The 72,089-nt window shown below is 36.5% G+C and overlaps 5 protein-coding genes across 5 annotated transcripts; 1 reads left to right on the forward strand and 4 right to left on the reverse strand.

Annotated features, from left to right (window-relative positions):
• Nucleotides 1–2,098: 2,098 nt before the first annotated feature.
• LOC120077407 lies at nucleotides 2,099–2,848 on the reverse strand. The gene has a single exon (XM_039031290.1). It carries the CDS (start codon nucleotides 2,846–2,848, stop codon nucleotides 2,099–2,101), a length of 750 nt encoding a protein of 249 aa, XP_038887218.1.
• A 24,163-nt stretch (nucleotides 2,849–27,011) lies between these two features.
• Nucleotides 27,012–30,926, reverse strand: LOC120077408. Its single transcript, XM_039031291.1, has 6 exons — nucleotides 30,781–30,926; nucleotides 29,674–30,669; nucleotides 28,992–29,336; nucleotides 28,017–28,182; nucleotides 27,457–27,660; nucleotides 27,012–27,146 (listed from the first exon to the last, which is right to left on the reverse strand). Exons 1-6 carry the CDS (start codon nucleotides 30,924–30,926, stop codon nucleotides 27,012–27,014), a joined length of 1,992 nt encoding a protein of 663 aa, XP_038887219.1.
• Nucleotides 30,927–40,559: 9,633 nt separating this feature from the next.
• Nucleotides 40,560–42,845, forward strand: LOC120077823 (WD-40 repeat-containing protein MSI2-like). The gene is made up of 5 exons (XM_039031885.1): nucleotides 40,560–40,944; nucleotides 41,035–41,358; nucleotides 41,450–41,593; nucleotides 42,028–42,152; nucleotides 42,351–42,845. Exons 1-5 carry the CDS (start codon nucleotides 40,633–40,635, stop codon nucleotides 42,628–42,630), a joined length of 1,185 nt encoding a protein of 394 aa, XP_038887813.1. The 5' UTR covers nucleotides 40,560–40,632; the 3' UTR covers nucleotides 42,631–42,845.
• A 721-nt stretch (nucleotides 42,846–43,566) lies between these two features.
• Nucleotides 43,567–46,561, reverse strand: LOC120077824 (basic leucine zipper 23-like). The gene is made up of 2 exons (XM_039031886.1): nucleotides 45,241–46,561; nucleotides 43,567–43,965 (listed from the first exon to the last, which is right to left on the reverse strand). The coding sequence occupies exons 1-2, from the start codon at nucleotides 46,028–46,030 to the stop codon at nucleotides 43,937–43,939; spliced, it is 819 nt and encodes a 272-aa protein (XP_038887814.1). The 5' UTR covers nucleotides 46,031–46,561; the 3' UTR covers nucleotides 43,567–43,936.
• A 7,432-nt stretch (nucleotides 46,562–53,993) lies between these two features.
• LOC120077508 (ubiquitin-conjugating enzyme E2 28-like) lies at nucleotides 53,994–56,218 on the reverse strand. Its single transcript, XM_039031418.1, has 4 exons — nucleotides 56,044–56,218; nucleotides 55,040–55,167; nucleotides 54,732–54,836; nucleotides 53,994–54,347 (listed from the first exon to the last, which is right to left on the reverse strand). The coding sequence occupies exons 1-4, from the start codon at nucleotides 56,111–56,113 to the stop codon at nucleotides 54,204–54,206; spliced, it is 447 nt and encodes a 148-aa protein (XP_038887346.1). The 5' UTR covers nucleotides 56,114–56,218; the 3' UTR covers nucleotides 53,994–54,203.
• Nucleotides 56,219–72,089: the final 15,871 nt, after the last annotated feature.

Consider the following 72,089-nt stretch of genomic DNA (forward strand, 5'->3'; position numbering starts at 1 on the left):
GACGGAAGCTGATTAGAAATGAAGCCGGTGATGCTGCAGATGATCCAGACTGTAGGACAATTCGGAGGACGGCATGGAATTTACAATTAATCGAAAATGCAAAAGAAATAATCAAACCGAGGTTTCATCCTAGAATACTCCATTAATCCGGACATCCACAAAAAATTTAACAATTAAACAGAGAGTAGATATGCTGCACCCACCGCGAATGCATATGCAATTCTTTGCGTCAATGAAATTGGAATATCAGCAACCTGACTCTGATACCAATTGAAGGAATTCTTAAACAAGAGTATCCATGAGCAGATTCGGATCTTTCTGATTTCATTATGACAGAACTACCACACATACATTCTAACAAACAGATATACATTGTAACACTAATTATAGGCATGCTTTAACAATTACTATATCAAAGACTAAGTAACCATACTAGTTGAAGACAATTTTCACTCGAACTCAGTCCAGCGGAAGCGAACTTCTCTACGCTCCTTATCGCCCACCAAATAGTCGCCTAGCAGTACCACAGTCGTCTACACGATTGGTAATGCACGAGATCTACACGATTAGTCAATCATGTTATATATAATTAACCAGTTTAATTATATCATATATAATCGAACTCCCTCTTATCAATTTGAACATTTCAAATTGACCCAAAAACTGATTCCCAACTTTATCCAGGCTACCAAGGGGACCTTATGAACCTATGACTCGAAGCTCCAATGGTACGTGAATAGATGACTAAACTCTTTAGTCACGAGATCAACCATCAGTTAACTGCCAAGCATTCCACTAAAGACCAACAGCTGAACTCTTCTTACCACAGATATATTTCTATGTCCATCGGATATAACCAATCAGGAGTACGATGATTCTTCACAAATGCTCTTAAATACAGTTGAGCCAGTTTATCGTTTTGCCCCTGTAGTTACATTTCACTCCTTAAGTACCACTAATTCCTCTAATGAGCAATACAACATAGTCCAACTATGTGTGAACACCTCTCGGTCCAAGAGAATGTGTGTGGCGCCACATCGTTCAAGCCCTGAAATTAACCCTTAAGAGAGATATCTATCTAGTTGCCCCTGCTTCAAGGAAGAGTGAATTCCATCTTGCGTAGCTGGTTCCCCGCCCTCAAATCAGACGAATTCCCAAAGTGTAGGTTTGAGTCGGCGACCTGGCCCCTCGCACCAATACAAATCAAAGGACCGCCTCAATGGCAAGAGTTCCCAACTCACTCAGGATTGAGGTCAAGTTACCTATGGTCATCCTAGTGAAGTGAAATCTCTATCGTGAAAGGTGTTATATAACGAGACGTTAACACTTCGTGGTTAGGCCTTATACAAACTCTTTGTATAGAACGTCCCCGCTCGCATGTCCTCTACATGAATGATCAGGATCAGACCATCTATGACAAGTCACAACACTTGAGGATAAGGTTTCCCTCTTATATCCATATACTACAGACCATTTTGGTTATCACTTAAAACATGATCCACTTGTATGTCACCATATACATGCTTAAGTTACATCCAGATAATCAAGGATTTTAGGTTTTTGGTTTGTGGTAAAGCAAATAAAACAATCAACTGAGTACAATCAAGAACTGAAGTAAAATATTATATATTATGCATCACAAGCGTTGGTACAAAACTGTTTACAAACTACAGAACACGAGACTTTAGGGTATCAACCCCAACATTACGGTGGTAGAATTGGTTCAAAATCTCCAACCCATTCTTAATTGTGTCCGACTGAGAAGATTGGTTCGACGTAAGCAGCAAGCACGCACTCAACTGTAAACCACTTTGCACATAATGTTTGAACATTAATGTTTCTTAGGGTGATATTGTATGGGAGCATAGTGGTTGTGTATAAATTACTAAACGATCGTGTATAAACGATCGCATAGTAATTTATTGAACGATCGCATAGTAATCTGTCTCTTATACACATCTAGATGTGTATAAGAGACAGCCAAATATCCATCGTCCATATTAATTATTTGCATATCCATTGGAGAAACATGATATATTCTAGACATTAATTATGTTTCCTTAAGAATACTCATTGCTTAATCAGTTACAATGTTTTTTCATGCCATTGCGTGTGTACGTCGGATATAGAACCAACCTTGTAGCCACTCGCGGATATGCTCTAATAGCTTTATTATTAGTAGTTCTTGGGCATCTTTCAACACTCTATTGAGACATTCTACTATATTTTTCATCATCTTTTCACATGTACAATGGACTTGATAAACCCTTGCCCACCGTTGTAATCCAACTTCCTCAAGATAAGCCGTCACACCAGGATATTGATGGAGCTTAGCCCAATACATATGAAATTTAGACATTCTATATGCTTTCGCCAATAGGTAGAAATGTGGGATTATATTCTTATTCTTGAATTTGTCCAGCAAATTGTTCCGAATACGGTATATACATAGGGCATGAAATGCATCAGGGAATATCCTTGCAACCGCCTTTACAATTGAGATGTGACGATCTGATATAATCACTAGATTGGGAATGTCTCCTATTGAAGCCTTCAAATGAGTCATGAACCGAGTCCATGATGCATCATTCTCAACATCTACAATACTAAAGGCGATAGGATATATGTTGTTATTTCCATCGATACACGTTGCTATTAACAACATACCTTTGTATTTCTCATGTAAATGGGTCCCATCAACAACAACTACTGGGCGGATGCAGTTTAGAAAACCCCTGATACACGGACCAAAAGCCATGAAGACGTACTTAAAGTATTGTCCGTCTTCTACTTCAACCTCAAATATGGTACCTGGATTTACAAGCTTAAGTGCCTCGCCGTATGCCATAACAACAACATATGATCCTTCTGGCGACCCTCGTGCATACACCAATCTGTACTCTTTAGTGCGATAAGCTCATCTGTAGGTAATGTTCACTCCATATTCTCGTCGAACGTTCTCAATTATATCTCTTGGGAGGTGATATCGGGTAGAAATATACGTTATCATAGTGCTAAAATCTTAATCAATGCTGGCTTGCGTTGATAAAATATATTAAATTGTGTCCAAAAAGCATCAAATTCATAATATTGCGTCGCATGCGTTCATCGCATAGAAACAATTGATTTTAGTGTTTTTATATAGAATATGCATCGACCAAATTGGAAATTGCGATCATAAGAAATCATTTGTCGAACACAGTATTACCGCAAGACTTTGTGGTGATTGTGTTCACAAACATTTGCTCAAGAAGGATTGTCGCAACTCGGTAGGCGCATTTAGGTGGAAGGCATAATTAATCGCGATGGGATAGAAAGCTGATGACGGTCGAATCCGAATTAAGCTGACAGTCGCTAACGATAACAAGTACATTCAGCTTTTTGATGACAAATATTCGGTGCATCAGTCAGAGAATTAAAGCCATCCCATCTGTACAATCATAAGAGAGAAGCCGCCTTCACCCCGAAGCTCTATAAATACTAGAGGCATCCTTTTGAAAAGGGGTTCACCAGTTCATGATATCATGAGTTCACAAGTTTTATCCATAGTTTAGCCTTGTTCTTAGATTTTCTTTTACTTTAAGGCAGACGCGAGAGAAGAAGGTTGTGCCGACAGATCATTTCGGTAAGCTTGAGAAAGCGCCAGAAGCTTCAAGAACAGAGAAAGGGCCAACTTCTGCAGAAGCAGGAATATCTTTTGAACCGAATAGAGATTAATAGTGTAAAAGCCTCGGTCAACAAGGAATCGCTACCAGGCTCTCTACCTTTATCTTCCATTGTTATTTTGTACTCAACTCATTTATCGAAATGGAATTTACTACTCTATCTCTGTTCATTCTTTGTTATTTACGCATGAGTAGTTAAATCTGTTGAACGGATTGAGAAGCATTTAGCTAGCACAATTGACAATCTTCATTTTATGCGATTATCTTGTATTATGTATGCTTCATTCATCTATTAGAGATACTCGAGAGGGTAGTCTAAGGACAGGATCTAGGCTTGGGAAAGTCAAGTTAGAATCTAGGCTCGGGAGAGTCAGATTAGAACGCATAATCAAGAGATAGGAGCTTAGATATAAGCACTGTTTGCTATTAACGCATCGCATGCATCCTAGAGATAGAATATGATTGTGTGCGGTCACCTTGCCTTTATGCATCTTGCATCATCGCATAGGACAAGAGTAGAGACTTAGGAATAAGCTTTATGGATACTTTTGCATTCAACACATGCGTCCTAGACTTAGGAGCATCGCATTTGCATTGGAAAATGACTTGCTGTGCAAGGTTTGTAGCATGATCGCATAGTTCGACGCATTCCCAAGTAACTCTATCTAAAGACCTTCTCAACTCATTCATCTGCATACCCAGTGTATCTAATCAAACAACTGAATTTTCTCAAATCCGCCGCATTTGTTTATTTTTCATTAACGCAATTAACAACAAACCAATAATTAATTGAGTTACCGGTTATTGCAAAGTTTTCTAAAAACTACCACTGCAACCTGTTTTCACAAGTCCCTGAGTTCGACCCTTGACTTACCAGAAACTCAGTGGAGTTTACACTTGGATTCCGTTGAGAAAACTTGAGTGCTCAACGCATTTTTCACCATCACATTTCATCCATAATTTCACTTCATAAAATAACGCATTAAGTTTTTGGCGCCGTTGCCGGGGACTTCGGTAAAATAGTGTGCTAACAGTAATTTTTCTGATTTCTTTGCAGACTCTCAATCTCTGGAGAATTATGACTCAGAGATTGAGAGAACATTTCCACGCAGACTGAGAGACAACCGCCAACAACAAGCAAGAATGGCGGAGCAACCAGAAGCAAGGGCCGCTAATGCGAACAATATTATGGCCAACCCCATTCTTCTGGTGAATGATCGCAATAGACCCATCTGAGACTATGCGTCTCCTAATCTCTATGATTTCTCTCCAGGAATCATGAGGCCGACATTAGATGGATCGAGGTTTGAAATGAAGTCGGTAATGTTACAGATGATCCAGGCTGCTGGGCAGTTTGGAGGAAGGTGTGGTGAGGACCCGCACGCCCACCTCTGGAGCTTCATAGAAATCTGCAACACTTTTGTGTTCTCGAATATCTCCACCGAGGAAGTTCGACTCACTTTGTTCCCATTTTCTTATGCGATCAAGCAAGAAAATGGGCATATTCTGTAAACCCCTAAACTTAGGTTCCCTAGATAAGCATGTTTAGCCAAAGGAATGTTAATTACATATTTTTAAATAAAAATTCATGTTGTTTATAGGGATTATGAAGGAAGGGAAGGAAAAAAGATATATCAAATGAAGAAACTCAATCATTAGTCTACTGGAGGCACTAAGTGGGGAGTGACGTGGCAATTAATTCTTTGAACTCAGGAAGCGGCAGAAAGATTAAAAAGGAAAGTGAAACTTCAAAAGTATGGTTTTGGCAATTGACAAGAGAAAATTTAGCGAATTTGGTGCCATCTGAAAGCTAGGAGAATCTAGTTTTAAAGGTTGTCCTACTGGAGGAAGATTGTAAGAGGAGAAGACAAAAGTGGAAAATTTGCAGAAGAGGCAGAACCACGGATTAATCAGAGCTCAAGGTAAAGTTTGGAAGTTTCAGGCCAAATTAGAAGGAATTATTGGTTGAAATTTTAAGGTAAGGAAGCTAACTCAAATCTAAACAAGTTTGTAGAAGGAAGTTTCTTGAAAAGAGCTCTGGATTTTGAGTTATGAATTTTTGAAGTTATAACAGAGAATTGGTGCATAAGCAGATAGTTGCTTGTAAGAAACAAGCAAGCAGTTCATCAGGGAGAATTGTAGCGAGATTTGGCATGAGGATCTCATTTATAAAGGAAATCTCACTGATTTTGTTAGGAGGATCTCATTCTAAGGGGAAATCTCGCTAGGAATTGAGGTGAGTATCGCTAAGAATTTCACAAGAAAAGCTTGATCTCGCTCTAGAGGATCTCGCTGGCATCGCTCTAGAGGATCTCGCTAGCATCGCTCAAGAGGGATCTCGCTAGCAATGCTCAGAGGGGATCTCGCTAGCATCGCTCAGGGGGGATCTCGCTAGCATCACTCAAGGGGATCTCGCTAGCATCACTCAGGGGGATCTTGCCAGTAAAGCTGTCTGTATTGATGGAAGTTCCTTTAATAAATGAATTATTTGAGATATTTTACTAGGAATTCTAAGTAGTTTAATCGGGAATTATATCTTTTCAGGCCAAGAAGAGCTAGGGGAAGCGTATAAACCAATAAGAGCCTGACGAATAGTGAGTGATTCAGCAAACTTAAGGTTTCCAATACTCCTGCATATATAATCAAGTAAAACACAGTGACATTAATGATGTATTTAAATTTCCTCAAGCAACAAATGGTTAGAGAATAACTTAATGCATTTTCCCGGCTTGTATGTGTGTAACACAGGCCAAGGTATATTGTGTAACCATTACAAAAGCTATGTTTCTGATTTTGATATATGGTTCCTAGAGGAAGGCTATGAGAGAATGAGTTTTTGTGTAAATGAGTGGCAATGGAACAACTCTTGTGTAAATACTAGGCAATGGAACTTAATTTGGTGTTACAAAATACACATTTGATACCCAAGGATGTTGAGAAGGTATCTAACCAATTAGGTACCGAAGGACATTTGAGAAGGTACCTGGCCAATTTGATACCGAATGACATTTGAGAAGGTATCTGGCCAATTTGATACCGAAGGACATATGAGAAGGTATATAGTAGCTCGATACTGAAGGACAAATTTGAGAAGGTATCTGAGCGAAAGTACCTAAAATATGATGGTGCTTAGTGCGTCCACGTGTACGTAGGCAGTTATGAATGAGAAATTGAAGTATGGGTTTCTTGGTCGGTAATAAATGTTTTGGAGCTAGAGCGTGTAGGCTCATTCTCAATTAGGGAATAATAATGTTTAATGATGTCTGAGAATGGTTTACAGCTACAAATAGAGACAAATGCTTGAGTTTACACATTGGTATACTTATATGTTTATAGTGATGCTACGCTTGTTGCTTTACGATTCTATAGTCACTCACTGAGCTTTTAGCTCACAGAATTTCTGTGTTTCTTCTTTTCAGGTAGCGGTCAGTTTCCTCAAGGTTGATTCTACTACTGCTTGCCACCGAAAGACTCGGCTTATTAAAATACTGAGGTTGATAATTCGTTTATGTCACATGTTTTTTTAGGGACTAGGGTTTTTATAGAAATGTTTGGGCCACCTGTGAATATTTTTCTATAAAAGTGATGTCTTGGCTGTATGCTTGTAATTATGTAATCTTCGTAAGAACTTAAAGGGGAGGTTAGTTGTTTGCGTATATTACTAATAAAATGAATAGGTTGGTATCTAGATTAGAAGGCTTGGGTGGTGAGTGCTGGCAGTAAAGCTAGTAGCTACCACGATCATATCCTCTTCCAGAATAAAAGGGTAATATGGGAGGGGGTGTGACATATTCTCTTGAACTGGGGGAGATAACTTCGTGGGACAAGTGGTGGAAAAGTTTATGAAGAAGTATTTCCCACCAACCGAGAATGCTAAGAGAAGGAAATTAATAACAAACTTTGAACAAGAAGATAATGAATCACTCAACAATGCCTGGGTGAGATTCAAGCGGCTGGTAAGAGACTATCCACATAATGGCTTACCAGACTGGCTGTAGATGGAGATCTTTTACCAAGGACTGAATCCCTCTTCGCAGACCGCTGCCAATGCGGCAGCCGCTGGTGGTCTACTCGACAAAACATATGAGGAGGCAAAGAGTATACTTGATCGCATTTCCAAAGATCATGAGGATTGGCGGGAAAGCGATCAAAGATTAAGAATTGAAGATAATGATGCAAACAACGGGGCCATCGCATCCCTGCAAAATCAAATGACTGCGATGATGAGTTTGATATAAGGCATCACAATTAATAATACGGGAGCGAAGAAATGGCATGTCAGTGCAATTGCTCAAACGACCGCAAGTTGTGTCATTTACAGAGACACTCACTCGATAGAAGATTACCCAGCAAACCCGTAGTCAATATGTTTCATGAGAAATAATTCCTATTCCGATACATATAACCCCGGGTGGTGACACCACCCAAATTTTGTGTGGAAAAATCAACAACAAAGCTTTCAACCTGTGGCACAAAAAGAAGGGCCACTCGGATTTTTCCTGCAAAACAACGGTCGAACGCATAGTCAAGCTTGCAACCACAGCAATCCTCATCCTTAGAGAGCTTTTTCAAGCAGTACATTGAGAAAAACGAATCAGTGCTTCAGAATCAAGCAACATTCATTCAGAATCTAGAGATTCAAATGGGACAAATTGCGGGCGAGCTGAAAAGTAACCTGTAAGGAGCGTTGCCGAGCTCAACTAAGCTTCCTCGCAATGCAAGGGGTAACGGGAAGGAAGAATGCTTAGCAGTCTCCTTGCTAAGCGACAACATGACTGTGGAAGTAGGGGAGGAGACCATTGCAACCAACTTGAATGTGGTGACAACCGAAGACCCGTTTGACCTATAATTCGAAAAAGCCCAAGAAAATGAACCCCGAAGTTGCGTCCACCCTCAAGCCTTCAAACTTTGAGACAGAAGAAGTCTAACCACCAGCAGCTCTGCAAAGATTGAAAGAGGAACAAAATGATGAAGAAAGATCGCAATAGTGGCTACAACGCAAAATGTTATGATCCCACCAAAAATATTGGCTACAACGCAAAATGTCAGGAATCTTTATGATACCATGCTCCATCGGAGGGGTATACAGTGACCAAACGATATACGATCTTGGGGCAAGCATAAACATATGCCATTATCAATCTTCCAACCATTGAGTATTGGCACACTCACGCCCACAAAGGAAACTCTCCTGCTCACGAACAGATCTCGAATACACCCTAAATGAGAGTTGAAAAATGCCGCAATCTCAATCGATAAATTCATCCTGTTAGCAGACTTCCTCATTTTGGATTATAAAGCGGATGAAGATGCACCCATCATATTGGGACGACCATTCCTTTCAATCGATCGCGCTCAACTTGATGTGTGCAAGGGGGAGATTGTAATGAACATTCATGGGAAACAACTCCAGATTAAGGCAGTAAAGATCACAGAGGACAAAGAAAAGAGGGAAAAGCCACCGTGGACGTGAACAGCCCAGCTTGGAATAAGAGGTCCTTGAGTTATTATATGATTCAACCTCATCAAGGACGCAATCCTTTTGAATATCCTTTTCCTACATTAAATACTTCATGAACTTTTATCATCTCGTTATTTATTATCGCAATTACCTTTTTGTTACTAGCACCATTCTTATTCTACAATAAAAAAAATAACGGTAAAAGAATTTTATTTTGTTTAAAATCATTTGACCCTCTCACTGTTTTTAGTGCAATGATTGAGGCACAGGATTGCGGAGGTGTTTCACGAAGAAGCAACTCATCTTACTCCGTCACCGCAATCCAAAGAAGATAGATCGCCACAAAGAAGGATGCATTAATACATAATGCGGGTGATGGCGCAAATTTGGGGGTTGTACTCTTCCTTCACTTTATTTCGAATTTTGCACTATCGCATCGCATTTTAGTCTTAAAAGTTTTATCATTGCATCCTCTTTGATTACCTCAATCATTTAATATTGATAAATTTAGTAAGTTACCGCATGCTATCTCTTTGCCGATTATGATTTGAAAAATATGCTTCTATTTCTTTCATATATACTAGAGAACTTAACTTTAAGATAGTTACCTCATGAAATATTTCTAGAAGTTAGGGGTTTGCTAGCTTTCTTTCAAACTCTCTTTACGAAGCTTTCTAAGAACATCGCCTGACTTATTTTGGCAATGAGGATATTGCCACATTTTAAATTTGGGGGTGAGGTATTTATTTTCGACCTTGCCATTTTGGAAAGAAAAAGGAGGAAAATTTTGAGAATAACAACTCCACTGTCAACGCAATGGGGAAACCCATGTTGATAAGAGTTAAGTTGTGAAAGGCACTTACCCATAGTTGGATGTCCGCATGACACACGTGGTGGCAAGCCAAAACAAAAGTAAGTCACCAGGATCAACGCATAAATAAATGACCGCAACTCTGCTGCCAAGTAGGTATGAGTTTAAGTCTGAGAAAGAGTTGCATTGCTCTAGTTGGATATCCGGCATGACACACGGTGGGCAAGCCAAAACGAAGGCAAGACACTTGGATCAGCGCAAGGTCAGAAAAAATAATTAGTGTCAGAAATATGCAGGATAAAAATCAATTGACACCCTGGTGGAAAAGTTTTTTTTTTTTAAATAAATTCATGCGATGTTCCGAAATTTAGTAAAGTCCTTTTTGAAGGTTAAGCTTACGATCCCTAGTCTTAGAAATATTTTAGAGGAGACTTGAATAAGAATTAAGGAAATTTTGGTATATAGGATGTGAACAAAGTTCCTTGAGAAATCTAGGAAAAGAACAATTGCAGTCGACTTGCTAAAGGAAATCTTTTAGCTTATATTAGGACACCATTGTTTAATTTAGCGGGTGTGATAATGGGCAGAAATGCACGTTTATCTAGTGCTAAGATCTTAAACAATGCTGACTTGCATTGATAAAATATTGCTAAATTGTGTCCAAAAAAGCATCAAAATTTAGAATATTGCGGTCGCATGCGTTCGAAATCGCATAGAAACAGTTGATTTTTGTGTTTTATGCAGAATATGCATTGACGCAAAGCTAAATTGCGATCATAGGAAATCATTGGTCGAGCGTAGCATTACCACAAGACTTTGCGGATGATTGTGTTCACAAATATTTGCTCAAGAAGGATTGCCGCACTTGTGGTGCGCATCTGGGTGGAAGGCATAATTAATCGCGATGGGACAGAAAGCTGATGACGGTCGAATCCTAATTAAGCTGACAACTGCTAACGATAACAAGTACATTCACCTTTTCGATGATAAATATTCGGTGCTTTGGTCAGGGAATTAAAGCGATCCCATCTGTGCAATCATAAGAGAGAAGCCGCCTTCACCTCGAAGCTCTATAAATACCAGAGGCATCCTTTAGAAAAGGGGTTCACCAATTCATGATATTACTAGTTCACAAGTTCTATTCATAGTTTAGACTTGTTCTTAGATTTTCTTTTACTTTAAGGCGAACGCGAGAGAAGAAGGTTGTGCCGACAGATCGTTCTGGTAAGCTTGGGAGAGAACCGAAAGCTTCAAGAACAGAGAGATGGTCGATTCTTGCGGAAGCAGGTATATCTTTTGAACCGAATAGAGATTTACAGTGTAAAAGCCTCGGTCAGCAAGGAATTGCTACTAGGCTCTCTACCTTTATCTTCCATTGTTATTTTGTACTCAACTCATTTATCGAAATGGAATTTACTTCTCTATATCTGTTCACTCTTTGTTATTTACGCATGAGTAGCTAAATCTGTTGAATGGGTTGAGAAGCATTTAGCTAGCACAACTGGGAATCTTCATTCTATGCGATTATCTTGTATAATGTATGCTTCATTCGTTCATTAGAGATAATCGGGAGGGTAATCTAAGGATAGGACCTAGGCTTGGAAAAGTCAGATTAGAATCTAGGCTCGGGAGAGTTAGGAGCTTAGGAATAAGCATTGTTTGCTATTAACGCATCGCATGCATCTTAGAGATAGAATATGATTGTGTGCGGTCACATTGCCTTTATGCATCTTGCATCATCACATAGGACAAGAGTAGAGACTTAGGAGTAAGCTCTATGGACACTTTTGCATTCAACACATGCGTCCTAGACTTGGGAGCATCACATTTGCATTGGAAAAAGAATTGTTGTGCATGGTTGTAGCATGATCGCATAGTCTGACACATTTCTAAGTAACTCTAGCTAAAGATCTTCTCAACCCGTTCATCCGCATACTTAGTGTATCTATCACACAATCAGACTTTTCTAAAATCTGCCGCATTTGTTTATTTTTCATTACCGCAATTAACAACAAACCAACAATTAATTGAGTTACAGGTTACCATAAAGTTTTCTAAAAATTACCACCGTAACCTGTTTTCACAAGTCCCTGAGTTCGACCCTAGACTTACCAGGAACTCAGTGGAGTTTACACTAGGATTCCGCTGAGAAAACTTTAGTGCTCAACGCATTTTTTACCATCGCATTTCATCCATAATCTCACTTCATAAAATAACGCATCAGGCGGTAGATTCGACCAACTTGTTCGTATTTGGACTTTATTAAGTGTCCAATAACCCAACTTTTTGCTTGTCGATGATTATCAATTCTCATTTCAAGAGAACACATATGTTCGCTGGGATATTTGGTCACTTTGAAGGAATCACTTTCTTTCATTTTTTTGGCATGGACCCTCCACTTGCATTCCTCCACCGAACACTGGATAGTTAGCAAGCTCTTAGTTGACTTTTTTATACGGTAGTCAAAGTTCTTTCTTATTGCAAGCATCGATAATTTAACTGACAAGTCATATTTTGAAAAGAAAATTCGACCAACCTTTATATCCTTGCCATTCAAACAGTCATGAGGTATTGTGACGAGATTGTCATACAATGGGCCCTCTGATGGTCCGGGTATATCAACAAATGGTTTGGTTGGAACGGTGGAATGCATTAAAATCGAAGGCATCACAACCGGTGGAACAGAAGCAAATGGGGTTGGAACATGGATGTTAGGTGTTGAGGAAGTTTGTCCATATCCATGTTCAGTATTGAATTATGAAGTACATCTGGGTTCACTGTTCCGACCAAAGCAAGCTTCACTTCGGTCATCCCCCAAGTTACATGGCTCAATATGATCATCAATTAAAGACATGGTATGAATTGGATTGGGTTGATCAGTTGGATTGCAATGTTGGTGTACTCCATGACTGTTAGTAGGTGTAATTGATACAAATAATGGCATCCGGGATGCCTCATTGCCTTCTAAAAAGAAGCTAAGATCTTCATCGTTGACTATGTCAATTGGGGGCGCCGGGACTAATAGATTGTAGCAACATTTGATGTGTATATCTGAAGGAACTATTAAACAAGAGCATCCATAAGTGCATTCGGATCTTTCCTATTTCATTGTGACTGAATTATCATACACACATTCTAACAAACAGGTATGCAATTTAACACTAATTATAGGCATGCTTTGACAAATAAAAACAATAGATTGAGTATACGTACCAGTTGAAGACTGTCTTCACATGAACTCAATCAAGCGGAAGTAAACCCTCTACGGTTCTTATCACCTAACAAATAGTCGGTTACTAGTAGCACGATCGTCCACACAAACTTTAGCACATGAAAAAGCAGGACGGGGGACGACACCACCACTTAGAGCCTTTGGTATTGTTGGAGTGAGAATCCAAAAAGTGGTATTTGATGGAATTGGTAGAGGAAGGAGGAAAGGGATGATCGTGTAGAATGATAAGCAAATGGGAGAGAGCTATCGTACAGCGGGTGCTTGTCGCTTAGAGAAAGGTACACAATCATGTAGGATTAACTAAGTGATCGTCTAACAATTAGTAAGCCATTGTTTAGAAAAATCGGCACGCTAAGCGATCATTTAAAAAAACTGAGTGATCATTTAGAGAATGCATGCGATCGTTTAGTACGCGAGGTGTGTGATCGTTTAGGCGATAAGGCGTTATCGTATAGGCTCTCAACTAAGCGATCATTACGTTTTCACACTTGAGCGATTTTTTCGAACTCTTTGCAAAATGAAACTAATTTTCATTTTATTATTCAATTATAGTAACCAAATATGATTTTTCCACTAACGCACGATCCAGGAGAAATATCCCGCCAATTATCATATAACCAACAAATTAATTAATAAATGAATATAATCATATTATATTCTTAACTTATAGTTTGATATCATATATCTACTATAGTAATTTCTCCTCTACTTGATATAAATCATATTTATATCTAATTTTCTCCAAAATAATGTATCTCATACATTTAGTCAATTATATCATACATAATTAACCAGTTCAATTATATAATATATAATCGAACTCCCTCTTGTCAATTTGAACATTTCAAACTGACCCAAAAACTAATTCTCGACTTTATCGGAGCAACCTAGGGGACCTTATGAACATGTGGCTCGAAGCTCCAACGGTACGTGAATAGCTTACTAAACTCTTTAGCCACGAGATCTACCAGCTGTTAACTGCCAGGCATTCCACTAAAGACAAGCAGCTAAACTCTTCTTACCATAGATATATTTTTATGTTCGTCCGATATAACCAATCATGAGTACGATGACCCTTCACAGATGCTCATAAATACAGTTGGGCCAATTTACTATTTTTCCCCTGTAGTTACATCTCACTCCTTAAGTACCACTGATTCCTCTAATGAACAATACAACATAGTCCAACTATGTGTGAACACCTCTTGGGCTAAGAGAAGGTATGTGGCGTCATATCGTTCAAGCCCTGGAATCAACCTTTAAGGGAGCTATCTATCTACTTGCCCCTACTTCGGGGAAGGAGTGAATTCCATCTTGTGTAGCTGAGTTCCTAGCTCCCAAATCAGACGAATTCCCAAAATGATCAGTTTGAGTCGGCGACCTGGTACTCGCATCCTTACAAATTAAAGGATCACCCTCAATGGTAGGAGTTTTCAACTCACTTAGAATCGAGGTCATGTTACCTATGATCATCCTAGTGAAGTGAAGTCTCTGTCATGAATGATTTTATATAATGAGACGTTAACACTTCGTGGTCAGATGTTATACAAACTTCTTGTATAGGATGCCCTCGCTCACATTTCCCTACACGAATGATCAGAATTAGACAATCTGTGACAAGTCACAACACTTGTGACCATTCCACAAAGTGGGCCGCATCTATAGCGTTACCAGGATAAGGTTTCCCTCCTATATCCATATACTGTAGACCATTTTGGTTATCAATTAAGACATGATCCACTTGTATGTCACCACATACATGCTTAAGTTACATATTGATAACCAGGGATTTTATGTTTGTTGGTTTGCGGTAAAGCAAATAAAATAAACAACTGAGCAAAATCAAGAAGTGAAGTAAAATATCATATACTATACATCACAAGTGTTCATACAAACTGTTTAAAAACTACAGGACAAGAGACTTTAGGGCATCAACCCCAACAATATTCAACATATCTGGATCGATATTTGATAACAGGCAGAAATGCACGTTATCATAGTGTTAAGTTCTTAAACAATGTTGGATTGCGTTGATAGAATATGTAAAATTGTGTCCATTAAACATAAATTCTATAATATTTCGGTCGCATGCATCCAACGCATTAGAGCAGTTGATCTTTTATATTTTTGTGCAGAATAATGCGTTAACGCAATGCAAAGAATGTGATCATAGGAATACCTCGGTTGAGTGCAACTTCAATGCAAGACTTTGCGTTGATTGTGCTCGCAAACATCCACCCAAGAAGAATCATCACAACATGGTGGACGCATCCAGATGAAAGGACAATTAAGATCGATGGGACAGAAAGCTGACGACAGTCGGATCCAAATTAAGTTGATAGCTGATAACGGTCACAAAGTACATCCAGCTTCATCGGTGATAATTATCCGACACATGAGTCAGGAATTAAAGCTGTCCCATCTGTACAACCAGGAGAGAGAAGTCGCCTTTCACCTTTGATGCCCTATAAATACCAAGTGCATTCTTCAGAGAATGGGTTAAGCAGTCGATTATCTCACATCATTTTACAAGTTCACACCTCTGTTCATAGTTTTCTTTTCCATTTTACGGCAGAGCAAGAGTAGAGTGGTGACGCCGGAGATCGTCCAAGGTGGCTCGAAAGAGAACCTTGGGGCATAAGAGTAGAGAGTGGGCTGACTCTCACGAAAGCGAGAATATCTTTAGAGCACGAGTAGAAACTGTGTAACGCCTGGTGGCAAGAAATTGCTCCAAGGTTTTTACTATACTTGCATTGTTATTCTGTACTTCATCTTTTATCAATTCAATGGAAGTTCTATTTCTACATCTGCTCACTCTCTTAATACGCATGAGTAGCTAAACTAGTTGAATGGATTGAGAAGAACTAAGCTAACATGATCTAGGAAGTTCATTGCTGGCGATTGTCTTGTTTTATGCTGTGCGAATTACCCCTTTAGAGTTACTCAAGAGAGAATTTAAGGAAAGAACCTAATGTCTCGAGAGACTTAGGTTAGAATCTGGTCTTGAAAAAGCAAGATTAAACTTGCATAGACAAGAGATAAGGACTTAGAGATAAGCTCTGTTTGTCAACTTACATTGCATGCATCCTAGGAATAGGAATGATATTATGTGGTCGCATATTTGTGTGAATGTCATGTTGTCATCACATAAATAGAGATAGAGGTTTATGTGTAAACCCTATAGACTTATCGCATATTTATCGCATTCGTTCTAGCCTTAGAAGTCGTGGCATTCATGCCGAGAGGTGGTTTACTTTTGTATGCATGTTGCATGATCGGAAAGCATGAATGCAACCTAGGGAGTGTTAGCCGAAACCCTTCTCAACCTGTTCACCGCATATTCATCGTATTACCCGTTGCCAACTCTTTCCGAACTCTGCCGCATTTATTATTATGTTCATTAACGCAACAACAACCCAACACTTATTTATTTAATCAGTACCGCAAGTTTTCATAAAAATCTCTAACGCAACTATTTTCACAAGTCCCTGTGTTCGACTCTGGACTTACCGGGAGACTCAGAGGAATTTACACTTGGATTCCGTTAGGGATACTTGAGTGCACAATGCTATCCATCAACACATATCATCCATATTTTCCACACCTCATAAATCTAAGCATTAATATTCAGTCGTTGGTGCATCATACTCACTAATTCACTGACTATTATATCATTTCTTAATTTTAGACCTTTCATATGACCTTCAACATAATTTCTTCCAGACTCATCCCAATCCCCTTCAAATCGTACAAAGATGCGAAATAGCGCCATTGATCTACAATTGGATAAACAAATCATTGATAAGTGAACGATCGTATATAAATTACTAAGCGATCGTGTATAAATTACTACACTATCGTTTATAATTTACTAAATGATCGGTTAGTAATATAAGAAATGAGTATAATTTACTAAACGATCGCATAGTAAGTTATTAAACGATCGCATAGAAATTACTAAACGATCGTTTATAATTTACTAAACGACCACATAGTAAATTACTAAACGATCATTTATAATTTATTAAACGATTTTTTCTAATTTGCTAAATGATCATGTATAATTACTACTCATTGCATATTTACTAAACGATTGTTTATAATTTACTAACAATCGTGTATAAATTACTACACGGTCGTTTATAATTTACTAAATGAAACTTATTATGAAAGCGATCTGAGAGAAGAAATCGTATATTGAATGAAGGGCTGAAGAAATCGTTGAAGGAAGAAGAAATGTGGATAGAATCTGACGATGAAAGTTACAAGAGAAAGCTACCAGAGAATCCGAAGATGTTGAGCTGAAACTCTGAGAGAAATCTACGAAGGAATAATGAGAGAATTTCATGGGGAATTCGATGACAGAAAGTGAATAATCAGAGAGACGTTCTATTCTCTTCAGAATAATAGTTCGGAATAAATGTTTTGGTGGAATGTTGGTGGTATATTAAATGCACATTGAATGAAGGGCTGAGGAAATCGTAGAAGGAAGAAGAAATGTGGCGGTCTGAAGGCTTTTTAAAAATTAGGGGTAATTTTGATATTTCGCATAGGGAAAATGTCAGTGGTAGAAAAGTTTTTAGAAAGAGGTTATTGATGCTTGATTTTATGAAGTGAATTATGGATGATATGCAATGGTGAAATTGCATTGTGCACACAAGTTTCCTCAGTGGAATCCAAGTGTAAATTCCACTAAGTTTCTTGGTAAGTCCAGAGTCGAACTCAGGGACTTGTGAAAATAGATTGCGATGATAATTTTTATGAACACTTTGCGACAACCGGTAACACAATTAATTTTTGGCTTGTTGTTGATTACGTTAATGATAAATAAACAAATGTGGAGGATTTGAGAAAATTCAGTTGTGTGATAGATACACTGGGTATGCGGATGAAGGGGTTAAGAAGGTCTTTAGCTAACGTTACTTGGTAATGCGTCGAACTATGTGATCCTGCTACAAACCTTGCACAACAAGTCATTTTCCAATGCAAATGCGATGCTCCTAAGTCTAGGACGCATGTGTTGAATGCAAAAGTCATTTTACTCTTGTCCTATGCGATGATGCAAATGCGATGCTCCTAAGTCATTTTACTCTTGTCCTATGCGATGATGCAAGATGCATAAAGGCAAGGTGATCGCACACAATCATATCCTATCTCTAGGATGCATGCGATGCGTTAATAGCAAACAGTGCTTATTCCTAAGCTTCTATCTCTTGATTATGCGTTCTAATCTGACTCTGCCGAGCCTAGATTCTAACCTGACCTTCCCAAGCCTAGATCCTGTCCTTAGACTACCCTCTCGAGTATCTCTAATGGATGAATGAAGCATACAGAATACAAGATAATCGCATAGAATGAAGATTCCCTAATTGTGCTAGTTAAATGCTTCTCAACCCATTCAACTAATTTAGCAACTCATGCATAAATAATAGAGAGTGAACAGATATAGAGACATAGATTCCATTGCGATAAATGAGTGGAGTACAAAATAACAACGGAAGTTAAAGGTAGAGAGCCTGGTAGCAATTCCTTGCTGGGCGAGGCTTTTACACTGTAAATCTCTATTCGATCCCAAAGATGTTCCTGCTTCCGCAGGCGTCGGTCCTCTCTCTATCCTTGAAGCTTCTGACGCTCTCCCAAGCTTACCGAAATGATCTGTCGGCACAACCTCCTCTCTCGTGTCTGCCTTAAAACGAAAGGAAATTATGAACAAGGACGTGCGAACTGAAGTATGAAATTTTGAACTGCTGAACCCCTTTTCTGAAGGATGCCCTTGGTATTTATAGAGCATCCAGGGTGAAAGTCGGCTTCTCTATCATGATTGTACAGATGGGACGGCTTTAATTTTTTATTGATGCGCCGAATATTTGTCACCGAAAAGTTGAATGTACTTGTGATCGTTATTAGCTGTCAACTTAATTCGGATTCGACTGTCATCAGCTTTCTGTCCCATCGCGATTAATTAGCCTTTCACCTAGATGCTCCCACCATGTTGCGCTGACCAAGTTGTGGCCATCCTTCTCGGGTGAATTTTTGCGAACACGATCACCGCAAAGCCTTGCGGTGATGTTGCACTCAACCAATGATTTCATATGATCGCAATTTCCGCCTTTCGTTATCACATATTCTGCACAGAAAATACAAAAATCAGCTGTTCTAATGCGATGAACGCATGCGACCGTAATATTATGAAATTGATGCTTAATGGGCCCAATTTAACATGTTTTATCAACGCAAGCCAACATTATTTAGAACTTAGCACTATCATAACATGCAATTCTGCCCATTATCACACCCCCAAATTTAAACAATGCTTGTCCTCAAGCATAAGCTAAAGATTTCTTTAGCAAGTCAACCGTAATGTTCTTTTCCTAGATTTCTCAAGGATACTTCGTTCAAATCCTATGTACCAAAGTTTCCTTAAGTCTTATTCAAGTCTCTTCTTAAAATATTTCTAAGACCTAGGGACTGCAAGCTTAACCTTCAAAAGAACTTTACTAATTTCCGGAACATTGCATGCTTTATTTCAAAAAGAAAAATTTCCACTGGGGTGTCAAATGATTTTATCCTTGCATATTTCATGACATTATTATTTTTTTTCTGACCTTGCGTTGATCCAAGTGCCCTGCCTTCGTTTTGGCTTGCCCCCAAGTGTGGCATGTGGACATCGAACTACGAGCAATGCACTCTTCCTCAGACTAAACTCATACCTACTTGGTAGCGGAGTTGCAGTCATTTATTTATGCATTGATCCTGGTGACTTACTTTCGTTTTGGCATGCCCCCACGTGTGTCATGCGGACATCCAACTACAGGTAAGTGTCCTTCACAACTTAACTCTTATCAACATAGGTTTCCCATTGCGTTGACAGTGGAGTTATTACTCTCAAAATTTTTCCTCTTTTTTTTTTCTTCAAAATAGCAAGGTCGAAAATAAATACCTCACCCCCAAATTTAAAATGCGGCAATGTCCTCATTGCTAGAAGATTGAGATAAGTCATTCGATGTTCTTAGAAAGTTTCATAAAGAGAGTTTGAAAGAAAGATAGCAAAGCCCTAACTTCTAGAAATATTTTATGAGGTGACTATCTTAAAGTTAAGATGACTATAGTATATACGAAAGAATTAGAAGCATGTTGCTCATCATTGAAATCATACTTGGCAAAGAAACAGCATACAGTAACTTACTAAATTTATCTATGTCAAATGATTGCGGTAATCAAAGAGGATGGGGTGATAAAACTTTTAAAACTAACATGCGATGCGATAACGCAAATTTTGAAATAAAGATAAGGAAGAATACAACCCCAAATTTGTGTTATCGCCCGCATTATGTATTGATGCATCAATCTTTGCGGTGATCTATCTTCTTTGTATTGCAGTGACAGAGTGAGATAATTTGCTGCTTCATGTAGCATCTCCGCAATCCAGTGCCTTAATCGTTACAAGAAAAACAGAGAGAGGGTCAAATTATTTTAAACAAAATAAAATTCGTTATCGCAATCTCCTTTTTTTAAAAAAAAAAAATAATAATAATAATGTAGATAGATAGTTAGTATAACAAAGTAATTGCGATAATAGATAATAACGAGTAAAATAAAAGTTCATGAAGTAATGATCCAAGAAAAAGGATGTTCAAAAGAGTTACGTCCCTGATGAGGTTGAATCATATAATACTCAGGGACCACTTATTCCAGGCTGGTTTGTTCACGTCCATGGTGTCTTTTCTCTCTTTTCATTGTCCTTTGGGATCTTTACTGCCTTAATCCAGAGTTTTTCCCCATGAATGCTCATTACAATATCTCCTTTTCGCACATCAATTTGAGCGCAACCGGTTGAAAGGAAAGGTCGTCTCAATATGATGGGCGCATCTTCGTCTGCTTTATAATAAAAAATTAGGGAGTCTGCTGGTAGGATGAATTTATCGATTGAAATTGCGACATTTTTCAACCCGTTGTTTGCATCATTATCTTTTATTCTTAATCTCTTATCGCTTTCCCGCCAATCCTTGTGATTTTTGGAAATGCAATCAAGTATACTCTTAGCCTTTTCATATGTTTTTCGAGCATACCACCAGTGGCTGTTGCATTGGCAGTGGTTTGCGAAGAAGGATTCAGACCTTGGTAGAAAATCTCCATTTGTAGGCAATCTGGTAAGTCATTATGTGGACAGTCTCTTACCAGCCGCTTGAACCTCACCCAGACATCACTGAGCGATTCGTCATCTACCTATTCAAAATTTATTATTAATTTCCTTCTTCTAGCATTCTCGGTTGGTGGGAAATACTTCTTTATAAACATTTCCACCACCTGTTCCCACGATGTTATCTCCCCCGGTTCGAGAGAATATGCCCATTTTCTCGCCTGATCACACAAAGAAAATGGAAACAAAGTTAGTCGAACTTCCTCGGTTGAGATATTCGGGAACACAAAAATGTTGCAGATTTCTATGAAGCTCCGAAGGTGGGCATGCAGGTCTTTGCCACGCCTTCCTCTAAACTGCCCAGTAGCCTGGATCATTTGCAACATTACCGGCTTCATTTCAAACCTCGATCCATCTAACACCGGCCTCATGATTCCTGGAGAGAAATCATGGAAGTTAGATGACGCATAGTCTTGGATGGTCTATTGCAGTCGTTCACTAGAAGGATGGGGTTGGCTATTATATTATTCGCATTAGCGGCCCTTGCGTCTGGTTGTTCTGCCATTCTTGGTGTTCTCTCTTGTTGTTTTTGGCAATCTCTTAATCTTCTTCTGAATGTTCTCTCAATCTTCGAGTTGTAATTCGCTAGAGATTGAGAGTCTGCAAAAGAAATCAGAAAAATTATCGTTAGCACACTATTTTCCGAAGTCCCTGGCAACAGTGCCAAAAACTTGATGCTTGATTTTATGAAGTGAATTATGGATGATATGAAATGGTGAAATTGCATTGTGCACTCAAGTTTTCTGAGCAGAATCTAAGTGTAAATTCCACTGAGTTTCCTGGTAAGTCCAGGGTCGAACTCAGGGACTTGTGAAAATATATTGCGAAGGTAATTTTTATGAAGACTTTGCGATAACCGGTAACTCAATTAATTGTTGGTTTGTTGTTGATTGCGTTAATGAAAAATAAACAAATGCGGCATATTTGAGAAAATTCAGTTGTGTGATAGATACACTGAGTATGCGGATGAACGGGTTAAGAAGATCTTTAGCTAGCGTTACTTGGGAATGCGTGATAGATACACTGAAATTGGTCGAATGCTGTGCATGCATGATGATGTGCTACAAGCTCATGTTGTCATAAACTTGTAACGCTAAATGTAATCTTATGCTATGTTATGGATCATGCACATTTTATATGATACTACTTCTAGATATATGTGTTGTTAATTATATGCTTGTAGTATGCTATGGAGTAATGCGTTGTCACAAGTTTCCTTACACTGAAACCAAGTATAATTCTAATGCAAGTTTCTCAGAGTAATCCGAGTTCGAACATAGGGATTGTTTTCGTTAATGTGTGTTACTTTTGTGATACGTGCGACTGGTTTTTACAATTAATAAGAATTGGGTTTGTACATGAATTTAAAATTGCGGTAAAATAAAGTTGCATTAATAAACTAAATTGCGATGAAAATAAACCTAAGCTAATGTGATACAAGATACAAGATACATGATATACATGACATTGAGTTTGAGACTGACTGTGAAGTTTATACAAAGGATCGTGGTATGCGATGGCAAATTTTTATGGATGAATCAAAAGGGGAACAAACAAGGCAAGTTTGTTAATTGCATTAAAGATGTAACTAAGGTTCTGCTTTCCCTTGGCGTACATCGCTCGGTGATCGGTCGCGTTCCCATATCTCTATGGTGAAACAGGGATGAATGTGGTGAATGTAAGGTTGCTTCCATCTCTGGAAGTACTTCTTGCTTTAGTTAATGCATTCTTTCAACCCTCTCTCAATAGGCGGAATAGCATCTTCACTTCTGCTCTCATAGGTAAAGATGTCGTCTAGCATGCCTTGACTAAACTTAATTATTTCCTTAACCCAATTAATTTACTTGCTTAATTCTTTCTAATTACCCATGGGATTAAGAAAACGTCATGGAGAAAATGAATTATGGGTGAACGGAAATAGACAGAGAAATGATCATAACATTCAATACTAAGATTAAACGTCTGATACATGGTGTGAATGATAGACTACGAAGATGAATACAAGTGATGATAAAGAGATAGAAAGAAATACAGAAGAGTGTCAACGTCTTGGCACAGATCTGGACGGTGGTTTTAATTGCCGGCGTGTGGAATGGATGAACAGAAGAGCTTCCTTCTCAGGCTTGCTCGTCTAATAGAGGTGACCTTTGTATAGAGCTTCGATGGCAGGGATTGGAAGGATTCTTTGCCCAGAGACTCATCTCTCAACATTGTCTCTTAATTCTTCCCTGATCTACTCTGATTAGTCGCTCAACCAGTCTCTCTCAGATCAGTATATATACACTTTTCTCAGTATTCAAGCATACCTCTCAGTGATTTTTCAGAGGCTATTTATAGGTGAAGCTTGACTCTTTGCATTGTGGTTCCCACTTTATTGTTAAGGCAGTTCCTGAAATGGTGGAGTGAATATTCCTTCTGTTACGCAATCCATCCCGTCCGAAATGTACAACGGTCAGCTGTACAAGCGTCAGAATCCTCCGCAACTGCGTTGCTCTTCACATCTTCGATCGTTTTCCGGCATGCGGTATTATTTTTTATTACCGCATGCGGTTGAATTTGCGTTGATCGCTTAGCTCTTGATCGATTGCGTATGCGCCGTTATTTCATTGATCGTCTCTTCATTATTGAGTGATGGGCGCAATAGGACGTAGATGCATTGTTCCGTTTATCTTTGAGCCATTAACGCATGTGATGACTTGATTTCTTGCAAAACGGACTTGAAACATTCTTTTCTACCATCACAATGATGTCAAAGGGTGTATTGATGACAATTTATAATTCTCACATTTCTTAGCCAATTTCTATACAATCGACGCAACTTTCCTTTCTTTTGGTCGCAATATCTAAATAAAACAGTATAAATAACTTGTATTTCTACAAGTTATCACACCCCCAAATTTAGATATATGCTTGTCTTTAAGCATATCTTCTACTAAGGCAATATTGCTCAATTCCTATCCTAAATTTTTGCGTCGATTGGTTGCTCCGAATGCTCCACCTAGGCAACATTACTTAACAGCACAATTTCTTTCTATCCTTGATAATTCATAACAAGTCCTACTTTATTCTTCTATACCACAAATTTCTGCTCAAAAATGCGTTTCTAGTTTTAAAAAGAATGTTTACCTCTTCTTGTCAAATCAACTTGATGCGTTTGGATACGGTGGTCAAACTTTGCGTCATTTATTAGAGACTGTTGATCATAGTTACACCCTTTGTTTTGGCTTGTTCCCATGGGTGTCATGCGAACATCCAACTACGGTTGTGTGCCAATCTCAGCTTTAGCTCTTGAATTTCATAGAAGTTGTCTCTTGTTTCTTTTATTTTTCTTCTTTTTCTCATTTTTCTCTTTCCATATTGCGTCGTTCTTGGAAACCCACCTTCGTTTTGACTTGCTTCCACGGGTGTTATGCGAACATCCAACTACGAGCAGGTTCCTTTTACAACTTAACTCTTATCAAGTAGGGATTGTTTTTGGAGTTTTCCTTGTGCTGACATTGGAGTTTATATGAAAATTTATTTTTTGTTATTATTTTTTTAATAATGAATGAATTTTTCTTAATGACCACATCTGCTCAGACCTTCCCCACCCCCAAATTTAGAGATGCGCAAGGTCTTCATTGCATTGTTTGGACAGAATAGACAAACACTTAGACAAAATTTTGAAAAGAAGGTTTGAGCAGAATTTTGAAGGATAAAAGATAAAGTATTGTTATAGCTACGAATTAACTAAGTGTTAGCCAGAAAATAAAAGTATGGGAAATGTTACTAAGTGTATACATATTATACATCATGGCAGCACAATAAGTAACGCAAAGTAAAAGATATAGAACATCGCAAAATTGACAAAGGATGATAAGAAGAGGCTATTGCGTACTTGAAAGAATTGCTACTTAGTTGTATTAAAAATTAACAAAGTATACAAGGAATTACAATTAACGCAATACCAAATATGAAGTATGTATAAGGAATCAAGTAATCAGCTTCTATACATAGAAAAATAATGAATGAAATTATTTTTGTATTTGATTCAGATGGGTGTAATGTTAAAAATTAACACCACGCTTTCATTAACACAAATGCATATGTGCAGAGGACGGGCAACAACACATGTGTCATCGCATCACACCCCTTAACTCAACGCATTTTTAGAGGACAGGCGCACGGTATTTCTACCAGCGCAACACTACCTCAACATAGTGCATTTTTGCTAAGGATGGGCTAACAATACATACGAGTGCAACACACTCCTCAATGCAATGCATTTAGGTATAATGGACGCAAAGCGTATCTTGTTATCACAAAATGCACCCATCATCGCGTTGCATACCAATTGTTATTTTTCCTTTTTAATTCATCACTAACGCAAGTCGAAAAGACTTTGCGGTGTTCACTGTTTTATTCAGTCATTCACAAAAATTTTAAGAACAATGCTACTAATGCATACAAATTAATGAAATTAAACATGACATGGAAATACATAAAGCACTAAAGGCTAATTCTAATATGCAGTAAATAACGCAATTTAGAAAGCAGTAAATGAAAGCTGTAAAGAAAGCAAGTAAACATAGATCTGTCTCTTATACACATCTAGATGTGTATAAGAGACAGGTTTATGATCTTTGCGGCAGTCCGCTGCCCTCTAAAATGTCCTCCATAAGGGGACTCATGACAAAGCTCCAGAATGTGCTTGACTTCATGCTCAGGAACGCATCGACGCAAAATGTGATCAAATCTAAGTCGATACAAGAAGGGATCATCCCAGAAATAAAACTTGACGTCATGTCTCAACTTTTTCTTCTATTGGTATGTATAGTCTTCTGGTACTTGACCGCAAACTATGAAGTTTACAATATCCGCATAACATGGGACATTAACGCATACCGTCATAAGCTGTCTCTTATACACATCTAGATGTGTATAAGAGACAGGCACTTCATCAAGCTTGGGTGACCAATCCTTCCTGGAGGTACTGACTACCTTCTCCAAGATAGTTTTGATCTCTCTGTTAAAAATCTCTGCCTGCCCATTAGTTTGTGGGTGATAAGCGGTTGTAACTCTATGGCTGACGTTAAATTTAGTCAACAGGTTGGTGATTATGCGGTTGATGAAATGTGAGCCTTCATCGCTGATTAAAGCTCGGGGCGTCCCATATCGGGCAAAGATATTCTTCTTGAGAAATTTCGCCACCGTGGTCGCATCGTTCTTAGCACATGCGACGGCCTCAACCCACTTCGATACATAGTCAATCGCGACTATGATGTATTGATGACCTTCTGATGGTGGAAATGGGCCCATAAGGTCGATTCCCCACACATCAAATAATTCAATCTCCATGATTGACGTCAAAGGCATTTCATTTCTTCTAGACATGTTCCCCTTCTCTGGCATCTATCGCACTGCATAACATGAGCATGGGCATCTTTAAATAGTGTTGGCCAGAAATAGCCACTCTGTAGGATCTTTGCGGCAGTCCGCTGCCCTCTAAAATGTCCTCCATAAGGGGACTCATGACAAAGCTCCAGAATGTGCTTGACTTCATGCTCAGGAACGCATCGACGCAAAATGTGATCAAATCTAAGTCGATACAAGAAGGGATCATCCCAGAAATAAAACTTGACGTCATGTCTCAACTTCTTCTTCTACTGGTAAGTATAGTCTTCTGGTACTTGGCTGCAAACGATGAAGTTTACAATGTCCGCATACCATTGAACATTAATACCTACCAACATCAGTAACTCATCAGGGAATCTTTCTTCAATGTCTTTTTCTTTCTCCTAAACCTCGTAATTCCAATCTTGACAGATGATCAGTGACTTGGTTCTCGGTTCCTTTCCGGTCCTTGATTTCTAGGTCAAATTCTTGCAGGAGTAACACCCATCGTATCAGTCTTGGTTTCGCATCCTTCTTAGTCAAAAGATATTTGATCGCAGAATGATCAGTATACACCACAACGTTTGTTCCGATTAAGTACTATCGAAATTTCTCCAGTGCAAATACCACCGCGAGCATTTCTTTTTCCGTGGTTGTATAATTCTCTTGCGCATCATTCAATGTTTTGCTAGCATAATAGATAGGATGCAATACCTTGTCCTTGCGCTGACTCAAAACTGTGCCCACTGCATATCCACTGGCATCACACATCAATGCAAACGGTGGCGTCCAATTCGGCGTAATCAGAATGGGTGCAGTGATGAGTGCATCTTTCAATGTGTGGAATGCTTCAGTGTACGCATCAACAAAGTCATATTCATGACCAGCCTCAAGAAGCACACTTAGGGGCCTTGCGATCTAAGAGAAGTTGCGAATAAATCTTTGATAAAACCCCACATGTCTCAGAAAACTCGTAAGCGTTTTCACGTTGACTTGTGGTGGTAGCTTGGAAATTATGTCGATTTTCGCCTGATCGACTTCCAATCCTGCCTTCCATATTTTGTGACCTAGCACAATTCCTTCTTCAACCATAAAGTGGCATTTCTCCCAGTTCAGAACAAGATTAGATTCCACACATCTCTTCAAGACTTTCTTAAGATTAGATAAACAGGAGTCATAAGTATTGTCGAAAACTGAAAAATCATCCATAAATACCTCGACTGACATCTCTAAGAAATCTAAAAATATCGCCATCATACATCGTCGAAAAGTACCTGGTGCATTGTAGAGTCCAAACGGCATACGATGGAATGCAAACGTGCCAAATGGGCACGTGAAGGTTGTCTTATCTTGATCCTCCAGCGCAATTGCAATTTGGTTTTACCCTGAGTATCCGTCAAGAAATTAGAAGAATTCATTCCCAGCAAGTCGGTCCAACATCTGATCAATAAATAAGAATGGAAAGTGGTCCTTTTTAGTGGTCAGATTTAATTTGCGGTAATCCATACAGATTCTCCACCCTGTAGTTGTCCTTGTGGGAATTAACTCATTCTTACTGTTGATGACGACTGTCATTCCCCCTTTCTTCAGAACGCACTGCATTGGGCTCACCCAACTGCTATCTGATATAGGGTAAATGACATCTGCATCCAGCCACTTCACTATTTCTTTCTTTATAACCTCCCTCATGCATGGTTCAAACGAGTTGCCTCTCTATAGATCCCATTTTCCCTTCCTCAAGACGAATCTAATGCATGCAATACGAAGGAATGATCCCCCGAATATCCGCCAAGGTCCATCCCAAGGCTTTTGCATTATTTTTCAGGATCTGGATAAGTGCATCCTTCTTCTCTTTACTCAGGGAGGCAGATATAATAACTGGTAACGTGTTATTGCCTCCTAAATAAGCATATCTAAGGTGCACAGGCAACGACTTTAACTCTAGCATGGGTGGTTCTTCTAAGGATGGCTTAGTGTGTTGTGTTGTTCGTTCAGATAACTTGATTGTTTCAAAATCTAACTCAATTTGAATTGCGACGCAATTCTCCTCCCACATTTTGCCGATTCCAAAATCTTCTTCCTCCAACTCTTCTAGGGGTTCGTACCAAGGTTCTTCCTACAATTCCTCGTCATATTGACAATTATCCATATCACTCGGGTATTTAAACACATTGAGAACGTTGAATTTAACTTGCTGATCGTCTACCCTGATGGTAAGTTCTCCCTTCTGTACATCGATCAGGGCTCACCCTGTTGCAAGAAATGAGTGACCCAAGATGATAGGCACCTCTCTGTCAGCTTCATAATCTAATATGATAAAGTCAACAAGGAAGATGAACTTATCTACTTGCAGGAGTACATCCTCTATCTTGCCCTCGGGATGCATTATCGATCTATTGGCCAACTGCAATGTAATTGTGGTTGGTCTTGCATTGCCGATATTTAGCTTCTTGAAGATCGACAAGGGCATTAAGTTTATACTTGCCCCTAAATCACACAGTGCATTTCCGACCTTCTTCCCTCCTATTGAGCAGAGCAATGTGAAACTCCCAGGATCTTTCATTTTGGTGGGGATGTTGTTTTGAAACAGCGCACTGCATTCATATGTTAACGTAACAGTTTCATTTTCCCCGATCTTTCTTTTGTTAGCAAGTATATCCTTGAGGAATTTCACATAGCTCGACATCTGTTCCAGAGATTCTATTAAGGGAATATTGATGTGTAGTTGTCGGAGAACATCCAGGAACCTCTGAAATTGCTTACTTTCATCTTTCTTCTTCAGTCTGGACGGGAAAGGTGGATGATCCTATCGTACTTCCTGTTCAATTGGTTGTTCATTGAGGTCCTGTGCTTGCTGTGTTTTAGTAACTGGAGGTTGCGTTGATTTTGAATTCAAGTCTTGTTGAGATTCTCCCTTGTAGATGTACTTACTTCTGAATTGGTGATTCTGTCATTAATGGTTGACTGGTCATCGTGGTGGTTAAATCTACTGGTCTTGACATTGAATCTGGTACAGGTGGCACGGGGACTGTTGTTTTACCACTTCTCAATGTCACTGCTTGACATTGTTCTTTATCACGTGGCTCCGATACTCCCGAACTACTGGGCAGCATACCATGTGTTTTATTCTTAAGTTCAATCGCAAGTTGTTCAACCTGCTCCTCTAGCACTCTAAGGGAAGAAGCATGTGATTGCCTAATTGCCTCGCTATTCTCGATATAATGTTTCAACAATGTTTCCAGAGAAGAGGTACTGTAAGAGCTGTCCGAAAAGAATGGTTGGTCATAGGGTTGTATAATTTGAAAATTACCTGAGCTGTGATCCTGATTAATGAAGACCGGAGGATTGCCTCGATTCCCTTGATAATTGTTCTGATGATCACTTTGGCTCCCCTGGTTGTGATTCTCGTCCCAACTGAAAGTTAGGTGATTCTGCCAACCAGGGTTGTAGGTGTTGCCGAACGGATCATTGTAGATAGAGTATACGAATTGCTGATTCCACGGGTAGACTTCCGCTAAATGTCCCTCTCCACATTGAACGCAATTCATTGCGGCCACGTGTGTCAACGCATTGACTTGCGCTGATTCATGAGAGAGATGTCTTTGCTGATTAGCCATAGTTTGAAGGAGCGAGGTCATTGTGGTCATCTGGTCTATCAGGGTGTTCATTGTATCAGTTGGTACAACAACACCTTCTGCTCTTTCTTGCTCTAAACCTCTTTCCTCAAGCCCAGTATCTAACCATTCATCTGAATTTCGCGAAATGCAATCTAAGATGCTCTTTGCTTCCGTATACGACCTGTCCATCAATCCTTCTCCTGCGGAGGCATCAACAACTACTTGCGTTGGTTGATCCAAGCCATTGTAAAAAGTCTCCATCAGAATGCAATCGGGAATCCCGATATACGAACAACTCTTCACTAATTGTCTGAATCGCACCCAGGCGGTGCTCAAAGTTTCATAACCCTTCTATTCGAAATTCAACACATCCCTCTGTCTCCTTGCGTTGACGGCTGGAGGGAAAAATCTATTCATAAACCTTTCAACCAACTGATCCCATGCATTAATCTCATCTGGCTCTAACGACTGAGCCCTCCTCTTTGCTTCATCCCGCAGTGTATACGAGAAAAGATATAATCTAAGTCCTTCTAGAGTCACACCAGGTATGGAGAATGCACTACACATGTCTACAAAGCTAGTCAAATGAACATGCGGGTTTTCTCCTTGTAAACCTCCGAATTGTCCCGCATTCTAAATCCTTTCAAGCATAATTGGTCTCATCTCAAAACTTACATTCTCCACAATCGTGGGTCTTAAAATTCCAGGCGAGAAGTTATAGAAATTCAATGCCGCATAGTTTCTTATTGAAATGTTGCGATCAGCGACAAAAAAACCAGGATCTTGCGCTGGCCAGTTCACCTCTTGATTCTCTACGAGTGCTTCGTTCTTATTTGCCATATTTCTTCTCAACTTAAGTCGGCCCTGATGTGCTCTTGCACAAAAAATATACCTGATCTCTGGGTCAGCTTAGAATTTCTAGATCACTCCAGTACTCATAAACCATCAGACTGCTCTCCGTGATAAACAGCCAGTACAAAGAGTTCTGTCCTGCAAAATATCACAAACGTACTCAACACTAACCGTTACCAATCCCCGGCAACAACGCCATAAACTTGTTAACTTGAAATTGGTCGAATGCTGTGCATGCATGATGATGTGCTACTAACTCATGTTGCCATAAACTTGTAATGCTAAATGTATTCTTATGCTATGTTATTGATCATGCACATTTTATGCGATACTACTTCTAGATATATGTGTTGTTAATTATGTACTTGTAGTATTCTATGAAGTAATTGTTGTCACAAGTTTCCTTGCGCTGAAACCAAGTATAATTCCAACGCAAGTTTCGCAGAGTAATCCGAGGTCGAACACAGGGATTGTTTTTGTTAGTGTGTTACTTTTATGATACATGTGACCGGTTTTTACAATTAATAAGAATTGGGTTTGTACATGAATTTAAAATTGTGGTAAAATAACATTGTGTTAATAAACTAAATTACGATGAAAATAAACCTAAGCTAATGTGATACAAAATACAAGATACATGATATACATGATACTGAGTTCAAGACTGACTGTGAAGTTTATACAAAGGATCGTGATATGCGATGACAAGTCTTTATGGATGAATCAAAAGGGGAAAGAATAATTAGTACAAACGTCGCAAGTTTGTTAATTGCGTTAAAGATGTAACTAAGGTTCCGCTTTCCCTTGGCGTATACCTCTCAGTGATTGGCCGCGTTCCCATATCTCTATGGTGAAACAGGGATGAACATAGTGAACACAAGGTTGCTTCCATCTTTGGAAGTACTTTTCGCTTTAGTTAACACATTCTTCCAACCCTCTCTCGATAGGCGGAATAGCATCTTCACTTCTGCTCTCACAGGTGAAGATGCCATCTAGCATGTCTTGACTAAACTTAATTATTTCCTTAACCCAATTAATTTATGTTTAATTCTTGCTAATTACCCAGGGACTAAGAAAACGTCATGGAGAAAATGAATTATGGGTGAACGGAAATAGATAGAGAAATGATAATGGAAATGATCATAACATTCAATACTAAGATTAACCGTCTGATACATGGTATGAATGATAGACTATAAAGATGAATACAAGTGATGATAAAGAGATAGAAACAAATACAGAAGAGTGTTAACGTCTTGACACAGATCTGGACGATGGTCTTGCTTGCCGACGTATGGAATGATGAACAGAAAGCTTCCCTCTCAGACTTGCTCGTCTGATAGAGGTAACCTTCGTACAGAGCTTCGACGGCGGGGATCGGAAGGATTTTTTGCCCTGAGACTCACCTCTCGGCCTTGTCTCTTAATTCTTCCCGGATCTACTCTGATTAGTCGTTCAACCAGTCTCTCTCTCAGATCAGTATATATACACTTTTCTCTGTATTCAAGCATACCTCTCAGTGATTTTTCAGAGGCTATTTATAGGTGAAGCTTGACTCTTTGCATTGTGGTCCCCACTTTATTGTTAAGGCAGATCATGAAATGGTGGAGTGAATATTTCTTCTATTATGCAATCAATCCCGTCCGAAATGTACAACGGTCAGCTGTACAAGCGTCAGAATCCTCCGCAACTACGTTGCTCTTCACATCTTTGATCGTTTTCCGGCATGCGGTATTATTTTTTATTATCGCATGTGGTTTAATCTGCGTTGATCGCTTAGCTCTTGATCGATTTCTGCATGCGCCGTCATTGCATTGATCGTCTCTTCATTATTGAATGACGGGCGCAATGCGACATAGATGCATTGTTTCGTTTATCTTTGAGCTATGAACGCATGTGGTGACTTGATTTCCTGTAAAAAAGACTTGAAACATTCTTTTCTACCATCGTAATGGTGTCAATGGGTGTATTGACGACAATTTATAATTCTTGCATTTCTTAGCCAATTTCTATATAATCGACGCAACTTTCATTTCTTTTGGCCACAATATCTAAATAAAACAGTATAAATAACTTGTATTTCTACAAGTTATCAATTAGGTATGTTTGCCAAAATATGAACTCGGGCCTTCGAATTAGCCTTCATCCACACCTCATATGCATTACAAACATTTCGTGGTGCATCAGGGGTTGGGACTTAAGGACAATCCTAAAAATTGACAATTTCGTGGTCATTTACCACGAAAAATGTTGTAATAGATTCTTTCCACGTCATGTAATTAAAACCGGTCAAAGTAGAAAAGGCAACTAATGGAAAATCAATCATTGACATTTTGCTGAACGAACAAACATATTGATCTACGTTAGATTTTAGCATAACTCTTTAAAATAAATCCAATCAAGTTTAGCATAATCTAAATGAACCCCATATTACATCTAGTTTGCAATGACGCTTCAGTGATTTAGCCAAAAATCCACCGTAGGGTAGTTAATTTCTCCCTTCACTGAATTGAGAAACTCTCAACTAATCATTACACCAGAATAACTCTTATTCCTATAACGATCAATCATCATTGATTTAGTCAAGAAATCATTTACTTGCTTAACAATTTCCTGTAAGTGTGACCCTTCATTTTAGATCCTAGAGTTCCGCTTCAATTAGCCAATTGAAGGGAAAAACCGATTGGGGCAAAAACTAAAGCAACTCTATCCATTTATGGAGTTCGTCTTGACGTTGACCAACTGCACAAACCATCCGAAGAGGGACGCTCCCAGGGTGCCTCAAGGCCGTGCAAGAAGGTCTCACAGTGCAAACGAATGAAAAAGACCGCAGGACATATTGACACACATCCTTCTCCAAGTTACTATAAATACTCTCTCCATTCACCTTGATATTGACCCATACAAACACCATCGAAGGGAGATGCTCCCAGGGTGCCACGAGGCCAAGCATGAATCTCACGGTGTGAATATTAAGGGAGAAACATGACTGAAAAAATGACATATCATATATATCTTTTCCTCCCACTGACCCATGCACAACCATTTGAAAGGGGATGTTCCCAGGGCGCCTCAAGACCGTGCAAGAAGGTCTCACGATGCATACCAATGAAAAAGACCGCAGGACATATTAACACACATCCTTCTCCCAATTACATAAATACTCTCTCCATTCACCTTGATACTGACCCATGCAAACACCATTTGAAGAGGGATGCTCCCAGGGTGCCACGAGGCCAAGCATGAATCTCACGGTGTGAATATTAAGGGAGAAATGTGACTGAAAAAATTATATATCATATATATCTTTTCCTCCCACTGGGTATTTTAACAACCTAGGATTTAATTTACTTAGGAAAAATACGGCTAATTAGTTTTACTAAGTGATTGTTTAAGTTTGTCCAAAAGTAACATTTGCTTTGGTAAGTTAAACAATTTTGATTAACATTCATTAAATACTTTAACAAATATTAATCAACAATTGCATGCTTGTAGCAAATCTATCTAATTCACCTTTCCAGATATGTTCTCAGGTAGGGGTGTTCCATTTCCGTCAGCTTAAATACCCCAGCCTAGCCAACCTTAGACAAAAGGTCTCTTATAGATATATTTGCTACAAATTTAATCTTTTATTAAAATCAACTTAATCCTATTAAATCCATTTAAAAGATTAACCTAATTTCTAATCTCATTAGAAATTTGTGAGCTTAGGTCTATCTCAATCATATTTTAAAACTATTTTTAAAATGATTTTACCTAAGTTTGCATGTAACTCTTGGTTATTTATTTTAATTTCTAACTTCATTTATTTATAACTCTTATAAAGTAAATGAAACAAATTAAAACTGACATTGCAAGTAAGACATACATGAGTTATTTATAACAATTATAAATTAACCTAAGGTTTCGTCATGCTTCATGCAATGTTCATTCATTACTAATATATAACTTTTATATAAACAAGTAATGAACTTAGAAGAGCATACATTCCATGCCAACATACAACCTTATATTATAACATTTATAATAAATGATGCATAAATATTCTATAATGCATGCATACATATAGTATAACTCTTATTTTATATGATGCATGAGCATGCTTTATGTAATTTAAATCATGCGTTCTAATATATTATAACACTTATAATATAAAAATGTTGCATGAAAATAAATGCATAACCTATTGTGGGTTTTAAAACTATATGAAATAAATTGTGGCATATAACATAAACATACATCATATGCATATTTAATTAAAGTTGATGGACCAGGATAGTTAATCTCAAAACCAGAGAAGTAAGGGCTAATTTATTACAAAAGTGGAGTCCTTCAGTTTGGAACAAGTGAATCGAGTCTTGAACCACTCGTCTTGAAGTCTTGCAGCTTGATCGTATAGCAAACGTTCTGATCGTCGAGTATAAACGATCGTGTAGCAACAATCGCATAGCTTTGGATAATGCAATGAGCATAAAAGTCCACGTGATCATGCAACATGCTTCAAGTAGCGCATACCATGTGATCGTATAGCTAATGACTATATGATGAGCATGATAGTCTACAAGATCGAGTAACATGCGTCGAGTATCGTATACTATGCGATCGTGTAGCTANATCGTATAGCTAATGACTATATGATGAGCATGATAGTCTACAAGATCGAGTAACATGCGTCGAGTATCGTATACTATGCGATCGTGTAGCTACTGACTATGTGATGAGCATGATAGTCTACACGATCGTTTAGCACGCATTATTTGCATCGAGTATCAAATATTGCACAATCGTTTACCTCTCGGGCACCTATGTGATGATGCAGCCAACGCAACACGATTGAGTAAACACTTTACACGATCGCGTAGTATTAGCTATGCAATCGTTTAGCAGATGTTACATAATCATATAGAAAACTCTACACGAACACATAGCTAAACGATCATAGCTAAATCTAAACGATCGTTTAGCTCAAGCTACATAATGCGACCATCGTTTTTTTCTTCCATCAAAACGAACTGAAACTCTTGCACCTTTGCTTCATGAACGACCCAAAACCTTAACGAATACAGACTCGATTGCAAGAATAATGCCAAAAAACATAGGGGCCTTTACAAATTAACTTTTGTAAATTAAAAGGAAAGCCATAAACAGAGATAACTATCCCGAAACATCCACAACAAACATTCACATACATTTAACCATTAAAAGCAATGTAGAACTTAAAACCCACCAGAAACTATAAACGAATTTCCCAAATGGAATTTGGAACAGAACACAACCTGGCTCTTATACCAATTGAAGGGAAACTCAGCAATGAGAAGATCCTTGAGCAGAAGCGGATTGTCCAAATTTCATTTTCGATTGAAGTATAAATTTACAATACAACAAACAGATTGTGCAATCAAAGTAAATTACAGCATGCTTTTCAAATAAAATACATAGTTCAAGGGATATTACTTTTAAAGAACACTTCTTCTTGTATCCCTTGGACGGTCATGAACTTCTCGATCAAACAACAACAAGAACTTGAAGTCCTTCTTCAAGTGAATCACGAACCAAATGGAAAGAGAACATTACCACTCGGATTCCTTTGTATGGTCGGGGTGAGAACCCAGGAGTTGTGGGCTTTAACTATTTTGGTTAAGAGGATATTTGTGAGTTTGGAGGAGGAAGACGATCGAAGAAGATGCACTATCGCGTAGCAAGCTTCTCGATCGTTTAGGCTATCGCATAGCAAAACTTCTTATAACATTGACAAAGAGAGCCTATCGTATATGCTCTATGTTTGTCGTGTAGACTATCGCATAATCTATTATTTGTGATATTGTTGTTTTCTTTGGTATATCTGTTTTCTTGGAAATCTTAGAAGAAAAGAAAAAACAATTTTTTCTTTTATTCCAATTACCATAAAATTGCATAACCACTCACTAAGGTAGTTTTTTAGAAAAAAAAAAGGATTATTATTCAAAATAATAAATAATATAAATAAATATGATAACCAACTTATCATATTATATTTATTATATTTATAACCTATTGTTTTAATATTGTATTACATACAATATACACTATAATTCCTTTTATCTATTTTATGACATTTAATATAAATCATATTTATATTAAATTAACAACTATTTGAATCTCATTCAAATATTTATTCCTCCAATTAATGTATCAAATATATTAAAGCAATTATATCATATATAATTAAATTTCCTCAAATTAATTTGAACAATTCAAATTAACCAAAAAATTGATTCTCAACATAATTCTTTTGAGCTACCAAGAGGACCTTATGGACCTGTAGCTTGAAGCTCCAACGGTACGTGAATAATTAATTAAACTCTTTAATTACATTATCCACTATCCGTTAACTGTCGGGCACTCAACTAAAGACCAACAAATGCACTTTTCACACTATAACTATATTTATGTGTCCATTGGATATAACCAATCAATAGTAGATGTCCCTTCACAAATTGCTCGTAAGTATAGCTCGGCCAAATTATCGTTTTGTCCCTGTATTTACATCTAACTCCTTAAGTACCATTGATTCCTCTAATGAATAATAAGTCATAGTCCCACTATGACTAAGTTCTCTTGAGCCAGGAGAGGGTGTGGCCACTATGTTCAAGACCCGGAATCAGCCCTTAAGAGAGCAATTTATCTACTTACTCCTGCATCGAGGAATGAGTGAATTCCGTCTTGTGTTGTTGAGTTCCCAGCTCCCTAATCAGACGATTCCCTAAAATGGTTGGCTTGTCGAATAGGTAATCTGGCCACTCTCACCCATAAAAATTAAAGAACCGCTTTCATGAGCAGGAGTTTACAACTCACTCAAGATTTAGGTCATGTCACATATGGTCATCCTAGTGAAAGTAAGTCTCTATTATCAACGGTGTTATATAAAGAGACTAATCATTTCGTGATCCGGTCTTATACAAACTCTTTATATAGGTCCACATGGATGGTAAGGATCAGATCATTTGTTGCACTTTACAACATTTGTAACACCTACAAAGCAGGCCGTATCTGTAGTGTCACTAGGATAAGGTATCCAACCTTATCCAACCTTATCCATCAAATTTTGGATATTTGATTATTTTTGCTATAGCTTTACTAGGGGTGTACATCAGTTGGTCGGTGTCAGTTTTGGTAGAAAATCGGCACCGAAAATTGACAAAAAAAGAGTGTGAAATTCGTCCGACCATTGGTCGGGTCGGGTCGGTCGTTTTGGTCTTTTTATTTATTTATTTATTTATAAAGAGGAGCCAAGGTATAAAAAGAATGATGAATTGATAATGTATTATTATTAGGTTAATAAAATTAGCAGCTTTGTTAATTTTAAATCAATCATTTTTTTGTGAAAAAATTTAAATGAATCATGTAATAGGTTTGAAAATTAGGCAACATAACAAATAATAATAAATCAATACTAAAATAGTAGTCTTGGGTTTGGGTTGGTGGTAATGAGCTTGATTTTATACTTAGTTTTTTTAAAAAAAAAAAAATTTAAAAACAAATATATATACGTCGATCGGTCTTCAATTTTTTTTCAAGAAAACCGAAAACCAACCAACCGATCCCTAGCCCCGACTGACCGACCTTAGTTGGGTCAGTTTTGGTTGGTTTGATGTACACCCCTAGGCTTTACAATGGATTAGACTTCTCTTTTCCTCTTTTCATCTTTTCCTCTTCCCATCGATCTATTGATTTTCCTCTTTTCCTCTTCATATGTTCTTGTATGATGATTCAAGCTATTGTTTTGGAGTTATGATTTTTGTGTGGTGGTTGACTATTTTCTAATATACTTGTAAATCTTGCAAATACACTATATATTTGAATAATAATTAAGCAAAAATAGAACATTCTCTTCAACCTTCTAAGCACATTATTATCAATTTTTGTTTATCTATCTCTTTTTCAATTGGTTTAATTTTTTGTTACCAAATTTAGTTTCATCTAAATCATTTTTCATTAGTTTAAACATGTTGCAACTTCAAAATGTGATATAAAGTTAAAATTATTTCCAGTTTGCCATCAATGGGCTAATTATAACATGAAGTTATGACATTGACTAATCTACATTTACACATACAGTGTAATTTGTAATATGAAGTTATGCAATTTTAACTCTCATTTTTCTGTTTCCTAATTTAAATTAGAGATTCTCCTTGATTTTTATCCAACCATATCTATTTGAATCTATCTTTTGTTATCAGATTCTATTTCATTTTTTTTATTATTATTTGTTCATGCATTTTGTTATTATATTATTTTTTGTGTATATTATTACTATTTATATAGTTTATACTTTTTAAAATGTATTCTAATGATATAACAATATATCATTGTATATAAAAACATTATATATACCTATTTATTATTTTGATAAGATTGTTTTATATTGTTTCAATTTTTTAAAAAAGAACTTAACCCTTATTTCCTAATTTAATATATTTATAATTTTGTAGAAAAAAAATCTAAGCACTTTCCTCCCTACATTATTAAATATATATATATATATATATATATATATTATATAAATATATATATATATATATATATATATATATATATATATATATATATATATATATATATATATTTAAAAACCCTAATTCTACTCTAACCTCCCTATTATCCCGTCATTTTCTTTCTCTCTTTCATATTTTCCATTTGCAGCAAGTTTGTAGCCATAACATCTCCACAACCTCTCCTTTAAAATATACGTAGTACATCTTCTTCACCACAGTCGCATCTTGGGTCACCTCATTTACAACATTTCATTATTTCTTCTCTCACCATCACCCTCTCTGCTACATTTCAGTTTGTATGACTGTCAAATCTTCTTATACTCATCATCGACTGGTTCTCTAAACAGCCGCATGTCACCATTGGTGATCATCGTAGCACAGACACACCATCGTAGTCGTCCATCGAAGAAGCAACCGCCAATTGTTTCTTGGTGAGGACCATATTGGTGAGCTTTAGATTTTCGAACTGTTTTTAAGATTTTAACTATGCTATTTGTTTTTTAGTTTTTGGTTGAGATTGTATATTTGCAGTTTTTAGGTTATTTTTGAAGCATTGTCTAATTGTACTCAATTTGTTAGTCTTTGGGATAATTTGATCATTTATCAATTTGTACTTTCTATTATTTAAATTCGTTTGGCTATTTTTACAATTTTGAAACATTTTTGCAATTTTTCTAAATTAAACTTTTTAACATTTGTTAGTCTTCTAAAAATCTAGTCGGCCCAATGTAATTTACTTGAATGGTGGTGTGAGCTTGCTAATCTCATCAACGGCCCAAATTGTTCAAATCTGTCGTTCTATATAAAGCGCGCCATCTTCATGGAAGCCCAAGAATTTTAGCGGGAAAAGGGTTTCACGAAGCTCAGTTGGAATCGGAGAAAGAACAATGGCGGCAGAACAAGATGGCGGTGTCGACGAAGTGGTGGAGGAATTCTCCATCTGGAAGAAGAACTCTCCATACTTGTACGATCTTCTCATTTCCCACTCGCTTGAATGGCCATCTCTCACCGTCGATTGGGTTCCATCCGCCCCATTTCCTCACCAGGCCAACCCATCTCTCGCCGTCCACAAGCTCGTCCTTGGAACCCACACATCGGAGGACGTTCCCAATTTCCTCATGGTGGCCGATGCTATTTTGCCCGTCAAAGCATCCGAAACCAGAATCGACATTAGTGGGGAAAACCCCATTATGCCAAAGGTAAGTGATGAATTGTTGCTCACTGCGTACTAGGTGTTTGATGAAATGTCTAGCTGAAATTTTGTAGTGTTTTGTGTTGGGTTTTGGTAGATAGAGATAACCCAGAAGATACGTGTTGAAGGGGAGGTGAATAGAGCGCGATGCATGCCGCAGAGCCCAGAAATTGTTGGTTCAAAAACGAGTGGTTGCGAGGTGTATGTTTTCAATTGTGCTAAACACGGGGAGAAGGCTCAGGGAGCTGAGTGCGATCCTGATTTGAGATTGAGGGGTCATGATAAAGAGGGTTATGGATTATCTTGGAGCCCGTTTAAGGAGGGTTACCTCTTAAGTGGCTCAAATGATCAGAAAATCTGTTTGTGGGACGTGTCTTCCATGGCCGACAAGAATGTGCTTGATGCAATGCACGTTTATGAGGTAATTTTTTGGGACTGAACTTGCTGCGTCTTGATTTGGGGCTGTTGTTTTTAGACTTTCTTTTGAATGGTGTTTCTGTTTCCATATTCAGGCTCATGAAAGCGTCGTCGGTGACGTGTCATGGCATTTGAAGAATGAGAACTTGTTCGGATCTGTAGGCGATGATTGCTTGTTGGTGATATGGGATTTGCGCACAAACAAATCTGTGGATTCTGTTCGAGCTCACGAGGAGGAGGTAATGCTATTTTGAACCTTTTCTTAACACTATGTAAGTGGCTCTTTCACTCACCTTCATTACAATTTATCTCGAGAGCACATATTTTTCAATGAAATAATGAAATCACGCTTGATCTTGGATGCATGACAGATTCTGCTAACAACATTTCTTTTCCTAGGCCCCCCAGCCCTCCCCTCAATTACATAGCTGAATTGTCCCCTCTGATATGACCTTCTTACGCCTTCTCTTATATTGATGTATGATTGGACGGTTACCGTAGCTTAGGCTATGGAATCATCGGTTGGTTAAGATTTTGTAGTCCTGAGTCAGAATTATATCTCTGAGGAGCATAACAACCCCTTTCCTTGTCCCTGGATGAAGTGAAAAATACTAATTTTTACATTCACTCTTTAGTTCTATTGACACAAACTTTCCGTTCCAATGGATTACAGGTGAACTATGTTTCTTTCAATCCATATAATGAATGGATTTTAGCAACGGCGTCATCAGATACCACGGTGGGTCTGTTTGATCTGCGGAAGCTCGCTGAACCACTGCACGCTCTTAGCAGCCACACGTATGTCTCTACCTGTCTTTAGATCATCAGTCATAATATATTAAATGAAGAAACTGTGATGTGATTATCAGTTTGTGATTGTTTCTTTAAGCGTTAACTCCTGTGTGGTTGTTAAATTAATATTCTATTCGGAATGACTTTCTAAGTGCTTAAAAAGTTATTTGGAAAAAGTGTTAGACTTATAGTTGCTGGTGACAGGGAGGGAGTGTTTCAAGTGGAGTGGGATCCGAATCATGAAACAGTGTTGGCATCTTCTGGTGATGATAGAAGGTTGATGGTGTGGGATCTAAACAATATAGGAAATGAGCAAGATGGAGATGCTGAAGATGGGCCTCCAGAGCTGTTGTTTTCACATGGAGGACACAAGACTAAAATATCAGACTTCAGTTGGAACAGCAATGAGCCATGGGTCATTTCAAGCGTGGCTGAAGATAATTCAGTTCAGGTTTGGCAAATGGCCAAAAGTATTTACCGATGACATTTACTACCCAAAGTTTATTAGATCCATTTCTCAACTTATTTATCTTAAAGGTTTTTATTAGATCTATTGCTCAACTTATTTATCTAGGTTTTCAGATAATATTAGGTTGTTGTCATCTTCTTCTTGTGTCGCTTGTATCAGTGTATTTTATGTTTTTGTTGCTGTTTGGACAAAGATTTTCTCAATTACCAACACAGTACTAATTTGCCTATTATCCTCTTTCACTTCACTGAAAACAATGCTCTAAACTGATTGCAAAAATAGATAACTCTAGTTATCTGCCAAACGCGCATATTTCTTGATCTTCATCTATTTTTGTTGGCCATTTCTATCAATGTGATGAGGGAATCGGAAAATAGAATAAAATACTATTTTGATTGTGATCCTCATTCCATTTTAGTCCTCATAAATTTAGTTACTTCACTTTTATTCAATTTTGAGGTCTTTATTTTAATTTGAAGTTTCTTTTTTTTTTTTTTCCTTTTTTAAAAAAATGTTTTTTCCCCCTTGAAAAAGTTCACCATAAGTAGAGTCAATAGAAAAGTGAAGGACTAAAATTAAAGAAACCTTCAAATTCTTTTTTCCTTTTTTTCTCAAAAAAGTTCATTCACCATAAACAAAGAGTAAAGAACTAAAATTAAACAAACCTCCAAGTTGAAGAGCCAAAATGATATTTTATTCCAAAACAATTTTCATTTGACAATTATTCCATGGTTGGGAAAAAAAACTTAATATCAAATAAATCATTATGGAAAGTTAATAGTGGTTATCATTTATCAAACACCTTAAGTAATTATTTTTTAAAAAAAGGAAGAAAAAGAACTGCACTGAAGAAAAAAATTCTTAGAAAGCTTATTGTTCTTTAAAAAATTCTTTAAAAAATTCTTAGAAAGAAAAAAATTCTTTAAAAAATTCTTAGAAAAAATACTGTAATCAAATAGAGAACAAAACCAATATAACTTGACACTGCCTTCTGTTAGTCTTATAGAGAGAAGGCCAAAATGAAATATTGTTCCAGCCCCATTTGGAGCCAATTCACTTTTGCCCTACTTTCATTCATTATAACTCTGCCATGCTCTACTCACTTACACTCCTCAACATTTGAAGATGTGTATAGAACCCGGAGTACCACGAATGAAGAAGCATCGCCATTTCGAGTACCTCAAATGGGTCCAGGAGAAGGTCGATAACGAGAAGATAATCAAATGTTGCAATCACATGACAATACACTTATTGATCACGGTATGCACCACCCCGCAGGCACGGACAGGATGAAGATGTTCACGTTTGATTGATCTGTCCATCAGGTCCATGTCTCTTTACGGTTTCCTCCTAATAAACAAATGACAAAATGAGAGTTACAGCTTGTAAAGAAACAACCAATTACTTTCATAGCAAGCATATGATTAAAGGCCTATTTGGAATGACTTTCAAAGTACTTAAAATCCATTTTTTAGGCACCAAGAAAGTTATTCCAAATAGATCATGGGCCATTCATTGTGGAATATCTCCTTTTCATGATCCTGAAAAAAGTTGGGTAGATCACTTATCCACAAAGCCACTTGGTTGGTGCAAAATGTGAAACTTTATTTTGCTATCAGAAAAGTGAAAAAGGTTAGGGTCACATAGTCTTAGAACAAGGCACACTCAAATGTGGTAAGCAGGTGGCACTGTTTTCTTTTTACAAAAAGAGTGGCCAAACAAAAACACGAAATGTAGAATAAACACGTCAGTCAATATACTAGGTACAAACAACTGTATTCTGCTATGGCATGTAACTAATGTTTTCTTTTCACTATTTTCTAGTTCATAAGAATGCCTTACAACATGTCACACGAATGTGCTACTTTCTATTTACCAGAGCTTGGCCAAGCGATCACATTTGTGGGACAAAAGAAATCTTTTCAAAAACTTGGACAAATAAGATCAGACTCTCAATCATAATTCATATATGCCAACATGAGCAGCTTTATAGTAATTAACATGTATTCTTTCCTTGAGGTCGGAGGTTCAGATTCTCACACTCCTCATTTTGTTCTACTTTAGAAAATCAAAATTCATGAATGATATGTTCAGGGGTAATTAATATACTTGCAACTTGCAAGGCTATTCTAGTGTAAGAGTCTACAATCTGTGGTTCTACACAGAACAATCCTCAATCATGTGATGGTGCAATGACTGGAGATGATGAATAGACAAGTTCACAATCACAGACAATTCCTCATATGGACATTACATCACAGAGACAGTTAAAACAGAATGTCATACATGGATTTAAGCAAACTATTTGGGACACCGATCTCAATGTTATGAGCCTTTATATTTTGCATCCACAAATTAATACTTCCAAGATCTGACCTTAAGTGTGCTATTAAAGGAAAACAGGGATCAAAACATACTCGTAAATTGAAACTATATATAAAAAGAAAGAACGGCAAGTTGGAGATGGCAATCAACCATGTCTAATATATAGACTATTGCCCATACTTCTTAAACAGTTTTCCTATCAAATTACCCTTAAACATGTACCATAGAACAAACAAGGAGAGAACAAAGAAATATAATGAAAGGATTATAATCATAGAAGATGTAAGCTTCAGTTTTCACCTTTCTTTTTCGTCGTGCCTGAAGAAATATCATTCGAAACTGCATTCCCTATTCCACACCCAGGTAGCTCTTTCGATCCTGAGTCAAGATTTGCCAAACATTGAAGATTTTCAAATTCACAAGCACCAAAGCTTTGTCCATTGATCACAGCCCCTTCACTGCTTCTGCTGCCATCGACCCCGGGATGAAGGCAGTAAACCTGATCTTCACATTGCATATTACATGGGTTCATCACATAAGCACCAGGGATGCTTGGGTTGGCGTTGGACAAGTTAGGATTAACAGCTTTCTGGTAAGGGAAAGAACCAATCTCCCCTTCAATTCTGCCCCTAATATCCACAAGCAAACACTTCAGCCTAGCAATCTCAGCCTCAAGTGCTGCCTGCCCCTGCAACCTCTTCATCAAATGCTGATTCAAAGCCCTCAATCTAACAACCTCGTCCTCTAATGAGGCTGCCCTAGCCTTCTTTTTCTCACGGTACTTACGGACAGCTTCACGGTTACCCAATGGGCGTTTCTTTGACTTCTTCTCAGTTGATTCTGCAGTGTCATCAGTAACAACCTTGTCTTCTTCGGATGGGGCAGGGACAATTTTAGTGTGGACATGAAAACATGTGTGGGTATGAGAGTAATCAGGGCCGGGCGGATTGCAAGTATGTGTATGAGTACAAGTATGAGTGTCTTTGAGAAGTTCATCAAAGAAACTATCCATTGAACAACTACTTGGAATCTCCATATTAGGGCTGGAAAACACTTCCTGATTCGAAAAATCAAGCTCCCCGTCGTCCATTACAAAAATTCAAGACCAACACGGATGAAATATTGAACTACGCTACCAATTCCTGGACTCCGATTCAAAAACTAAGCTTCTTAACCGAATAAGGCAAATGGGGTTTGACCATAATCAATCACAATTACAAAACTCACTAAACTTACCTAGGGAATTTCACTAATAACGTCAATCAACGAAGAACAATCAACGAGTCTGCTAAAAACCACGCCGCAGCATTAATCAAAAGGACCAAAAAACAAGGCAATGCTCACAGATAAAGGAAAACCCACCACAAAAATCATTCTAAAGCGAAAAGGAAAGCATGCAATCGAACAGAAATCAAAGGGAAAAACAGCATTTCATGGAAAATGAAAACCCAATTGGGAAATCGGAGGAAAAAGGGATTAAGAAGAGAAACCCTAAGAAGGAAATCACATGGAGACCACGTTGTTGAAGAACATTCAGCGGAAGGGAAAGGGAAAGGGCCAAAATTAAGCAGAGTGGGTTCAGGAATTCCATTAAAAATTTGTCACTTTTTTTTTCTCTGATAAATGAGGTAGAGAATTCTTGTTTGTTATTGATTGGCCGCCATTGTAGGTAATTTTACAAGTATTTGGAGGACTGAAATGTAATTTCATAATCAAAGTGGGAATTATTCGCTGCTTTTAATAGTACGGGAAGCTGACATTTGTGGGTCCGCCTGACTTCTCGTGTGTTGTCGAATCAAATCAGGACCGTCAAATAGTTCCCATCTTTTATTTATTTTTATTTTTATTATTATTTTTAAAAAATGATTGTAAAAAAAGTGACAAATTTCAATCATTCCCTTCTTTACTTAGTTCTAATTAAATTTATGATCCTTTTAAAAAAAAATAAGAAATAAAATAAAATAAAATATATGAAAACGGATCAAGTTATAAATTTAGGGTGAGGTGGAGATTTGAATTTTTAACTAGGGTATATAAAAGAAGGCTAATTAGTTTCATGTCGAAGTTAGTCGACCTAGTTGTAAAACTAATGAAAATTGATCCAACGATTGATTGTATAATGAAAAAAACTAATGACAGTCAAATAATCTGCAAAATCAATGGAAAGAAATTAGTATACATTTTTTTTTTAGGTAAATAAATGGTTGTTTGTGAATGACTTCGTCGTTTATTTATGGGAATATAAAGAAGGGGTAAAGAAAGGAATAGAATGTCGGAATCTTAAAAACTCATATTTCATGAGGCATCTAAAACTTTTGAGATGCTTACCATAAGGGCATTTTAAGATTTTTACGACATCTTATATTATCACAAAACAAAATTGATAATCCATAGGATCATTTTAAGATAATCTTGAATTGCAACAAAACAGATGATCTACAAAGGCTTAGCAAATTATAGAGATTAAAATTATAATTTTAAGACATAGAATACTAACGTGAAACAAAATCAAACCATGAAAGTTTTAAACATAGTTATTAAATAAAAAATATGTTAAAATCATAGGACAAAATTTGTAATCACACCCAACTTTGTAGAAGTTTATGAATAGAGCCCTCAAGTTAGGCAATATTTAAACTTGTAACTCAAACAATGGGGTTATTATTTATTTATTTATTTTTAAAAATTTGCAAATGTTCTTTCATACTCTAGGAGCACATGTTTTACCTTTCAAGACTAGACTCATTAGTCTAATCCTATAATTTTCAAATATTCTCTTCCAAATAAAGAAGTTGATTAGTGGAGAATAAGAAAATAATGGTCTATGGCTTATGGGGAAAAGAAAAATTCTCTTAGCATGATTAGGAAAAAAAAAACCCAATAAAGTTAATTATATATCTTAAGCTAGATAGGGATACAATTCTATAATGATGGTAAGGAACACTCTAATCTAAACTAAAGGGAAATTTTCAAAATTAGAACCCAACCACCTCCCAAAATTTATGAAATTTTGCAATTAAGCTCTTGAATATTGCAAAAGCTCTAAATCACTCCATCAATAAAGATTGCTATAATCAAATCTTTGAACTAAAAGTTAGAATCATTTAATTCAATTTGTTTCAACTTAAAACAATTTTAGTTATTAAAAAGATCCTATCTTTAAAATCGATGTTGCTTTGTAATCTCAATTTAAGATATTGTAATAGGGTAGCACATAATTTGCCCATCATACTATTGTTTGGCTCTCAAGTCTAGTTAGGTTGAGATGGGAGTGCTGGAAAACTATTCGATGATATAATTTTCTTTTGAATACTACTTTCTATTTTTTTTTCAAGTAATTGAATAAATTTTTTAAATTTATGTTATTGGCTTTTATTTTGGGTAGTGCCTCTAAATAGGAGGGAGACGACCTAATGACTTAGTGGATGATTTAAGAAGAATCATAAGATTAATGAAGTTGTGAATGATTTTAGGATTAAAGAGTAAAAGCGACGTAGTAAAAAAAAATCTTCAGACTTTTTGACTTAGGCATCGAAACATGTATGACCTATAGTCCATCAGTGTGTATTTCTTGTTAACTTATTGGTGATCTTCTTCAAAAAAAAAAAAAAAAAAAAAAAATACAAATTTACCATTATTGCCATTTTAAGGTTAGACCACTTTATTTGTCCAAATTTTGACATCAACAAATGGTATAAGTTACCATGTGTTAGCGGTAGTTTCTTTTTGACCTATAGTTAATACTTGTAAAGTTTCCACTTCAATGAATATAACACAATTGATTTTATTTTAATCGTCGATGCATTTTTATCTTGTTTGAAATTTGAAATTTATTGTAAAAAATTCTCTTAAACTTTAAAAATTTTCTCAACAAATCTTTTGTGTTGAAATAAAGGATGATAATTGATGTATAAAAATTAAAAGACTTGGATGATATTGTTTATAAATTATTATTATATACATAGAAGATTAGGATCGTTGTTATGCCATTTCATCCCAAAATATACCATTAAAATTAATTGCATGTTAATCAATTTTTACTCCACAACCGTCAAGTCAATTTACATGAATGATGTCACATATGTGTCTTTTAAAGTTTACATAATCTTAAAATTTGGACACAAAAATAAAAATAATAAATTTATGCTCTGAATCTTAGTCGAAAATTAATAAAAAATACAAACTAAAAGTTGAATAAATTAAAATTGAAACTTTTATAAATGAACTAATTTAAACTATCTAATAAAATTTTGTTTTAAAATCATTAACCCATAACTCTCACATATATATAAGACAATTCATGTATATTGTGATTAACATATAATATTAAAGGGAAATATTGGAATCAAATGAATAGCAACGAGCTTTATTAATATGAGTGATCTTTTATATTATATTTTCTTAAATCTATTTTTTACTTAGAAAAAATATATTTTTTCTACAAATTTTAATTTTTTTATTAATTTATATATATTAAATTATAAAAAACAAAATACTCTTAAACTTTGTCCTTTTTTTTATAAAAAAATTGAACTTTATTTAAGAAGTTGTAATATTATCATCAATTTTTATAAATACGTTTTAAAAGTACTTTTGGAATAGAAATCTTTTAGAAATCTGAATGGAAATTGGACTTGAAATGGTGTGACAAAGACTTAGATAAGAAAAAAATTAATGCATGCATTGTCCTAAATTATCGACATATTGTTTCAAGTCATGAATAATTTCAAAACGTTTATGAAAGAGGAAGTGGAATAGTTTAATTTTTTTATCGAAGAGGGACAATTAAATACCATATCTTTGTAGCTTCTACTTTATTGTTGTTTGATATATATATATATATTGAGGAAATTGTTTGATACTTTTCTATTCCGAGTATGTAGAGTTTAGTTTGTATATAAGGTAAGTTTAGTTTTTAATTAGGTTTAAGAATTTTAACTTTTGATTTTATTTTAACAAGACTTATTTTTTTTTTTTACTTAATTAAGATAAAATTTCCTTGAATCCCCAACTTTTGGAGTGCTTTTTAAAAATTTGTTGGGAGTTTGAGGACCAAGAGAGATAATTGCGGTGGGTATAACAAATTTTAAATTTGATAGGTATTTAAACTATCAAATTTTGTGTCTAACAGGTAAAAATTTTTGCAAATGTCTATAGAATTTTCAGTTTTTAAATTTGACAACTTTGTATTGAAAAGGTTTGAGAGAAATTTATAAGGCACGATACATAAAATTAAAAATTTGATCCAAAATTTATAATTCAATCATTGAATAAATATTATTGGTTAAAAGGGATATAAGTGATATAGCTCACAAATATCCCTTTTAAAAAGAATGTTTTAAAAAAAATAATACAAACCATCACTTTAAGTAAAAGTTTTTTAAAGGGCTTTTTCAATTTTTCTTTAGCCTTTGGAGGCCTTCTCCAACTCTTTAATTTCATCTCTCTCTCTTTCTCCTTCGGCCTCTTCCAACCAGGCTGCAAGCCAGCCGCCCAACTCATTCCCTCTTTGTGATCGTCGCAATCTTGACGACGACACCATTTTTCGCTCTTTACCGCCTACCTGTCTTTGTCGATGCCATTTCTTGTTCTTCATCGTTGTAGGCACCTCGCCAACAACAATACCATCTCTTTGGCTTTTCCTTGCCTTTCTATTACTACCATCTTTACGAATTTTTGGCACTTGATGTGATACCCTACACTTGACAAGAAAACAAGCCATATGATGAAAAAGAAGAAGAATCAAACGAAACCAAACCGATCGGTTTCTAATTTCTAAAAGTATTTCTTTCAATTTGCTCTTTTCATATATGAAACCAAACGAATCGATTCAAACTCTTGTTTAGTGTGCCTACTAGTTAGGGGTTCGACACCTTATGCAAGAGAGAGCGAACTTCGTCCGAGAGCTTATAAATAACACAACAATGAAGTTTTTTCTAATAAGAGAAGGAAGTTTTGCAAGAAATAGGATTTATTTGATGATCATCTAAAAGCACACATATCCTTTTATAGGCACAAGCCTTCCATTTATATAACAAGAATTAGCCACAACTACATAACAAAACTTAGTTTGGGTAGCTACAACAAATAACACTAGTAATGAGTTGTCTTTAGCTCCTTCATTGAAACACATCTAAATTTTGCATTGAAGTAGGTAAGTATATTGAATATGCACTCTCTTAGAAATAAACACTTTTGCAATATAACTAATCATGTATTGATCTTTTTTTTATACACGTTTTGTCGTGAAAAATAATTCATAAGATAAATAATAGAAACACACACATATATATATATTAAGTTTTTATTAACATTTGAAAATTTCTTTAAATCTAAAATAAAATTATATACGCATATATTCAAATTAAAATTTTATGTTACATTCATAAATATTGTTCTAACGATTTATTTGTATAAAAATTTAGTTTTTTTTAGAAAAATAGGAGTGAGAGATTTGAACCAAATATCTCTTGGTCGATGACACGTACTATTATGCCAGTTGAGTTTGAAAAACAAAAAATAAAAATTACAACATTAAATCAAGAAATAAATAAAGTATACACTGATTAGGAAGGTTCCGTTTTTCGTTTTCATCAACTTTCCTCACAATTTTATATATCAAATCGAGTTGAATCAATTCAGTTCGATTCGATTACCAATTTGGTTTGATTTCTTTTGCTCTTATTAAATTACATGTCAATTCATAATGATGTGTGTAATTAGGATTCTTTCTCCTTGCCACATCATATATGATCCAAAATATGTTCTCATTTTCACATAACAAAGTTTTTACTCCTCTAAATTAAAAAAAAAGATCTCTAAATTACTTGACACCATCGTATCGATGTCCAAGTCTTTTTTCTTGTTATTAGCGTTGTTTTTTAGGTTAAAACATATTTAGTCGTTAAACTTTTTAACCATTTAATCTCTATATTTTGAAATTTTTAATAATTTAGTCCCCTATCATAAAATGTGTTGATTTTTATATGGAATAACTTATTATAGTTTATAAAATTTTTTGATATCTGATCAGTTAATTAATTAACATGTATAAACTTTTTTTTATTATTAAATCCTACAAAAGTTTTTACCATAGAGGCTATGCGTTTGTTTGTATGACAACTCGTTATTTTTATATACCAGTTTATTTGGTTTGTTATAGATTAATTTTTTTTAATTAATGTCAAATTACTCTTAACGATGACCATAAAATAAAAAGAAATAATAATTTAAAATAATGACCAGCAAAATTACTCATTTGAGGGTGGTTGCTGCCAGAGTTAGTGGTAATGGTGGCAGGTATTGGGATGTGGATTGAACCATACCCATTGGCGATAAGGTATGTAAATATGTATGTACGTTTTTTTTTCTAAAAAGAAATCTAAATGGATGAGAATTGGGATAAAAGATGAATTGAGGACTTAAATCAATGTCAATTGGAATGAATAGATAGCATAGGAGATTGTGGAGGAGACGGAAGTGTATAGGGTAGTGGTGATGAAATTTAGGGTTCATTTGGATTGACTTTCTAAGTTTTTATACACTATTTTTTGCACTCATAATCACTTATTTAAACACTTAGAAAGTTAATCTAAACAAATCTTAGTGTATTAGAGGTCATAACTGTTGCAATCGATAATTAATGTTTGATGATTTTTTAATATATAGTATTTGTGTTTGGGTAACTATGAAGATTTTAGCTATTACAGTATTGATGGGATGAAAGTTAATTTTAATATAAAGAAAATATGATAAAGATTCTTCCTACTACGAGGTATTTGCATGGTTTAATCTAATAAATATTTAAATTATTTTTAGTATGTCTATCAAAATAGGACAAAAGTATTTATGAGTAGAAGGTATTTGATAATTATTGTGAATATAAGGCTTTATTTAGTGAGATACTATCATTACGATTGGCTAAATCATAAGCATGGGTGGTTAGTTGGTTTGCATGGTTTAGGCTAACAAGGATTTTAATTACTTTTAATATGTGTAATAATATATGACGAAGTTTAAATTGATATTTATTGGGCTTAGTATAGGGCAAACTTCCACTAGATACCTATTTTGGATACAAAGTATCTACTTATTTATGGTTAAATTTTGAGTTACTAATTATAATTAAGTATGTTAGAAACTAGCACTATAACTTTATTAGTTTTCAAACATTAATTTCTAATTAGGTTCCTTAAAATATTTTTGTTTGGTTGATATTATTTTAGATATTGGTTCTTAAAACTAAATAAGATTGATTTTTTTACTAAATTTAAATAGATTTATTTATTTATTGACTTATATTCAAAATTCAAATTCATGAGATCTTATTTTAGGTTGTCAGATTTTTCGTTTGAAATACCCCATAATTATAAAGATTTGGTAGTAGGGATAGTTTTGTCTATTATTAAATTTGAAATAGTATTAGAATTAGTTGTTTCCATTTTTCACAAAAAATAAATTATTTGGCTATTTTTAAAACATCATTTTATTTGGGTCATTTATGCACAAATAGTATTAGAATTAGTTATTTGGTCATTTTCACAAAGAAACATTTGTTTAGCCATTATTTAAAACACCATTTTATTTTGGTCATTTGTGCCTCTTTCATAAACTCATTTTTTAAAAAACTATTTTGAATGGTTGTCAAAAAGTCAATCTTTTTCCAAAATGACTTTTTTTTTCAAAATTAAACACAAAAAAATTCAGCCGAACACATCCTATATCATTTCAAATTATAAAATAGATGAACTAAAATTATCACTTACTAAAGTTGAAAAACTTACAAATTCAAAAATATAGAAACTAAATGAGCATTATATTTCATTCACCAAAAATGTGTTTATTTTATTATTTTTAAAACAAAAATGACATGATTATACACATTACTAATATTGCAGCTTGCAAGTAGAAATAATATTTTAAATTCCAAGAACTCCCTCCCCAATGTATAATAATTGACCAGGAATTATGAATTAACTAAGCATAACTTCAACAATATTTGTATATATAATATATANATATATTCAAAGCTCCAAAAATTTTTGAGTGACACATTGTTATATAATTAATATCATTATTATTCCAAGCAAATGTATTGTTTTAAATATGATGCCAACAGTGCCCAAGTTTTAGGCCATTCAATACATTTTCTAAATGAAGAAAGAAGAAAAGGATAAAGGAGTCGATCAATACAAAGTTATAGAAAAATTGGATTTGGTTGTGTTTTAATTTTTTAAAGATTGAGGTTTTTTTGTAAAAAAATTTTAACCCATGGCATATTTCTGGGTCCAGCTCCTAGCGGTGGATTCATATTTGACTTTGTCAGTCTTGCACATATGAGCAATCTCAGGAACCAATGGATCGTCTGGGTTTGGGTCAGTTAATAAGGAGCATACTGAGAGCAAAACCTGCAGTAAACCAAAATTTAGTTAATCAATTAAAATTAACTCGATTTGTTTATGTATGCTTAACATTCTCGAGTTTCAACGCGAATCGAATTAGAATGAAGAGTTGAGAATCAACAATCTGTTATCGAAAAGATGAATTGTCTTCAAAATCTAGGCAAAAATTTTTATAAAGTAATCCAAATGGATATTTGGTCCAAAAATTGGGACTTGACTCAACAATAATGAACCCAAATAGCATAACATCTTGAGGGACACATGTTAAGAATCTCACATCGGATCAGACTCAAGAATTTGAATCCACGATTTTTATGACAATTACGTAAGTTACTCATTTGTTCAATTGATTTTGAGATTGAACTTGGTGTTTATCTAATACAACATTACCTTTGAAATTGTGAGGGCAGGACTCCAATGTTCCTTGAGAATATCCAAGCATATGTTGCCATTACTGTTTATGTTAGGATGAAACACCTTTGTCCTAAAAGCAACCTGCAATTAATAGAAGTTGAAAATCTAGATCTATATTTCCACTTAATTAAAGAAATCTAAAGGTAAAAGTAGAGTATCTTTTGACGCTTAATTTTAAAAACGTAAAGCTAAAAAGTAGATTGTTATCAAACGGACCCTAAAATATATACCAAATTAAACGTAAACTACATATATTGAAGTCAAAACACATGCGATGGCTTTACCTTAGGAGGTTTGAAAGGATAATCAGGAGGAAAATGAATGGTAGCAAGAAAAACACCACCAGAATAGGGGCTATCACTTGGACCGATAATGGTTGCTTGCCAATGGAACATATCCTCTGCCACAGGACCTGAAAAATGCACCATATGACACAAACTCATATTTAATTTGGAGAGAATTTTTCAATAAAAAAATAAAAATAAATTAATTAAATTAAATAGGTGAATTCATTTTTCGTTTCTTGTTTCATGTTTTCGATTTATTTAGTAAACAATAATACAATTTTGTTTGATAATTATTTTTTATTAAAAAGAATATAAATATGCTTGTTAACTATTTTCCCGTGTCTTGTTTTTTGAAAATTTTAAATTAAAAAACATAAACTTTGCACATGAAAATATGTTTTAAACAAAAAATAATTAAATATTTTATGGTTTATTTATTATACATATTAGAAGTAAAAATATTGATAAAAAAAATATAATATTTATTGTAAACAAGAAACTAATAGGTCTTGTTTAATAACGATTTCTATTTTTTAGTTCTTTTCAAACATAAATAAAAAACAATAATTTTCAAAATAGATGAAAGTAGTATTTATAAACTTAATTTTCAAAAATAAAAAAAATAATCTATTATCAAATGAGCCTTTATTTTTTACTTTCAAATTTTTTATGGAAACAGAAACTTTAACATTCATCTGGTAACAATTTCATTTTTAGTTTTCTAAAACATATTATAAACAATAATAGGTGAAAGTAGTTTTTATATTTATAAACTTAGGTTTTAAAAACAAAAACTCAATAAACAGTCGATTATCAAAAGGGGTCTTCTTTGTTAATTTCAAAATTTCCACACAATTTTGGAAACATTTTTGAAAAATGAAAAACAAGAACACAAACTATTACAAAAACAGCATTATGTTTCCAAAAACCGAAAAACAAGATAAAAGGAACCAGAAACATAAAAATTATCAAGCAGACTCAAAGTTTCGCTAATTGATCACCTGCACTGCAAGAAGTTGGTGGGTCTCTCTGCAAGTCTTTAAGCTCCTTCAATATTCTCTTGGAAGCCATTTTTGCAACTTCTAAGCTTGAGGTAAATAAGAAGAAGAGGAGAAGATGATGCAGAACAAGAAATCCTTGGTTTATTGCACAAGGCAGAGGGATGGAATTGCTCTATATAATGGCCAAAAAAAGGGAGGGTAGAGCTGATGCATGGAACTTGAAGATGTCCATTGATTTTTTTTTTGGACTTCTGAAAGTGGGAACAGAATAGATTCTTTCCATTGAGGATAGTAAGCTAAGATATTAAGAATATGACTGTATTTTTTAACATGAAAAGAGGAAGAATTTGATACATGTACTTTTTGGAAACCATGACAACGAACTTACTTGAATAGGATTTGTTCTCTAGGTTGTACAATTGTGTCTTTGAATTCTAAAATTTCTCCCATGATATTTTTTTTTCTTGTATGAAATGTGAAAGGAAGAAAATTCAATCTTTATGCTCTTGAACGGTCAACATCGAGCGTTGAGAGTATATTAAATGATTAAAATTACTCTAATTTAAGGATATTTTGACTCGCCAATATGAGCATATAAAACAGCTGACATAAAACTTATATTATTGGCTTTAAGATCAGAGGTACGATTTCTCTGCATCTCATATAGTGTAAAAAAGAAAAAAAAAATGGAGACTTTGACTCACAAGTTTGAAACTTATACTGATGACCTCAATGATGAATGAATGGAAGAAAAGTTTTTCGTAACATTTTAATGTCCCATCTTTGTTCAAAGGAATAGGAAGTCGGTGTCCTATTACCTAGTACATATAATGATCCTCCATTATTGAAATTGTTCAAGATACCCTATTTTAATTAGCTAGTTTAGCTTCTAAAGTATGACTGTGCACTCTTGCAGAATGTAAAGTCCAATATATGATAGAAGGTCATATGATTTTGGATGATCCACAATATAGTTAATAATAATCTTGTAGGTAGATTGGGAAGATGGGCTACAAAAATCAAGGCTTGTGTAATCCCGTGTTTGTTCAATGGACTTATAATTAACAATAGTATAAGTTGGCGTGCATAACTCACCAAGGTTGCTTGTATCCAAATAAAACTCTTTCGACTCGAGGAATTTTTTGAGTTGATCTACAAGAGAATTCATACTGATGTGGTGTCAAGACAGACACACTCCGATGTTTAACACCTAAATTAGTATATGAAGTGTTCAATTCAATTTAAGTATTCAAAATATTGCTTATCCTGTAAGGTAATGGAATGAGACTTTTTATAAAGTCCACTTGAGACGAGTGCAATATATAAAAAGTGGGTTTCATATGTAGGGTCTCTTTATGGAAAAGAGGTTTTAAGCACATTTCAATCTAGCCCACAGTTTGAATTTATGTAATCTTTTCTAATATATATAGGAAAAAGGAAAATTTACACAACATGGAGGCAAAATATTCGAAGTGAGCTGAAGGAATTAGATGGTGTATATTATTCTTTGAAAGTGATAGGTTTCATTTTGCAGAAAGGTCTAGAATACAAGTTAATAAGAATTTATGTTACGTGGAAAAGGAAAGCAAATTCATTTGGGTTTCTTCATTGGCCATTGATATAAGTTTTTTTGCTTGAAAAGCGGCTCTTTATTTATTTATTTATGTATTATTATTCTTCTTTTTTTGACTATTTTCTTTTCTTGGGTTCCAATATCTATGGTCTATTTTTTTTTAGACAAAAAGTTACCAATTGTACAACATTAAAAGAGACCATGGAGAATTTTAACTCGGACATTATTTTTTGCTACGTTATTGTGCTTAGTGTAATCATATTGAAGAAACTAGTTAAAAGAATTGTATTGATTATTGTGGTACATGTTAATATGAGATATTTCAACTAGTTAAGACATGAGATTGAGGGTAAACATTTCAAATTCTTTCAATACCCTATACGTTGTTGAACTTTAAAGAAAAGAACAAAAATTGAAACAATCTAATTTTGATGATCATTTAACATGAGAGAGAGTTGCAACTGATTAAATTTGTTGATACTCTGTGTATGTTTTATCAGAGTCGCTTCGATAGGTCAAGCCAAAAAGTGATGGTGAAAAGAGGGTTGAATATAGGGAAAGTGAGAATTAAAAATGACAAGGTTAATGATGTAGTACAGATTAGGGTAAATTGGGTTATCTTTGGTCAAATCCTCGATTGGTTATGATTAGAATTAGTTTTCCTGATTTGTTAATTAGTTTATTTGATTAATTAGAATTAGGATTAGTTTGCTTTCCAATTCTCCATAAATAGAGAAATTATTTTCTTATTTTGATAACTAATTTTAATTGATAATAAAGATTCTCATTCACTTCTCGGAGAAAATTCTTTGATTCTTGGTAACATTTAATGATGTAGTCTGAAAAGATAAAATGAGAACTTTCTATATTTCTTTCTTCCCTATTACCCCATAAAAAAGTACTACTTTCCATAAAAACTTCTTTTACTTTAGAACAGTAGATGAAGGAGGAACTCCTCGATAAAAGTACCAAAAGATCTCTGATGGGTTGTTTGAAGGCCAAACACATCGAAGAAGTTGTCCCAAACGGACTGAGCATAGTCACCACTCCAAAATAAAATTTTTATATCTTCCTTTACCCTTCAACACAAGATGCAATAGAAAGGTCTCACTAAAGACGGCAACTTTTAATGATGTAACTTAAGAGATAAGAGGAAAGCTTTCCATTATTTCTTTCTTCCCTAATACCCCACAACAAAGAAATTTTCCATTTTTTTAAAAAAGGTGGAAGAACTCCTCAATGAAAGCTATAAAAGATTTGTGACAAGTTGTGTGAAGGCCAAACACATCAAAGAAGTCGTCCTGAGTCGAATGAGCATAGTCACCACTACAAAATAAGTTTTCCATATCTTCCTCTGCCTTTCGACATAAGATGCAAGATGCAATAGATAAGTCCCATCAAAGACGACAACTTCCTCAACATCCTATCTAAAGTATTACTTCTTCCATGAATAACTCGCCAGACAAATAACTATACATTTTCTTTTAGGATTTTCACCTTCCATAGATGAAAAAAAAAATACTCTTTAGTAAGGGATGGATCCACCAAAATGAAGAAATAAGGATCTACTAGAAACGACTCAGAGGGGCTAAGACTCTAAGGCCGAAGGTGCCTTCTCCATTGATTCAACTTAAAATCACTCAGAAGAGTCAATATTTGTCATTTCTCTATCACACAATGAACGAACAATAGAATTTGTTAATTTTATTATGTAAAAAACCTTGGTGTTCATTAAATGAAGTACTCAACGCACAAGATAATCCAAATGCAGAGGGTAACGCATCCTTGAAAAACCAACTTCAAACCTATTGGAAGATGCAGTACGAGTAATAGCTAAGCCTAGGAGTGTTGGGATTGATGCCCTAAAGTCTCGTATCCTGTAGTTTGTAAACAATTTGTATGAACGCTTGTGTTGTATAATATATGATATTTACTTTACATCTTATTTTTTGCTCAGTTGCATGTTTTATTTTTTTTTTTACCACTAACCAATAAACATAAAATCCTTAGTTATTTGTATGTAACTTAAACATGTATGTGGTGACATACAAGTGGATCATGTCTTGAGTGATAACCAAAATGGTCTGTAGTATATGGATATAGGAGGGAAACCTTATCCTGGTAATGTTACGAATGCAACTTGTTTTGTGGAATGGTCACAAGTGTTGTGACTCGTTACAGATGGTCTGATCTTGATCATTTGTGTTGGAGACATGCGAGCGGGGGCGTCCTATACAAAAAGTTTGTATAAGACTTGACCACGAAGTGTTAACGTCTCGTTATATAACATCGTTCATGACAGAGACTTCACTTCACTAGGATGACTATAGGTAACATGACCTCAATCCTAAGTGAGTTGGGAACTCTTGCCATTGAGGGCGGTCCTTTGATTTGTATGGGTGCGAGTGGCCAAGTTGCCCATTCAAACCTACCATTTTTGGGATTCATCTGATTTGCACGCTGGGAACTTAGCTACACAAGATGGAATTCACTCCTTCCCTGAGGTAGGGGTAAGTAGATAGATAGCTCCCTTAAGGGCTGATTCCGGGGCTTAAACGATGTGGTGTCACACACCTTCTCTTGGCCTGAGAGGTGTTCACATATAGTTGGACTATGTTATATTGTTCATTAGAGGAATCGGTGGTACATAAGGAGTGAGATTTAACTATAGGGGTAAAATGGTAAATTGGCCCAACTGTACTTACGAGCATATGTGAAGGTTCATCATACTCATGATTGGTTATATCTGATGAACATATAAATATATCTATGGTAAGAAGAGTTCAGTTGTTGGTCTTTAGTGGAATGTCTGACAGTTAACGGATGGTGGATCTCATGGCTAAAAAGTTTAGTCAACTATTCACAGACTGTTGGAGCTTCGAGCCACATGTCTATTAGGTCCCCTGTGTAACTTGGATAAAGTCGAGAATTAGTATTTGGGTCAGTTTGAAATATTCAAATTGACAAGAGGGAGTTCGATTATATATGATATAATTGAACTGGTTGATTATATATGATATAATTAACTAAATGTATGAGATACATTATTTTGGAGGAAATTAGATATAAATATGATTTATATCAAGTAGAGGAGAAATTACTATAGTAGATATGTGATATCAAAATATAAGGTAAGAATATAATATGATTATATTTATTAATCATTTAATTGGTTATGATAACTGGCCTAAAATTTCTCTCAGACGTACATTAGTGGAAGCAGCAACTTTGGTTATGGTAACCGAAGAATAAAATGAAAATTAGTTTCATTTGACAAAAGTTCGACGTGTGGAAACGTAAACGATCGCATAAGTCAAAAGCCTATACGATAGTCGCTCAGCGCCTAAACGATCGCACACCTCATGCCTAAATGATCGCATGCTAATCCTTAAACGATCGCTTAGCTTTCCTAAAAAATTGCATAGTGTGCCGTGTTTTCTAAACAATCGCTTAGTAAAACCTACACGATCATGTAGCTTCTTCTAAACGATAAGCACTTAGCTATACGATAGCTTCCTTTTCTCTCCCACTTGCTTATCGTCTACACGATTTGTTCTTCCTTCTACCTCTACCAACTCACCAAAGACCACACTTTGGATTCTCACTCCGAGAATACCAAGGGCTCCTGTTGGTGGTGTCGTCCCCGCTGCATTCACTTGTTCGTGACTGATCGTGCTACTGCAGCCGACGCGTTTTCTGGGTGATAAAGTATGGGTGGAGGTTCTTCTGCTGCTTCTGAGTTCTATAGCTTGAAGAGGGTTTTCAACTGGTATGATAACTCTTTCCCTTATTCTTTAGTGTTCAAAGCATGTCGTTAATTACTGTTTGTTTGCATAACTGTATGTTAGAATATATATGTTGTATTTCGGTCATGGTGAAATCAGAAAGATCCGAATGCGCTCATGGATGCTCTTCATTAAGAGATTCTTTAATTGGTATCAGTGTCGGGTTTTGATATTCCCATTTCATTGTTGCAATGAATTACATATACATTCTTGGTGGGTGCATGTCTGCTCTGTTTAATTGTTAAATTGCTGTGGATGTGCGGTTTAATGGATGTTGTCGTGGATGTACGCCTTGGTTTGATTTAATTCTTTTACATTTGCGGTTGTTTGTAAAGGCCCCTGTGTTTTTGGGTAATAATAATCGTTATCGAGTCTGTAATTCAAAATCTGTTTGAGTCTTGAGTCATTCGTGAAGAAGATTGAAGCAAGTGTTGCAGTTCTTCGAGGAAGGAGACGATCAAGGGTTGATCGCGTCGTGTAGACGATGGGGTAAGCGATCGCTGAGTATCGAGTCGCGTAGACGATGGGATACTCACGTATCATTTAATGCACGCGCGTACTAGACGATCGTTTAGCTCAGCAAGCTTCATCGCTTAGTAACTGACTAAACGATCGCTTAGTAACACAAGGTAAATCGTTTACCTGTCGTCGCGTTAAGTGATCGCATAGATGATTAGGCTTCACAGCCTCGTAGACGTCTACGCAATCGTTTAGTTTTTGCGTCTATCGTCTAGTGCGCACTGGACGATCGTCTACCTTTGGCGTTTACTACACGATGGAGTCCTTCTGGCGGTTTAAGACCTGATTCACCTGTGAACCGGTTCGCTCGTGAAAAATGTAATTGATAGGGTTATTTCATTCCCGTTTTTTGTAAAGGCTCATCGCAGTCCATTAATCCTTAATTATTTACATGCGATGTATGGATTTTATATGTCATATGGTATGCACATATAGTAAATCCCACCTTAGATTATGCATTGGTCATGCATCATCTCTTTATTCTAATTGTTATAATTTAGAGAAGTATGATTTAATTATGTAAGAGCATGCTCATGCATCATATAGTATAAGAGTTATATTTATACATGCATAAAAAGCATTGACATGTATCATCTTTATACTATAATTGTTATAGTATAAGGGTGAATGATAGCATGTTTGTTTGGTTATTACGCGTTATATAAAAATTATGTATAGTAATAACCGAACATTGCATGAAGCATGACACATAGGTTACTTTATATTGTTATAGACACCTCGTTGTGCGCAATTTTTTTTAGTTGTTTCTTTTTAAAAATTAAAGAGAAATTAGAACTAAAAGAAATAAGAAAGATATGTATGCTCACTTAGGTTTAATTCATGGTTTTAAAGTGTTTAAAACTTGGATCACATAGACCTAAGATCACGGTTCTAATGTAATTAGCAACCCTAAGGCTTTAATCTTTTAATCAGTTTAATAGGATTAAATTGGCTAATAAAAGGTTAAAGTGTAGCAAATCTATCTATAAGGGACCTTTTGTCTAAGGCGAGTTCTGTCTAGGCTGGGGTATTTAAGTTGACAGAAACGTAACACCCCTACCTGGGAATTTACCTGGAAAGGTGAATTATATAGATTTGATGTATGCATGCAAGTTAAGGACAGTCCATTAAAATGTTTAAATATGACTACTTGAACTTGTTCATATTTCGTAGACAAACATTGTTTATGAGCAGAGTTTAAAAAGACGACTTAGACTAAAATTAGTAGCCAGATTGTCTAGGTTAATGAACCCCTAGGTAGATCATTCAGTATGAGGTACTTGGGGCATGAGATGCTTCACTTAAACCTTTCACGTTTCTCCTAAATAGTCAACACCATGAGATCTACCCTTGGCCTCGAGGCACCTTTGGCGTGTCCCCTTAACGGATGGTGCTTGAGTAGGTCAATATCAAGGTGGATGGAGAGAGTATTCATAGTAAGTGGAAGCGGGAAGTATGACAAAAAATCCCTCGGTCTCCCTCGTTAGGTTGAATAAAGTTACTGCACATCGCCTCGAGGCACCGTGGGAGTGTCCCCTTAAAGGATGGCAGTTTTGCGCGTTTCTTTATTTGATCTTCTATAAGAGGATAAGGTAACTTAGTCTCTTGTTATAATCTGCTTTTTTCCTACGGTGGGCTCATTAGGGCTGGACTCTGTCACCGAAAGCGAGGGGTGACACTTACACGAAATTATTAAAGGTTAACAATTTTGGACTGAAAAATGGTGGCTGTTAGATTCAGTTCCAAGAGTTGGTTCTGCCTAATGGTTGATAATGTCTCATCCCAACGAAGGGGCATTACCCCACCGGTGACGTTTGTCTTGCCTCACTGGGGCATCATTGCAAAATAGAAGTCTATACTTAGAGTACTTGAAACGTTTTTGCAAAATTGATTGGTTTAAAAGTGGTTTAGCAAAATCTAATAAAGGTTTGTTCGTATTTTCAGGAACAACTATTTTTTCCAAATGGCAACAACCACGTTGGCTTTGTTAAGCGTCGGAAAATTGACTGGCAATAATTTCAAAATATGGAAACACATGATCACAATGATCCTAATCATGGAGGATCTCATGTTCACTCTTATGAAGACTTATCCTCCTATTCCAACTCCTAATGTCGCTCGAAATGTTCGGGAGGTATACGAGCGATGGACAAGGGAGAATGAGAAGACTCGAGCCTACATCTTGGCAAGCCTTTTTTGAAGTCTTGGCTAAGAAACATGAGCCTATGGTCTCAGCGCATGAGATCATGGAGTCCTTGCGGGGGATGTTTAGACAATCGTCTGAACAGCTTATGCATGAAGCTCTTAAATATATATTCAACTCCAAAATGGAAGAAGGCACCTCTGTTCATGAACATGTACTTAACATGATGGTTCACTTAAATGTGGCGGAGTTGAATGGGTCTACCATCGATGAGGGCAGCTAGGTTAGCATAATCCTGCATTCATTGTCGAAGAGCTTCATGCACTTTGTTAGTAATTTGATTCTTAAGAAAGTGAAATATAACCTTACAACTCTCCTCAACGAGTTGCAGACCTACCAATCTTTACTGAAAAGTAAGGAGAGGAAGAAGGGTGAGAAAAATGTTGCTTCATCCTCTAGGACGTTCCATAGAGGTTCGACCTAAGGAACGAAGTTTGCACCTTCTACTTCTAACTTTGCAAAGGGGAAGAAGAAGAAAGGTGGTAAGGGAAAAGGGAAGACACCTGCTAACCCACCGCCTGTCACCCTAAGGAGGCGTTCACCGGTTGAAAAGGGAAAGTGTTTCCACTGCAACCAAGATGGACACTGGAAGAGGAATTGTCATCGGTATCTAAAACCAAGGCCAATAAAGGTAAATATGATTTACTAGTTCTTGAAACTTGTTTAGTGGAGAATGATCATTCAGCCTGGATAATTGATTTGGGCACCACTAACCATATTTGTTCTTCTTTTCAGAGGATTAGATCTTGGCGACAGGTAGAGGCTGGTGAGATGACGATGGGAGTAGGCACCGGGCACGTCGTCTCAGCTGTGGCAGTAGGAGGGCTTCAGTTAGCTTTACAGAATAGATTTCTTGTTTTGATTGATGTATATATTGTTTCCGAACTAAAGAGGAACCTAATTTCTGTAAAGTATTTATGGCAACGTAAATATATTGTCTCATTTAATGTGGATAAAGCGTTTATTCATAAATATGATGTTTTTATTTGCACAGTAAATCTGGAATCGAATTTATATGTGCTAAGGCCGTTAACCATTAATTCCCTTCATAATATTGAATTGTTTAGAACTACCGTAACTCAATCAAAACGTCGACAAATTTCTCCAAAAGAAAATGTCCAACTTTGGCATTTACTGTTTAGGACACATCAATCTCAATAGGATTAAGAGATTGGTGAAGAATGAACTTCTAAGTGAGTTAGAAGAAAATTCTTTACCAGTGTGCGAGTCTTGCCTTGAAGGTAAGATGACTAAACGACCTTTTACTGGAAAAGGTTATAGAGCCAAGGAGCCTCTTGAGTTAGTACATTCTGACCTTTGTGGTCCTATGAATGTGCGAGCCCAAGGTGGCTATGATTATTTTATCAGTTTTACTGATGATTACTCTACGTACGAGTATGTTTATCTTATGCAATGGAAGTCTAAATCCTTTGAAAAGTTCAAAGAGTTCAAGGCTGAAGTTGAAAAAGCATTGGATAGACGGATTAAAACATTTTGATCGATTGAGGTAGAGAGTTTTTGGACTCGGCATTCCAGGACTATTTGATAGAACATGGAATCATTTCCCAACTCTCAGCGCCGGGTACACCTCAACAAAATGGTATAGCAGAGAGGAGAAATAGGACCTTGTTGGACATGGTTCGCTCAATGATGAGTTACGCTTCCTTACCAGACTCATTTTGGGGTTCCGTAATGGAAACTGCGATATACATACTCAACTGTGTTCCTTCCAAGAGTGTTACGAGAACATCTCTGGAGTTGTGGAATGGGCGTAAAGCTAGTTTACGTCACTTTCGTATTTGGGGTTGCCCTGCACATGTGCTTGAAGGCTAATCCTAAGAAGTTGGAACTACGGTTGCCCCGCACATGTGCTTGAAGGCTAATCCTAAGAAGTTGGAACTACGGTTGAGGTTATGCCTCTTTGTAGGCTACCCTAAAGGTACACGAGGGGGTTATTTTTATGATTCGATGGAAAATAAGATGTTTGTTTCAACGAATGCTACTTTCCTGGAGGAGAATCATATAAGGGAGCACAGTCCACGAAGTAAAGTCGTGTTGCGTGAGCTTTCCAATAAAACTATTGAAACTTCAACAAGAGTTGTTGAAGAGCTTGCAACATCAACAAGAGTTGTTGATGGGATTTCATCTAGTAGGTCGGTTCCACCTCAATCAAAGAGTTGAGGGAACCTCGACGTAGTGGAGGGTTGCAAACCTGCCCGTTCGCTATCTGGTTTTATAAAAATCCTTGCTATGGTAGCAGAAGGGCGGACGTTGAAGATTCCTTGTTATCAAAAGGCAATGGAGGAATGTTGATCAGGATGAATGGGTCAAGGCCATGGATACTCGAGATGGAATCGATGTACTTCAACTCACTATGGGATCTTATAGATCAGCCTGAATGGGTAAGACTATATGGTTGTACTGGATCTACAAGCGCAAAACAGGTGCTGATGGGAAGGTACAGACCTTCAAGGTTCGACTTTATGGCAAAGGGTTAACCCAGGTAGAGGGAGTCAACTATGAGGAGAACTTTCTCACCTGTTGCAATGTTAAAGTCGATCCACATCCTTCTGTCCACTGCAGCTTATTATAATTATGAGATCTGGCAAATGGACGTCAAGACATACTTTCTGAATGGAAATCTTGAGGAGACAATTTACATGGTGCAACCCGAAGGATTCATAGCCCAAGGTCAAGAGCAAAAGGTTTGGAAACTGAATCGGTCCATTTATGAGTTGAAACAAAGCGTCTCGATCTTAGAACATACGATTTGATACTGTGATCAAGTCTATGCTTTGACTAAACATTGATGAACTTTGTGTATACAAGAAGATCATCAATGCTTCAGTAGTCTTCTTAGTGTTGTACGTAGACGATATCCTACTAATTGGGGATGATGTAGGTCTACTGACTGTAAAGAACTGGCTACGCGACCCAATTCCAAATGAAAGATTTGAGAGAGGCTCAATTTGTCTTGGTGTACAGAATCTTCAGGATCGTAAGAAACAAAGTGCTAGCACTAACTTAGGCAACGTATATTGACAAGATGTTGCTCAAAGTACTCGATGTAGGACTCCAAGAGGGGCCTACTTTCGTTTAGGCGTTGGAGTCACTTGTCTAAGGACATGTGTCCTAGACGCCTCAAGAGGTGAGGTGATGAGACGGGTCCCATATGCGTTGCCGTTGGCAGTTTGATGTACGTGATGCTCTGTACTCTCCAGACATATGTTACTGTGGGTATAGTCAGTAGTATCAGTCTAACCCAGGCCAGGATCGCTGAACCGCAGTGAAGAACATCTTTAAGTATCTCGGCGAACGAGGGACTACATGCTCGTGTATGGTTCTAAGGATTTGATCCTTACTGGATACATAGATTCTGACTTTCAGACTGATAAGAACTCTCACAAGTCCCAAATCAGGGTCAATCTTTACTCTTAACGGAGGAGCTGTAGTGTGACAAAGTACTAAGCAGGGAGCATTCGCCGACTTTCATATGGAGGCGAGTACGTGAGCAGCTTCCGAAGCTGCTAGAAAGCCTGTTACTATATAATTGAGTTGTTCCAGATTGTCTAGCCTTACCCTCTATTGTGATAAAGTGGCAGGGCAAAGAAAAGTCTCACAGACAACACATTAATGAATGTAACTGAGATCTTTACTGTTACGAATGTCAGTCAAAACATAAGACGGATGCGGTATAGGATGGTAATACAGATCATAGAGACATGAAAGCCTATACAGAGAGTTTGTATAAGACTTGACCACGAAGTGTTAACGTCTCGTTATATAACACCATTCATGACAGAGACTTCACTTCACTAGAATGACCATAGGCAACATGACCTGAATCATGAGTGAGTTGGGAACTCCTGCCATTGAGGGCGCGTCCTTTGATTTGTATGGGTGTGAGTGGCCAGGTCACCGATTTAAACCTACCATTTTGAGAATTTGTCTGATTTGGGAGCTGGAAACTCAGCTACACAAGATGGAATTCACTCCTTCCCCGAAGCAGGATAAGTAGATAGATAGCTCCCTTAAAGGCTGATTTTGGGGCCTGAACGATGTGGCGCTACACACTTTCTCTTGGCCCGAGAGGATTCACACATAGTTGGACTATGTTGTATTGTTCATTAGAGGAATCAGCGGTACTTAAAGAGTGAGATGTAACTACAGGAAAAAACGGTAAAATGGCCCAACTGTACTTACGAGCATCTGTAAAGGGTCATTGTACTCATGATTGGTTATATCCGATGGACACAAAAATATATCTCTAGTAAGAAGAGTTCAATTGTTGGTCTTTAGTGGAATGCTTGACAGTTAACGATGGTGGATTTCGTGGCTAAAGAGTTTAGTCAGCTATTCACGGACCGTTAGAGCTTCGAGCCACATTTTCATTAGGTCCCCTGGGTAGCTTGGACAAAGTCGAGAATCAGTATTTGGATCAATTTGAAATGTTCAAATTGACAAGAGGGAGTTTGATTATATATGATATAATTGAATTGGTTGATTATATATGATATAATTAACTAAATGTATGAGACACATTATTTTGGAGGAAATTAGATATAATATGATTTATATCAAGTAGAGGAGAAATTACTATAGTAGAAATGTGATATCAAACTATAGGGTAAGAATATAATATGATTATATCTATTAATTATTCAATGATTAATTATATGATAACTGCCTAAAATTTCTCTTGGATATGCGTTAGTGGGAGCAGCCACTTCAGTTATGGTAACGGAAGAATAAAATAAAAATTAGTTTCATTTGACAAAATTTTGAAAATTTTGCATCGGTGTGGAAACGTAAACGATCGCATAAGTCGAGAGCTTATATGATAGTCACTCAGCGCCTAAACGATCGCACACTCGCCGCCTAACGATCGCACGCTAGTCCCTAAACGATCGCTAAACTTTCCTAAACGATCGCATAGTGTGCCGTGTTTTCTAAACGATCGTCCACCTTTTTCTAAACGATCGCTTGGTAAAACCTACACGATCGTGTAGCTTCTTCTAAACAATAAGCACTTAGCTATACGATAGCTTCCTTTTTTATAACGGGCAGAAATGCACGTTATCATAGTACTAAGTTCTTAAACAATACTGGCTTGCATTGATAAAATATGTTAAATTATGTCCAAAAAGTATCAAATTCATAATATTGCGGTCGCATGCGTTTATCGCATAGAAAATAGTTGATTTTAGTGTTTTTATGCAGAATATGCGTTGACGCAAGGCGAAAATTGTGACCATAGGAATATCATTGGTCGAGCTCAGCATTTCCGCAAGATTTTGCAGTGATTGTGTTCGCAAACATTTGCTCAAGAAGGATTGCCGTAACTTGGTCGGCGCTACTTGGTGGGCTCATCTGGATGAAAGGTATAATTAATCACGATGGACAAAAAGCTGATGGCAGTCAAATCCGAATTAAGCTGACAGCCGCTAACGATAACAAGTACTTTCAGCTTTTCGGTGACAAATATTCGGCGCATCAGTTAGGGAATTAAAGTCATCCATCTGAAATCATAAGAGAGAAGCCGCCTTCACCCCGAAGTTCTATAAATACCAAATGCATCCTTCAGAAAAGAGGTTCAGCTGTTTTACGAGTTCACAGTTCTGTTCATAGTTTAGTCTTGTTCTTAGATTTTCTTTTATCTTAAAGGCGGGCACGAGAGAAAGAAGGTTGTGCCGCAAGATCGTTCTGGTAAGCTTGAGGAGAGCGCCCAGAAGCTTCAAGGACAGAGAGAGGGCCGACGCCTGCGGAAGCAGGAAATATCTTTGGAACCGAATAGAGATTGACAGTGTAAAATCCTCGATCAGCAAGGAATTGCTACCAGGCTCTCTACCTTTATCTTCCATTGTTATTTTGTACTCAAACTCATTTATAAAATGGAATTTCCTTCTCTATATCTGTTCACTCTCTATTATTTATGCATAAGTAGCTAAATCTGTTGAATGGGTTGAGAAGCATTTAGCTAGCACAACTGGGAATTTTCATTATATGCGATTATCTTGTATTATGTATACTTCATTCATCCATTAGAGATACTCGGGAGGTTAGTCTAAGGACAGGATTTAGGCTTGGAAAGTCAGGTTAGAATCTAGGCTCGGGAGAGTCAAATCAGAACGCATAATCAAGAGATATGAGCTTAGGAATAAGCAATGTTTGCTATTAATGCATCACATGCATCCTAGAGATAGGATATGATTGTGTGCGGTCACCTTGTCTTTATGCATCTTGCATCATCATATAGGACAAAAGTAGAGACTTAGGAATAAGCTCTATGGACACTTTTGCATTCAACACATGCGTCCTAGACTTAGGAGCATCACATTTGCATTGGAAAAATGACTTGTTGTCATGGTTATAGCATGATCGCATAGTTTTGACGCATTCCCAAGTAATGCTAACTAGAGACTTTCTCGACCCGTTTATCTGCATACTCAGTGCATCTATCACACAATCTGGCTTTTCTCAAATCCGTCGCATTTATTTATTTTCATCACCGCAAACAACAACCTCAACAACTATTGATTTATTTGGTTACCGCAAGGTTTTCCTAAAAATTACCATCGCAACCTATTTCACGAGTCCCTGAGTTCAACCCTGGACTTACCAGGAAACTCAGTGGAGTTTACACTTGGATTCTGCTGAGGAAACTTGAGTGCTCAATGCAATTTCACCATCGCATTTCATCACATTTCCACATCATAAAATAATGCATCACTTCTCTCTCCCCACTTGCTTATCGTCTACACGATTTGTTCTTCCTTCTACCTCTACCAAACTCACCAAAGACCACACTTTGGATTCTCACTCCGAAATACCAAGGGCTCTTGTGGTGTCGTCCTTGCTGCATTCACTTGTTTGTGATTGATCGTGTTGCTGCAGCCGACGCGTTTGCTAGGTGATAGAGTACGAGTGGAGGTTCTTCCACTGCTTTTAGTTTTATAGCTTGAAGGGACTTCAACTGGTATGAGAACTCTTTCCCTTATTCTTTAGTGTTCAAAGCATGCAGTTAATTTCTGTTTGTTTGCATAAACTGTATGTTAGAATGTATATGTTGTATTCGGTCATAGTGAAATCGAAAAGAATCGAATGCGCTCATGGATGCTCTTCGTTAAGAGATCCATCAAGGAGTTCATGGCACATCTCCAGAACAGGCATCATGACAATGGCTCCCAGAAATCTTCTCCCTGACGCCAACCTTTGGCTTTACTTGATCAGAATTGCATCATGCCACAACACATGATGAAACCGTATCAAGGGAGTGGATTTTAGCTATCTACTGCATAATGCAACACATTCCCCTTGACATAGGAAAGATCATTGTGAACAATCAAAGCTGTCAAGGGGAAGCCATGCGAGAAACTATACTTCCCGTGGCTCATATGTGCGTTGTGTGAACGTGTGGGCATCCCTCTGGAGGATAACTTTGAAGAGGTTGAAGGCTTAATGGATATCAAGCTCATTAGGCATCTGCTTCGAGGCTCACATAACTAGCCAAACCCGCCTCTCAAGCCTAAGACTTCAAGACATCAGCTTTCAAAGCGCACTATAAAGAAAAGACGCGTCGAGACTTTTAACAACGAGAAAAGCAATGAAGCTTCACTTGAAGAGCAAGAATTTGAAGTCGAGATAGTGTTAGAACACGAGGACACCAACATTGTGGACCTCAACTTACTTCTTCCCTCTTACCTTAACATTGTGGATTTGAAAGATCAAAATGTTTTAAGAAAACAAAACTTTCAAATCCAGTAATGCGTTGGAAGGTTGTTATAAAAGTTATTTTCTAAGTGCAAGTTATTATTCTCTTTAGGACTACTCATGCATCGATTCAGGTGACTCGCCTTCGTTTTGGCTTGCCCCACTGGTATATTGCGGACATCCAACTACGACTAGTGTTCTTCACGACTAAACTCTTATCTAAGCGTCTAAACGTTATGCTTTTCTTCCTTGGGCT

This window comes from Benincasa hispida, chromosome 5, assembly GCF_009727055.1.
Source record: "Benincasa hispida cultivar B227 chromosome 5, ASM972705v1, whole genome shotgun sequence".
In the NCBI taxonomy this organism is placed as follows: domain Eukaryota; kingdom Viridiplantae; phylum Streptophyta; class Magnoliopsida; order Cucurbitales; family Cucurbitaceae; genus Benincasa; species Benincasa hispida.

Excerpts from the sequence above, each read along its gene's own strand:
- LOC120077407 (XM_039031290.1), bottom strand. The coding sequence starts at position 2,848 with ATGGCATACGGCGAGGCACTTAAGCTTGTAAATCCAGGTACCATATTT.
- LOC120077408 (XM_039031291.1), bottom strand. The coding sequence starts at position 30,926 with ATGTGTAGTGCATTCTCCATACCTGGTGTGACTCTAGAAGGACTTAGA. Across the intron at positions 30,670-30,780 it reads TGGGATCAGTTGGTTGAAAG|ACAATTAGTGAAGAGTTGTT; the intron begins GTTTATGAATAG and ends GGTGCGATTCAG. Across the intron at positions 27,147-27,456 it reads TGAGTCAGCGCAAGGACAAG|GAGAAAGAAAAAGACATTGA; the intron begins GTATTGCATCCT and ends TACGAGGTTTAG.
- LOC120077508 (XM_039031418.1), bottom strand. The coding sequence starts at position 56,113 with ATGGCTTCCAAGAGAATATTGAAGGAGCTTAAAGACTTGCAGAGAGAC. Across the intron at positions 55,168-56,043 it reads ACCAACTTCTTGCAGTGCAG|GTCCTGTGGCAGAGGATATG; the intron begins GTGATCAATTAG and ends TGCATTTTTCAG. Across the intron at positions 54,348-54,731 it reads CTGCCCTCACAATTTCAAAG|GTTTTGCTCTCAGTATGCTC; the intron begins GTAATGTTGTAT and ends GGTTTACTGCAG.
- LOC120077823 (XM_039031885.1), top strand. The coding sequence starts at position 40,633 with ATGGCGGCAGAACAAGATGGCGGTGTCGACGAAGTGGTGGAGGAATTC. Across the intron at positions 40,945-41,034 it reads AAAACCCCATTATGCCAAAG|ATAGAGATAACCCAGAAGAT; the intron begins GTAAGTGATGAA and ends GGGTTTTGGTAG. Across the intron at positions 42,153-42,350 it reads CACGCTCTTAGCAGCCACAC|GGAGGGAGTGTTTCAAGTGG; the intron begins GTATGTCTCTAC and ends TGCTGGTGACAG.
- LOC120077824 (XM_039031886.1), bottom strand. The coding sequence starts at position 46,030 with ATGGACGACGGGGAGCTTGATTTTTCGAATCAGGAAGTGTTTTCCAGC. Across the intron at positions 43,966-45,240 it reads AGGCACGACGAAAAAGAAAG|GAGGAAACCGTAAAGAGACA; the intron begins GTGAAAACTGAA and ends TTTGTTTATTAG.